The 68,502-nt window shown below is 48.6% G+C and overlaps 5 protein-coding genes across 8 annotated transcripts; 3 read left to right on the top strand and 2 right to left on the bottom strand.

The window, feature by feature from the left end:
* Nucleotides 1-5,438: 5,438 nt before the first annotated feature.
* Nucleotides 5,439-8,406, top strand: MIA (MIA SH3 domain containing). The gene is made up of 4 exons (XM_003420785.3): nucleotides 5,439-7,157; nucleotides 7,247-7,380; nucleotides 7,838-7,948; nucleotides 8,266-8,406. The coding sequence occupies exons 1-4, from the start codon at nucleotides 7,031-7,033 to the stop codon at nucleotides 8,284-8,286; spliced, it is 393 nt and encodes a 130-aa protein (XP_003420833.1). The 5' UTR covers nucleotides 5,439-7,030; the 3' UTR covers nucleotides 8,287-8,406.
* Nucleotides 8,407-9,110: 704 nt separating this feature from the next.
* Nucleotides 9,111-26,470, top strand: RAB4B (RAB4B, member RAS oncogene family). Of its 2 annotated transcripts, XR_010323313.1 has the most exons (9): nucleotides 9,111-9,271; nucleotides 10,774-10,854; nucleotides 11,118-11,232; nucleotides 12,792-12,854; nucleotides 12,933-13,087; nucleotides 14,483-14,578; nucleotides 14,667-14,797; nucleotides 22,058-22,202; nucleotides 26,117-26,470. XR_010323313.1 is itself a non-coding variant. In XM_010600350.3 (8 exons), the coding sequence occupies exons 1-7, from the start codon at nucleotides 9,256-9,258 to the stop codon at nucleotides 14,780-14,782; spliced, it is 642 nt and encodes a 213-aa protein (XP_010598652.1). In that variant the 5' UTR covers nucleotides 9,111-9,255; the 3' UTR covers nucleotides 14,783-14,797; nucleotides 26,117-26,470. The 2 variants fall into 2 exon arrangements, 1 of the variants encoding a protein (XP_010598652.1); XM_010600350.3 differs by lacking the exon at nucleotides 22,058-22,202.
* Nucleotides 26,471-28,350: 1,880 nt separating this feature from the next.
* Nucleotides 28,351-37,397, top strand: EGLN2 (egl-9 family hypoxia inducible factor 2). Of its 3 annotated transcripts, XM_064293682.1 has the most exons (6): nucleotides 28,351-28,440; nucleotides 29,483-30,545; nucleotides 35,506-35,625; nucleotides 36,024-36,160; nucleotides 36,368-36,435; nucleotides 36,750-37,397. In XM_064293682.1, the coding sequence occupies exons 2-6, from the start codon at nucleotides 29,715-29,717 to the stop codon at nucleotides 36,803-36,805; spliced, it is 1,212 nt and encodes a 403-aa protein (XP_064149752.1). In that variant the 5' UTR covers nucleotides 28,351-28,440; nucleotides 29,483-29,714; the 3' UTR covers nucleotides 36,806-37,397. The 3 variants fall into 3 exon arrangements, with proteins under 3 accessions (XP_064149752.1, XP_064149753.1, XP_064149754.1); XM_064293683.1 differs by lacking the exon at nucleotides 36,368-36,435; XM_064293684.1 differs by lacking the exons at nucleotides 36,368-36,435; nucleotides 36,750-37,397 and having other exon boundaries at nucleotides 35,506-35,774; nucleotides 36,024-36,133.
* Nucleotides 37,398-37,517: 120 nt separating this feature from the next.
* On the bottom strand, nucleotides 37,518-40,982 carry LOC135232741 (cytochrome P450 2F2-like). Its single transcript, XM_064293485.1, has 8 exons — nucleotides 40,773-40,982; nucleotides 40,004-40,166; nucleotides 39,360-39,543; nucleotides 39,067-39,208; nucleotides 38,674-38,916; nucleotides 38,164-38,585; nucleotides 37,780-37,937; nucleotides 37,518-37,624 (listed from the first exon to the last, which is right to left on the bottom strand). Exons 1-8 carry the CDS (start codon nucleotides 40,980-40,982, stop codon nucleotides 37,518-37,520), a joined length of 1,629 nt encoding a protein of 542 aa, XP_064149555.1.
* Nucleotides 40,983-45,270: 4,288 nt separating this feature from the next.
* LOC100676089 (cytochrome P450 2F5) lies at nucleotides 45,271-55,886 on the bottom strand. The gene is given in 11 exon segments (XM_064293685.1): nucleotides 45,271-45,476; nucleotides 47,119-47,221; nucleotides 47,223-47,261; nucleotides 48,079-48,266; nucleotides 49,093-49,214; nucleotides 49,629-49,839; nucleotides 50,146-50,329; nucleotides 52,377-52,540; nucleotides 52,963-53,125; nucleotides 53,215-53,279; nucleotides 53,282-55,886. Coding segments are annotated over 11 exon segments (1,596 nt in total). The 5' UTR covers nucleotides 53,457-55,886; the 3' UTR covers nucleotides 45,271-45,294.
* Nucleotides 55,887-68,502: the final 12,616 nt, after the last annotated feature.

Raw genomic sequence — 68,502 nt, forward strand, 5'->3', positions numbered from 1 at the left:
AAAAATCAAGCTAGCTCACTCAAGCAACCCATATGGGTATACCAAAACAAAACAAAGCAAGCAGCTATGACACAGTAAGCAAGCATAAACTAATACAATAACTTATAGATGGCTCAGAGACAACAGTCGATATCAAGTCACATAAAGAAAGAGGCCATGATCACCTCAACAGGCTCTCAAAACAAAGAAGCCAGGGATCTTCTAGATGAAAGTGTATTCCCGGAATTACCAGAGGCAGAATACAAAAGTTTAATGTACAGAACCCTTCAAGACATCAGGAAAGAAAGGAGGCAATACGCAGAACAAGCCAAGGAACACACAGATAAAGCAAATGAAGAAATTAGAAAGATTATTCAGGAACATAATGAAAAGTTTAATAAGCTGGGAAAATCCATAGAGAGACAGCAATCAGAAATTCAGAAGATTAACAATAAAATTACAGAATTACATAACTCAATAGAAAGAGGAGCAGAATTGAGCAAGTAGAAGCTAGAATTTCTGAACTCGAAGATAAATCACTTGGCACTAATATATTTGAAGAAAAATCAGATAAAAGAATTAAAAAAAAAGAAAAAACCTTAAGAATCATGTGGGACTCTATCAAGAGAAATAACCTACGAGTGATGGGAGTACCAGAACAGGGAGGGATAACAGAAACTACAGAGAAAATTGTTGAAGATTTGTTGGCAGAAAACTTCCCTGATATTGTGAAAGATGAGAAGATATCTATCCAAGATGCTCATTGAACTCCACATAAAGTAGATCTTAAAAGAAAGTTACCAAGACATATTATAATCAAGCTTGCCAAAACCAAAGATAAAGAGACAATTATGAGAGCAGTGAGGGATAAAAGAAAAGTCACCTACAAGGGAGAGCCAATAAGAATACGCTCGGACTACTTGGCAGAAACCATGCAGGCAAGAAGGCAATGGGATGACGTATTTAAAAAATTGAAGGAAAAAAATTGCCTGCCAAGAAACATATATCCATCAAAACTGTCTCTTAAATATGAAGGTGAAATTAAGACATTTCCAGATAAACGCAAGTTGAGGGAATTCGTAAAAACCAAACCAAAACTACAAGAAATACTAAAGGGAGTTCTTTGGTTAGAAAATCAATAATATCAGGTATCAACCTAAGACTAGAACACTGGGTAGAGCAACCAGAAGTCAACCCAGACAGGGAAATCCAAAAAAAAAAAAAGTAAGATTAAAAAAAAAAAAAAAGCCCAACACAGGGTAACGGCGATGTTATTATATAAAAGAAAACAACGTTAAAATAATAAAGAGAGACTAAGAAATGTAATCATCCACCTTCCATACGGACAGGAAGATACAGAGATACAAAGAAATAAAAGTTATAAATTTAGAAAAATAGGAGTAAATAATAAGGTAACCACAAAGGAGACAAACTATCCTACTCATCAAAATAAAATACAAGGAAAAATACAGACTCAGCAGAAACAAAATCAACAACAACAAATATGAGGAAAGGACAATATATAAAGAAAATCTGAGCACATAAAATCAAGTGGGAAAAAGAAGCGGTCAACACACACAAAAAAGACATCAAAATGATAGCACTAAATTCATACCTATTCATAATTACCCTGAATGTAAATGGACTAAATGCACCAATAAAGAGAGAGAGTGTGGCAGAATGGATTAAAAAAACAAGATCCGTCTATATGCTGCCTACAAGAGACACACCTTAGACTTAGAGACACAAACAAACTAAAACTCAAAGGATGGAAAAAATATATATCAAGCAAACAGCAATCAAAAAAGAGCAGGAGTGGCAATATTAATTTCTGACAAAATAGACTTTAAAGTTAAATCCATCAGAAAGGATAAGGAAGGACACTATATAATGATAAAAGGAACAATAAACCAAGAAGATATAACCATATTAAATATTTATGCACCCAATGACAGGGCTGCAAGATACATAAACTCTTTCAGCATTGAAAAGTGAGATAGACAGCTCCAGAATAATAGTAGGAGACTTCAACACACCACTTTCAGTGGAGGACAGGACATCCAGAAAGAAGCTGAATAAAGACATGGAAGATCTAAATGCCGCAGTCAGCCAACTTGACCTCGTAGACATATACAGAACACTCCACCCAACAGCAACCAAACATACTTTCTTTTCTAGTGCACATGGACCATTCTCTAGAATAGACCACATATTAGGTCATAAAGCAAGCCTTAGCAGAGTCCAAAACATTGAGATATTACAAAGCATCTTCTCTGACCTTAAGCCGATAAAAGTGGAAGTCAATAACAGGAAAAGCAGGGAAAAGAAATCAAACATTTGGAAAGTGAACAAATAACCTGCTCAAAAAAGACTGGATTATAGAAGACGTTAAGGATGGAATAAAGAAATGCACAGAATCCACTGAGAACAAAAACACCTCCTATCAGAACCTTTGGGACACAGCAAAAGCAGTGCTCAGAGGCCAATTTATACCAATAAATACGCACATCCAAAAAGAAGAAAGGGCCCAAAATCAAAGAACTATCCCTAAAACTTGAATAAATAGAGAGCAACCAAAGAAACCCACAGGCACCAGAAGAAAATAATAAAAATTAGAGCTGAACTAAATGAAATAGAAAACAGAAAAACAATTGAAAGAATTAACAAGACCAAAAGCTGGTTTTTTGAAAAACTCAACAAAATTGATAAACCACTGGCCAAACTGACAAAAGAAAAACAGGAGAGGAAGCAAATAACCCCAATAAGAAATGAGATGGGCGATATTACAACAGACCCAACTGAAATTAAAAGAATCATATCAGATTACTATGAAAAACTATACTCAAACAAATTAGAAAACCTAGAAGTAATGGATGAATTCCTAGAAACACACTACCTACCTAAGCTGACACAAACAGAGGTAGAACAACTAAATAGACCCATAACAAAAGAAGAGATTGAAAAGGTAATCAAAAAACTCCCAACAACAAAAAAGCCCTGGTCCGGGCGGCTTCACTGCAGAGTTCTACCAAACTTTCAGAGACGAGTTAACACCACTACTACTAAAGCTATTTCAGAGGATTGAAAAGGACGGAATACTACCAAACTCATTCTATGAAGCCAGCATATCCCTGATAGCAAAACCAGGTAAAGACACCACAAGAAAAGAAAATTATAGACCTATATCCCTCACGAACGTAGATGCAAAAATCCTCAACAAAATTCTAGCCAATGAAATTCAACAACATATCAAAAAAATAATTCACCATGACCAAGTGGGATTCATAGCAGGTATGCAGGGATGGTTCAACATTAGAAAAACAATTAATGTAATCCACTACATAAATAAAACAAAAGACAAGAATCACAGGATTTTATCAATTGATGCAGAATAGGCATCTGACAAAGTTCACCCTGATTCATGATAAAAACTCTCAGCAAAATAGGAATAGAAGGAAAATTCCTCAACATAATAAAGGGCATTTATACAAAGCCAATAGCCAACATCACCCTAAATGGAGAGAGCCTGAAAACATTCCCACTGAGATCGGGAACCAGACGAGGATGCCCTTTATCACCACTCTTAATTCAACACTGTGCTGGAAGTCCTAGCCAGAGCAATTAGGCTAGATAAAGAAATAAAGAACATCCACACTGGCAAGGAAGACGTAAAAGTATCTTTATTTGCAGATGACATGATCTTATACACAGAAACCCTAAGGAATCCTCCAGAAAATGACTGAAACTAGTAGAAGAGTTCAGCAGAGTATCGGGATACAAGATAAACATACAAAAATCAGTTGGATTCCTCTACATCAACAAAAAAAACATCGAAGAGGAAATCACCAAATCGATGCCATTTGCAGTAGCCTCCAAGAAGATAAAATACTTAGGAATACATCTTACCAAAGATGTAAAAGACTTATACAAAGAAAACTACAGTACACTTCTGCAAGAAACCAAAAGAGACTTACATAAGTGGAAAAACATACCTTGCTCATGGATAGGAAGACTTAACATTATAAAAATGTCTATTCTACCAAAAGCGATCCATACATTTAATGCAATTCCGACCCAAGTCCCAAGGACATTCTTTAATGAGATGGAGAAACCAATCACTAATTTCATATGCAAGGGAAAGAGGCCCTGGATAAATAAGGCATTACTGAAAAAGAAGAACAAAGTGGGAGGCCTTACTTTACCTGATTTTAGAACCTGTTATACCACCACAGTAGTCAAAACAGCCTGGTATTGGTACAACAACAGATATATGGACCAATGGAACAGGATTGAGAATCCAGACATAAATCCATCCACATATGAGTAGTTGACATTTGACAAAGGCCCCAAAACAGTTAAATGGGGAAAAGACAGTCTTTTTAACAGATGGTACTGGCATAACTGGATATCCATCTGCAAAAAAATGAAACAAGACCCATACCTCACTCCATGCACAAAAACTAACTCAAAATGGACCAAAGACCTAAATATAAAATCTAAAATGATAAAGATCATGGAAGAAAAAACAGGGACAACGTTAGGAGCGCTAATACATGGCATGAACAGTATAGAAAACATTATAAAGAGCGTAGAAGAAAATCTAGATAACTGGGAGCTCCTAAAAATCAAGCACTTATGCTCATCTGAAGACTTTACCAAAAGAGTAAAAAGACTACCTACGGACTGGGAAAAAGTTTTTAGCTATGACATTTCTGATCAGCGCCTGATCTCTAAAATCTACATGATGTTGTAAAAACTCAACTGCAAAAAGACAAATAACCCAATTAAAAAATTGGCAAAAGATATGAATAGATAGTTCACTAAAGAAGACATTCAGGTAGCTAACAGATGTATGAGGAAATGTTCACAATCATTAGCCATTAGAGAAATGCAGATCAAAACTACAATGAGATTTCATCTCACTCCAACAAGGCTGCCATTAATCCAAAAAACACAAAAGAATAAATGTAGGAGAGGCTGTGGAGAGATTGGAACACTTCTACACTGCTGGTGGGAATGTCAAATGGTACAACCACTTTGGAAATCGATTTGGTGCTTCCTTAAAAAGCTAGAAATAGAACTACCATACGATTCAGCAATCCCACTCCTTGGAATATATCCTAGAGAAATAACAGCCTTTACATGAACAGATATATACACAACCATGTTTATTGCAGCACTGTTTACAACAGCAAAAACATGGATATAACTGAGGTGCCCATCAACGGATGGATGGATAAATTATGGTACGTTCACACAGTGGAATTCTACGCATCGATAAAGACCAGTGAGGAATCTGAAACATTTCATAACATGGAGGAACCTGGAAGGCATTATGCTGAATGAAATTAGTCAGTTGCAAAAGGACAAATATTGTATAAGACCACTATTATAAGAACTTGAGAAATAGTTTAAAGTGAGAAGAAAACATTCTTTTGTGGTTACGAGAGGGGGGAGGGAGGGAGGGTGAGAGAGGGATATTCACTAATTAGATAGTAGATAAGAACTACTTTAAGTGAAGGGAAAGAGAGCACACAACACAGGGGAGGTCAGCACAATTGGATTAAACCAAAAGCAAAGAAGTTTCCTGAATAAACTGAATGCTTTGAAGGCCAGCGTAGCAGGGGCAGAGGTCTGGGGACCAGGGTTTCAGGGGACATCTAAGTCAGTTGGCATAATAAAATCTATTAAGAAAACATTCTGCATCCCACTTTGAAGAGTGGCATCTGGGGTCTTAAACACTAGCCAGCAGACACCTAAGATGCATCAATTGGTCTCAACCCACCTGGATCAAAGGAGAATGAAGAACACCAAGGACACAAGGTGATTAGGAGCCCAAGAGACAGAAGGGGCCACATGAACTAGCAACTACATCATCCTGAGACCAGAAGAACTAGATGGTGCCCGGTTACAACGGATGACTCCCCTGACAGGGAACACAACAGAGAACCCCTGAGGGAGCAGGAGAGCAGTGGGATGCAGACCCCAAGTTCTCATAAGTCCAGACTTAATGGTCTGACTGAGACTGGAAGGACCACAGTGATCATGGCCTCCAGACCTTCTGTTGGCCCAGGACAGGAACCATTTCTGAAGCCAACTCTTCAGACATAGATTGGAGTGGACAATGGGTTGGAGAAGGATGCTGGTGAGGAATGAGCTTCTTGGATCTGGTGGACACTTGAGACTATGTTGGCATCTCCTGCCTGGAGGGGAGATGAAAGGGTGGAGGGGGTTAGAAGTTGGCGAATAGGACACAAAAGAGAGAGTGGAGGGAGAGAGCAGGCTGTTTCTTTAGGGGGAAGAGTAATTCGGAGCGTGTAGCAAGGTGTATATGGGTTTTTGTGTGAGAGACTGACTTGATTTGTAAACTTTCACTTAAAGCACAATAAAAATTATTTTAAAAAAACATGGTGAATATAACTATTAGCATTTATTATCTCCATTTTACAGATGAGAAAAGTGAGGCTCAGAGAGGAGAAATACCCCATGTCACCCAGTCAGGAGGTGGCTTTATGAGGGTTAATCATGATCAGAGTAGGACATTGCCTAGCCTAAGGTCCAACATACAATATTCTCTCAGTAGTTGAGAACTAGGGTAGGCTGTTAACCTGAATTCAAAGGGCTGCCTTGTTTTTCCCCTCAGCCCAAGACATTCCATGGTGGCTTTCCATATTGGCTGCTCTGCTTCTGTCCCTGGAGGGGACGGTAGAAGGTCTCAGGTACCTAAGCAGACCCAAAAGAAGAAGGATTAAATATGTTAACAGACTTGTTGAGGCCTCTCTGATTGTTGAGGGGGTGGCTGTCACTTGGAGTGGCCTGGGCTGCTTTGGGCCTATCTGGGCATTTCCTCGGGCTACCAGCCCTCACCCTATCCTTGAAATGGTTCTGGCTGGGTAGCAGTCCCTAGGTGTTGTGGGCGAAATTTGGGACTGGTTTAGGGCGGAGACAAGACAGAGAACACAGGTTTCTTTGTGATGCAGGAGAGAGGGAGGGCAGAAGGAAATTGGAGACCCCATTCCACCCTGAGTTTCTCTGTTGCTCACAGTGCAGGATGACTTGTTCCCCAGTGATCCTTGGTGTCATCGTCTTGCTTTCTGCCTTACCAGGCCCGGTTGTTGGGGGTCGTCCCATGCCCAAGCTGGCTGACCGGAAGCTGTGTGCTGATGAGGAATGCAGCTGTAAGCGTGGGCAGGGGGATTGGGGACCTGGGTTGCCAGCTGGTCTGTGTGTGGTAGGTGGCTATCATTCCCTTCTGTTCCTTCCTCAGACCCCATTTCCATGGCTGTGGCCCTTCAGGACTATGTGGCCCCTGACTGCCGCTTCCTGACCATACATAGGGGCCAAGTGGTGTATGTCTTCTCCAAGCTGAAGGGCCGCGGGCGGCTCTTCTGGGGAGGCAGCGTGAGTATTGGGAGAGCAAAAGAGGGAAGGGCAGGGGCCTGGGGTGGGAGTGAACCCCAATTTTTCACCTGAAGGGAAAATTTGAAGATGTAAACTGAAACGGATGGAGACATTTGGGGTGATATCGTGACCTATTTCACTTTTACTTTGTTTTGCAATCATAGGGCACCTTCTCCAGTGTCAGGTTCTGTTCTAGACACTGAAGATAAAAGCAGCGAACAATCCCTTTTATTTTAGTGGAGGGGTATGGGCATTAGCAAATTGAGAATATAAAGTGACCGGGTCGCTACCTTGTATCAGAAAGTCAGGGAGGGTCTCTGAGTAGGTGACATTTAAGCTAAGATTGGAATGACAAGCCAGCCATGTGGAGATCAGAGGGAAGGGACAGTGCAAAGGCCTTCAGCAGGAACCAGCTTGCCATCTTTCCAGATTCCAGCTTTGAACTCGTCTTCCTCAGGTTCAGGAAGGTTACTATGGAGACCTGGCGGCCCGCCTGGGCTATTTCCCCAGCAGCATTGTCCGCGAGGACCATACTCTGAAACCCGGCAAAATTGATGTAAAGACGGATGTGAGTGTCTTAGGGGAGTGGGGGCAGGATCTGGAGGGAGAACTCTTGGGTTGTCATGATGGGTGGTTGCCTAGCTATGTGTACTGGGACAATTTTTTTTCCCTGCCTCAATTTTTCTCCCCTGTAAAATGGGGAGGGATTTCTAAGCCCCGTTCCAGCTGGGAGGTGCAAAGATTAGAGGGCTCTTGTAGGCTAATTTTCACAGCACTTGAGGGGCCAACCTGCCCCCAGCGAATACGGACTTTCATAAAACCGCTAGATCCGTTGTGGTGTAACGTCTGGTTTTCTCTGCACTGTTTCCCCTTTCTCTTTTTCAGAAATGGGATTTCTACTGTTAGTGAGCCCAGCCTACCGCCGCCCTTGCTGTCTTCCCTCCCTGGCTTTATGCAAATACATCAGCGAGCGCAAACTGCGGATCTCTGTGGTCTATGGGGTGGGGCAGGGATGTACGAAGGAAATGTTTCTCCGGGTTCCTGAATCTAGCCAATCCGTCCACTTAATGTGGCAACGTCAGTGGTTGCTAGGCAGATTTCCAAAGGCTATTTGGTCCAAGCGGGGTACCCGAGGCGGGCTCGTAAGCTTAGACGTCGGACACAAGCAAATGAGAAGACGGAACAATCTAAACAGCCCAATTAGGGGACTGTATTGTCCTTTCTAGACCAATGGGAGGGAGTTGAACTATTTGGAATGAGTCAGACCATGAGGACGTAAATCGCAGAGCAGAGGTTTCCTTGGAAGATTGCAAAGGGAGATGGGAGGTAACCTGCGCGTATCCCCCTAATTTTTGTTTTTCCTGACTTTGAACTCAGCAGTTGCACCCGCCAGCTCAAGATTCGCTCCTCTCCCAGGCCCTATCGGTCAATCTTGCCTCTAACCCCTTCTTTGCATTTGTATCCCCGCCCCCAAGTCCCTCCTATCCAATCCGGAGTCTCGACTCAGCCTTCGAACTCCTGACTAAATCCGTTCCTCTGCACAGCAAAGCATCTCTGCACCGCCTACTCCAACTGGCTCCTCCAATCCCTAGCCTTGGTCCCGCCCTTTTCGACTCAGCCCCTCTCACGCCACCAATCCGCATCTTTTGTCCCTCCCACTGCTCGCGGAATCAGCCAATCTTCCCCTTTGAGAAGCGTGGCCTGGTATCCCGCAGCCCTAGCGGGTCCTGCCGGAGGGGGTGGAGGCGGAAGTGCCGGCGCCGGGCCCCGGGAGTAGGAAGGAGCCGGGGTGCAGCCGGAGTGGAGTGGCTGCCAGCCGAGGAGCAGGCGCGGCCACGGCGCCATATTGAGGCCCTAAGCGGCCACGACCGAGTCATGGCCGAGACCTACGGTGAGGGTGGTGGGTCGAAGCTGTGGGGTGGGGGCTGGGCCCAGAAGAGGATGAGGCCTGTGGGGAGTGGGGCGGGGCTTAAACGTCAGGGGGCGGGGTCTGATGTTATGGGGCAGTGCTTTGTGGATGTTGGGAGGGGCTTGGTGTGTATAGGGCTGAGCTTAACCAATTCGGGCGGAGCCTGAGGGTCTAGTACGGGGTTAAATAGAACTGGGGGCGGAATTTGAATTTTTGTCAGGATGGATCCAGCCTAGACCTTGAGGGAAAGGGTGCCCTTTCTTATTGGGGCGGAGCCTGAGTGGATGGGGCGGAGCCGACTATGTGAATGGCAGGAGTTGGGCTTAATTGGATAGAGAGAACCTTGAAGGGATGCTCTGGACCCTGGGGCTGATCTCCGTTGAGAGGTCTGGAATGGGGTTGAGCCCTGGTGGGCTAAGCAAAATATCGCAGTTTGAATCCACCAGCCGCTCTTCGGAAGCCCTATGGGGCAGTTCTCTGTCCTGTAGGGTCGCTGTGAGTGGGAATCCACTCAACGGACCACGGGTTTGGTAGGAATGGAGTTGGAGATGGGCTGTATGTGAGTTAGGGGTGAGGCTCAGTGGCAAGGGATGGGGCTTGCTTACACTTGAGGGAAATAGGGGCAGGGCTTTGGGCTGAGGGAGAGAAGGAGAGATTGGGAATTGGAAAATCAGGATGAATGTACACTACGAGTTGGGGATAGGGTACAGTAGGAAGAGCACTGGTTTAGGAGTCAGAGGGAGCTGCATTCATTCAGCAAATATAGAAAGGCAGAGGGAACCAGTTTTTCACTTCCAGGGAATAAAATGAAGGAACTGTATTGGAATGAATGAGTCAGAAGTGATGGAGATGAAGTTGAGAAGGTTAAGAGCCAGATCAGATAGGACCCTTGTTCTTGATAAAATGGCTTTCAAAAGGTTTTAGCAATGCAATAATTAAGACCTTGACTCTGGAGTCTATTGACCTGGGTTCAAATCTCAGCTCTGCTATACTTCCTAGTTGTGTGACCTTGGATAAGTCAGTTAACCTGGCCTCAGTTTCCGCATCCAGAAAAGGGAGATGATTATAGTATACCTCCCCATAGGAAACCCTGGTGGCATAGTGGTTAAGTGCTACGGCTGCTAGCCAAAGGGTTGGCAGTTCGAATCCGCCAGATGCTCCTCGGAAACTCTATGGGGCAGTTCTACTCTGTCCTGTAGGGTTGCTATGAGTTGGAATCGACTCGACGGCACTGGGTTTGGTTTGGTTTTTGGGTACCTCCCCATAGTTTTCCTGAGGATTGCGTGAACAGTTGACGTAAGAACTTTAGAACAATGTCTGGCACATGGTAAGCACTGTGTAAGAGTATCTGCTACCGTTGTTGACAGTTGTTCTGTTTCTGCATGTGTCCATTTCTCTCCGAATCTGACAGTCTCTCTGTTTCCATCTTTTTCTCATACCCTTCTCTCCCTGTGGGTATCCTGTCACTGGCTCCATTTGCCCAGACTTCCTCTTCAAATTCCTGGTGATCGGCAGTGCAGGAACTGGCAAATCATGTCTCCTTCATCAGTTCATTGAGAATAAGTGTGAGTTTCTGGGAGTGGCTCTAGGAGCTGTGGGCATGGGGATGGCATGGGCAAGTGGGCAGCTGGTGGGGGCGGGCAGGGGCAGAGCTGGCCGTAGGTGCAACCCTAGAGCTGGCTGCTCGGTCCTTGCCTTGGTGTTTGCTCCTTGCTAGGTCCTCCTTGAGCCTCAGCCAGCCCAGCAATGAAAATGGGTTTGTAGAGGCCATGGAGGGCAGGAATCCTCTGAGCCCTGGCACTGCCTCCTCTCTCCATCCGACTCCCAGTTAAACAGGACTCCAACCACACCATTGGCGTGGAGTTTGGATCCCGGGTAGTCAACGTGGGTGGGAAGACTGTGAAGCTACAGATTTGGGACACGGCCGGCCAGGAACGGTTTCGGTAGGTGGGCACTGGGTAGGCTTGGACCCCCAAGGAGAGAGAGAGGGGGAGAGAGAAGTTCAGAGCCACTCGGAGACACAGCAACAGGAGCAAGGAGATGCTGAGATAGCAGACAAGGAGAAGGGGAGAGAGACAGAAGGCCAGGATTACCAGATACATAAAGCCAAGGACCGAGAGAGCCCAAGAGAGAAGGACAGTGAGAGGAAGGAGTAATAGAGAAAGAAGCACAGACGGAGAGCGACAGAGCCAGGGAAAGTTAGACAGACTCCAAAGGACACTGTAATAGACCATGTGGCCACAGGAGTGGAGACATGCCCAGGAAGAAAGGAGACCTGATGAGAAAGGAAGACTTGGAGGTTAAAGGGAGAGACTGCGAGAGAGAGTGACTGAAACAGAGAAAACTTGAAAGAGAGATACACATACTCACAAAGGGAGAGAGCTAGGCAGAAACTGAAAGAGAGAAGAGAAAGATAAGAGAAAGAAGGAGAGGCAAAGAGAAGCAGAGGCCAATCAGATGGAGAGACGGAAAAAGTCTTCAAGAGTCGAGCAGGGCTATCCAGAGATAGAGAAATGGATGTGTCAAGGGAGAGAGAGACATATAAGGATACGGCAGGGTTCTCAACAAAATGGATTGACACAGTGGCTGCAACAGTGGGCTCAAGCATAGCAATGATTGTGAGGATGGCGCAGGACCAGGCAGTGTTTCATTCTTTGGTACATAGGGTCGTTATGAGTCGGAACTGACTCGTTGGCACCTAACAACAATAGCACAGAGTAGGTCTTCAGGAAATGTCTGTGGAAAAGTAGGGAGACACACAGAAGCCAGAAGAGAGAGAGTCAGAAACAGAGAGAGGTTCCGGAGAGAGAAAGGGGCGAGTCCAGTCCCTGGAGAGGCGTGTTCAGTGGGGAGCACCAAATAGCTGTTGAGTTAATATCTGTGTGTCGATTAGCTGCATGAGGTGCACATAGCCCAGAGACGGAGAGGAGGGGCCAAGGAGAGATGGGTGTACAGCATGGGCTGCATCTGCAGGAAGTGCTCTGCAAATGCTTGTGGAGTGGGCGACACAGGGAGACACAGAGTCGGCCACAGCAGGAGAGGGGCAGGCAGATGGAGCTGCAGAGCACTCAGCCAGGGCTGGGCGAAGGGGAGGTGCTCAGAAAATGTTTGATGAATGAATGGGAAAGTGAGAGCAAGGACAAAGGAGAGAGAGAGCCAGAAAAGAAATAGAGACCCACACATGAGAGAGAGAGACAGACAGACAGAGACAGAGACAGACACAGCGACAGACACAGAGACCCAGAGAAAGAGACAGAAAACAATGAAGACACAAAGAGCGACTCAGAGTCAGGCAGACAGACAGCTAGTGAGAGCTAGAGACTGAGCAAGGCAAAGAGGCCGCGAGATAGAGAACTTAGAGTGAGACCAGACCAAGGCCAGGTTTTGGGGGTGGGCCAGCAGTTAAGGGGGGCCTCTGAAACACCAGTCTCTCTCCGCAGAGGGGGGCAATCTCGGGGTAGACCCCAGCCTCAGGGGTGACTGGGTCCCCCTGGCCCCACAGGTCGGTGACACGGAGTTATTATCGAGGGGCAGCTGGAGCCCTGCTGGTGTACGACATCACCAGGTGGGTGCACGGAGTGGGTGGGTGGCATGGACAGCCCCTCTCCTGTTCCTGCCTCCCTCCTTTCTCCTTCCTGTGCAGCCGGGAGACATACAACTCGCTGGCTGCCTGGCTGACGGACGCCCGCACACTGGCCAGCCCCAACATCGTGGTCATCCTCTGTGGCAACAAGAAGGACCTGGAGCCTGAGCGCGAGGTCACTTTCCTGGAGGCCTCCCGCTTTGCCCAGGAGAATGGTGAGGGCCCTGTGGGCGCATGGGGGGCCTATCCACCTGGCCTTCTCTGTGACTGTCTGTGGAGGGGGTGTGTGGAGGTTCCAAGCTCTGGGCCCCAACCTAAGTGTTACTGTGCATGAGCTTTGTTGCTACACTGGCCCTCAGTTTCTTCATCTGTTAAATGGGCTTCACAATGCGTCTGACTCGCAGCATGCTGTGGATGTTAAAGGAGGTCGCCAGTGGGAAGCCCTCAGAGCACTGCCTGGCTGGTAGTGGGTGCTCAGCAAATGTTGGCTGCAATGGTTTCTGTCCCCATGGGGAGGCAACAAAGGGTATTGCCAACTCAGGTGGCAAGCAGAGATTGCAAACTTAGGTGGCCCCAGGGGACAGGCACGTTTTGTAAATGAGGGAGGTAGGACTAGAATAGACCCCAAGGTAGAGGCAGTGGCACCAAAAGGAACAGACAGGGCTCACAGGCTGTGTCAAAGGTATGCAAATGTAAGTTCACTCGAAGCATCGTGTTGGCCAAACCAACCACATCTGTTGGCTTGGGAGCAGCTCACGGTCCCCCAGTTGCAACCTCCAGGTTTAGAGGATAGATTTTGCTGTTAGAGAGATGTGGGTTTGAATCCTGGCTTTTTCTTACTGTGAGGTCTTGGCAAGCGGCTTATGGGTAGACAATGGTGGGACTGAGCCTATGCTAGATGGTTCTGGGGACACAGCCATGAAGACAGCCGTGTGCCCAGCCGTCATGGGGCTCACACTCCAGTGGAGGTGGGGGAATAGGCCCATTTTCTCATAGAGACAGCCCAGCGGGGTTGGGGTTGGGATGGGAGGTACAGGTAGAGGGTTGGGGCTGTGAAAGGGAGACATGGGCAGAGGGGTCAGGGTGAGGACAGGGGGAGGTGCAGGAGGAGGGGTCAGGGCTGAGGGGTCAGGGCTGAGACGGGGCGGTGGGGGAGGCACTGGTAGAGGGTCGAGGCTGAGACGGGAGGAACGAGGCTGGGACAGGGAAGGAAGGGGCAGAGGTGTTGGGGCTGGGTTGGGGTAGGCACAGGTAAAGGTTGGGCAGGGATGGGGGAGGTGCGGGTGGAGGAGTCAGGTCTGGGATGGGAAGATGTAAGCAGACGGGTCAGAATTGGGATGGGGGAGGCCCAAGGGTTTATGGGAGCCCAAAGGAAGTACCTGACCCAACTTGAGAGGTTAGGGAGGACTTCCTAGAGGAGGAGACATCTAAACTGAGCTCTGAAGGAAGAGCCAGGTGTGTATATGGGAGGCGGAAGGGTAGAGGAACAGCATGTGCCAGGGCCTGGAGTGAGGGCATTTGAGCAACAGAATGGGAGGCTGCAGGTCAGTGTTGGGGTGGAGGGTGGGGACTGGCTGAGGCTCTGACCTTCTGAGTGTCTGCCCCACCAGAGCTGATGTTCCTGGAGACCAGTGCGCTCACAGGCGAGAACGTGGAGGAGGCCTTCCTGAAGTGCGCTCGGACCATCCTGAATAAGATTGACTCAGGTGAGGCCCCTGACTGGCTCGGTGGGGGATGAATGGCTGGGCCCGGGGGTCTCTCAGGGGCCAGGCCTGATCTCTCCTCCCTCCACAGGTGAGCTAGACCCCGAGAGGATGGGCTCGGGCATTCAGTATGGTGATGCCTCCCTTCGCCAGCTGCGGCAGCCTCGGAGTGCTCAGGCCGTGACTCCTCAGCCCTGTGGCTGCTGAGACCTACGGAACCAGGTGGGATGCTGGGGGCTCAGGGATGGCAGGGGCATTTCTGGGAAGGGGGATCATGGAGCAGAGACAGAGGTGCAAAAAAGGAGAGACGACAAGAGAAACAGAGTGAGAGAGGCAGATATAAAAACACCTGAGCTAATGGAGCTGTCTTCTAAGCTGTGGGAAGCCCTGGTGGCACAGTGGTTAAGAGCTTGGCTGCTAACCAAAAGGCTGGCAGTCGGAATCCACCAGCTGCTCCTTGAAAACCCTGGGGGCTGTTCTCTTCTGTCCTGTAGGGTTGCTATGAGTCGGAACTGACTTGGCAGGAACAGGTTTGGTTTGGGTTTTTTTTTTTTTGGCTATCCCTAGACAGCTCTGTCCCCTGGGTCCCTGATGCTCCATTCTTCACATATTTATTGAGCGCCTGCTGTATTCCAGGCCCTGTTCAAGGCACCAAGGATGCAGCAGTGCACAAAACAAACAACCCCTGTCCTTATGGAGCTGACAGTAAACAAGTTATATAAGTAAACTGTAGAGTTTGGGAGATAAGAACTATGGACAAGGAAGGGTGGGGAGGGTGGAGGAGTGGACTTTTAAATAGAATGATGAGGAAGGGCCTTGCTGAGGAGGTGACATCTGAGCCAAGGCTGGAAGGAGGCGAGGGAGGGCGCCACGTGGGGCTCTGGGGGAAGTGTTCTAGGCACAGGCAACAGCGGAGTGCAGAAGTCCTGAGGGAGAATCATAACCAACATGAGGGAGAGTGAGGACCAGAGCAGACTGTGGATGGTGGTGGGGGTAGCAGAGAAGAGGTCAGGGTAGGAGGACAGCACATCACTGAGGGCCTGTGGGCCATGGGAAGGGTTGCAGCTTTTACCCCAGGTGGGATGGAGCCATGGGAGGAGTGTTCTGAGCAGGGAAGGGACATGGCTTGACTCTGCCTGATGGGTGGAAAACAGACTGCCAGGGGCACGGGTGAGGGTGGGAGACCAGTGAGGAGGGCCTTGCAAAATCCAGGTGTGAGACTATGGTTCATAGGACCAGGGCAGAGCCAGAGTGGGGAGGTCGAAAAGTAGACAGGTTCTATATCCTTCCTGGCCTCTTTGTCTCTAGCCTTGCCCCCTCTTGATGTAGCTACTGGGATCTTTCTAAAACACAGATTCGATCCTGTCCCTCTCCTGTTTAAAACTGTCCATGGCTCCCAGGAGCTTCTCAGCCTGGTGACTCCCCACGGGGACTGGCCCCTGCCAGCCTCATCAACTTCAGCTCACGCTACACCTTGCCTCCCAGCCTGTTCCAGCCACACTGACGTTCTTTCACTTTCTCTGGGCCTTTGCCCATGCTGTTCCCTCTGCCAGGAACACCGCTTCTTCTCTCTCTCACCTGGTACATTGGTTTCCTACAGCTGCCGTACCGAAATGCCACAGTTTCTGTGCCTTATAAGGACAGAAATGTATTGGCTCACAGTTCTGGAGATAGGAAGTCTGAGACCAGGGTGTCAGCCTTGTTGATTCCTTCTAAGGCTTGAGGGAGAATCTGTTCTATGCTTGCCCTCTAGCCTCTGGTAGCTCCAGGTGTTTCTTCCTCTGTCTCCCTGTCTCTGTGTGTCGTTTTCTCTTTTATAAGAACACTAGTACAACCAATAAGGTGGTGCAAACAGTTAAGCACTCGACTACTAGTCAAAAAGTTGGTGATTTGAACACACACACAGGCGCCTCGGAAGACAGGTCCGGCGACCTGCTTCCAGAAAATCACAGCCTCGAAAACTGTACTGAGTTCTACTTTGAATGTGATCAGGAGGGATCAGTGGCTAGAGAAGGACATCATGCTTGGTAAAGTAGAAGGTCAGCAAAAAAGAGGCAGCCCCTGCAGGAGATAGATTGACACAGTGGCTGCAGCAGTGGGCACAAGCATGGCAACAATTATGAGAATGGTGCAGGACCGGGCAGTGTTTCATTCTGTTGTGCATAGGTTCGCTATGAGTCAGAATCAACTGGATGGCATCTAACAACAAGCATAATGATGATTGTGAGGATGGCTCAGAACCAGGCAGTGTTTCCTTCTCTTGTGCATAGGGTTGCTATGAGTTGGAACCAACTCGACAGCACCTAACAGCAACAACAAGTCATTCACACCCCTGGGTAAATTTATTCCTAGATGTTTTATTCTCTTAGATGTAAATGGAGTTGTTTTCTTAATTTCTTACTCAGATTTCTCATTTCTGGTGTATAGAAACCCAACTTAGTCTTCTGTGTTGACCTTGTATCCTGCAATTTTGCTAAACTCCTCTACTAGTTCTAGAAGCTTTTTGTAGATTCTTTAAAATTTTCTATATATAGGATCATATCATCTATAAGTAGTCTTACCGTTTCCTTTCCAATTTGGATACATTTTATTTCTTTTTCTTGCTTTATTGCTCTGGCTAGTGCTTCCTGTAAAATAGTGAATAGGTGTGGTAAGAGTGGGCATCCTTGTCTTGCTCATGTTTTCAAGGAGAAAGTTGTCATTCTTTCTCCATTGAGTATAACGTCAGCTGTTGATTTTTCATAAATGCCCTTAATCATGTTGGGAACCTTCCCTTTTATTCCTTTCTTGTTAAGGGTTTTTATTTTTTGTTCTTTTAATGTGGTGTATTACATTTTATTATTTTTTTATTACATTGACTGATTTTCTAATGTTGAACCAAACTTGCCTTCCTGTGATAAATCCCACTTGATCATGATGTATAATTCTTTTAATATGCTGTTGGTTTATGGTGGTATAGTAGTTAAGTGCTATGGCTGCTAACCAAAAGGTCGGCAGTTCAAATCCACCAGGTGCTCCTTGGAAACTCTATGGGGCAGTTCTACTCTGTCCTACAGGGTTGCTGTGAGCCGGAATTGACTTGATGGCAATGGGTATAGTATTTTGTTGAGAATTTTGGCATCTATATTTATAAGGGCTATTGGCCTCTAATTTTATTTTCTTGTGGTGTCTTTGTCTGGCTTTGATACCAGGGTAATGCTGGCTTCATAGAAAGAGTTAGGGAGTATTGCTTCTACTTTTTGGAAGAGTTTGAACAGGATTGGTGTCAGTTATTCTGCAAATGTTCAATGGAATTCCGCTGTGAAGTTGGCTGGTCTCAGACTTTTCTTTTTTGGGAACCTTTTTATTACTGACTCAATGTCTTTACTTGTTATAGGTCTGTTGAGGTTTTCTACTTCCTTTTGAGTCAATTTAGGTAGGTTATATCCTTCTAGGAATTTGCCCTTTCTGTCAAAGTTACCCGTTTTGTTGGAGTACTGTTACTTATAGTATTCTGTTACGATCCTTTATACTTTAGTTGGGTCAGTTGTAATGTCTTTGCTTTTATTCATTCTGGTTATTTGCATATTCTCTTTTGGTTTCTTTGTCAGCCTAGCAAGCAGTTTGTTAATTTTATTGATCTTTTCAAAGAACCAACTTCTGGATTTGTTGATTTTCTCCACTGTTTTCTGTTCTCTATTTCATTTATCTCTGTGCTGATCTTTATTATTTCTTTTCTTCTACGTTCCTTCTAGTGGCTTTAGGTTTAGTTTGCTCTTCTTTTTCTAGTTACTCAAGCTGTAGAGTTAGACTATTTATTCGAGACCTTTTTTTTTTTTTTTTTTTGGTGCTTTAGATTAAGACTTACAGAGCAAATTAGTTTCTCATTGAACAACTAATACACATATTGTTTTGTGACATTGGTTGCCAACCCCACGATGTGTAAACACCCCCCTCCTCTACCTTGGGTTCCCCATTATCAGCTTTCCTGTCCCCTCTTGCCTTCTTGTCCTTGCTCCTGGGTTGGCGTACACATTTAGTCTCACTTTGTTTTATGGGTCTCTCTTATCTTTGGCTGAAGGGTGAATCTCAGGAGTGACTTCAGTACTGAGTTAAAAGGGTATCCGAGGGTGAAACTCTTGTGGTTTCTCCAGTTTCTGTCAGACTAGTAAGTCTGGCCTTTTTTTGTGAGTTAGATTTTTGTTCTACATTTTTCTCCATCTCTGTCTGAGACCCTTTATTGTGATCTCTGTCAGAATAATTGATGATGATAGCCGGGTACCATCTAGTTGTGCTGGACTCAGTCTGGTAAAGGCTGTGGTAGTTGTGGTCCATTAGTCCTTTGGAATAATTTTTCCCTTATGTCTTTGATTTTCTTCATTCTTCCTTGCTCCAGATGGGGTGGGACCAGTGGAGTATCTTAGATGGTCGCTCACTAGCTTTTAAGACACCAGACACTACTCACCAAAGTAGAATGTGGGACATTTTTTTTATAAACTATGTTACGCCAATTGAGCTAGATGCCCTCCAAGATCATGGTCCCCAACCCTCAGCCCAGTAATTCAGACCCCCGCCTTTTTTTTTTCAATGTAGACATTTATCTCTATAGATTTTCCTCTGAGGACGGCCTTCACTGCTTTTCCTAAGTTTGTTTATATTTTCATTTATCTCTGGGTGTCTTTTACTTCACTCTTGATTTCTTCGTCAATCCAATAGTTATTTAATAGTGCATTGTTTAATTTCCATGGATTTGTGTGTTTTCTAGTTTGCTTTTGCTGTTAATTTCAAATGTTATCCTTTTGTGGTCAGAGAAGATACTTTGTATAATGTCAGCCTTTTTAAATTTGTTAAGACTTGTTTTATGGCCTCACATATGACCTGTTTTGGAAAATGATCCGTGTGTACAGGAGAAAAGTGTGTATTATTCTGATGATGGGTGGAGTGTTCTGTATATGTCCCTAAGGCCTAATTGACTTACAGTATTATTTAAGTCCTTGAAGTCCATACTGATCTTCTTTTTAGATGGTTTGCCTGGAATTGTGAAGTTGTCTGTTACTCCTTTCATATCAGTCAGTATTTGTTCTGTGTATTTTGGAGCATTGATGTATATATTTATAATTGTTATGTCATCTTGATGAATTTACCCTTTTATTATTATGCAAGAGGAACCCTGATGGTGCAGTGGTCATATACTTGGTTGCTAACCCAAATGTTGGAGGCTTAAACCCACCAGCCACTCCACGGGAGAAAGATGTGGCAATCTGCTTCTGTAAAGATTATAGCCTTGGAAACTCAATGGAGGAGTCCTACTCTGTCTTACAGAGTCGCCATGAGTCAGAAGTGAGGTGACACCAACGTGTTTTTGGTTTTATTATTACATAATATCTTTTTTTTTTTTGTCTCTTAATAGATGCTGATTTAAAGTCTGTTTTATCTGGTATCAGTATGGCCACCCCTTCTCTTTTTTGGTTGCTAGTTATGTGGTATATTCTTTTCCATCCTTTCACTTTCAGTCTGTTTGTATCCTTGTGTCTAAGGTGTGTCTCTTGTGGGCACCATAAGAATGGATCATGTTTTTTTTGTATCCATTGTGTTACTCTCTCTCTTTTGAATGGGGAATTTAGGCCATTTACATTTCAGATAATTACTGAAAATTAAGTACCTACTTCATTCATTTTGTTGTTTTTTTTTGTGGGTATTATACCTTCTTTGTCCCATTATGCCCATATTACTGTTATTTTTCATGATTAGCTTCTTTTTTTGCATTGTCTTTTTGATTTCTTGCTCCTGGTTTGTGTATTTTTCTAAGTATTGTCTTAGTATTTACTGTAAATATTACATCGAACAACTTACAATTACAGCAACTTATTTCAGCTTGCTGCCAACATTTAACACGCAAATAACAAATACATTAACATACTAAATCTCCATTCCTGTTTTGCCTCTCTCGCCCCCATTTCTGTTGTTGAGTATCTAGTTGTGTCATTATACATCCTATATCCGTTAGGCTTAATGTGTACTTACTTCTTACGCAGTTGATGTTTCATTGCTTGTGGAACTTAACTATTGAGTTTACTCCCTGAAAATACCATATACTTGGTCTTTATATTTGCCTGTGTCGTTACCTTTATTGGAGATCTCTCCCTCCCTCTCTCTCTTTTTTTTTTTGTCCTTTCCCATGTGCAGATTTGAGTATTTGTCGACTGTCCTTTCCTTTCCGTCTGAAGAACGCCCTTAAGTAACTTGCAGAGCAGGTCTGGTAGTTAACAAATTTCCCAGAGCTTCTGTTTATTTGGGGATATCTTGATTACCCCCTCATTTTGGAATTACTTTGCTGGGTAAAGAATTCTTGGTTGACAATTGCTTTTCTTCAGTACTTTACATGTGTTGCTTCATTGTATTCTCACCCTCCAGGGTTTCTGAGGAGAAATCCACACTGATTGTTATGAAGGACCCTTGATACATTATATTGTGCTTTTCTTTTGCTGCTTTCAGAATTCTTTCCTTGTCTTTGGTTTTCAGTAACTTACAATGTGTCATGGTGGAGACCTTTTATATTCCTTCTGCTTGGAGTTCATCTAGTTTCCTGGATTTGCAGGCTCATTTTTTTATTTAAGTCTGGGAAATTCTCTGTAATTACCTCTTGGAAAATTCCTTTGATGCCTTTTTTACTGTCCTATTGTTCTGGAATTCCAAAAATCCTGATGTTCTATTTCTTAATGAATTTCATGTTTCCGTTTGACTTTGTTCACTTTTCTCTATTCTTTTCTCTTGAAACTTGATAAGTTTAGTTACCCTGTTTTCTAGTTCACTTATTCTATCTTCTGTCTGCTCAAATCTGTTGTTGAATGTTTCTTCAGCATATCTTTTTGAGGGACACAATCAATCCATAACACCCAGTAACCTTCCCCTACCACCCCTTCTCCTCCAGGTCTCCTCTCCTCCAGGAAGCCTTGTTTGTTCTCCCATTCTCGGTCCAAACTGCTTGACACGGCTTGCAAGATCCTGGTCCCGTCCCCACCTTTCTGACTGTGTGTGTTTTGCTGATTCTCCCCTTTGTGCTTCATCTTTTCCCCTCCCTTGGAGTCATTGGCAGTTCTAGAGTGGTCATGGGGAGAAGTGGTTAGACTTTGGATGCACTCTATGGCCAGAGCCAACATTATCTTCTGATGGAATGGATGTGGAGTTACAAGCAGAGAGGGAAGAATCGAGGATGAGTCCTTTGGGCAGTGTTCTCTCTGCCTTCTATGCCTTTGCACCTGCCAGGAACTTGGCTAGCTGTTCCCCTCCTGCCTCCTTTCTTTTTCTTTTTAATTTTTATTGTGCTTTAAGTGAAAGTTTACAAATCAAGTCAGTCTCTCACACAAAAATGTATGTATGCCGTGCTACATACTCCCAATTGCTCTCCCCCTAATGAGACAGCCTGCTCCCTCCCTCCACTCTCTCTTTTCTTGTCCATTTCGCCAGCTTCTAATCCCCTCTACCCTCTCATCTCCCCTCCAGGCAGGAGATGCCAACATAGTCTCAAGTGTCCACCTGATCCAAGAAGCTCACTTCTCACCAGCATCCCTCCGTAACCCAGTGCCCAGTCCAATCCCTGTCTGAAGAGTTGGCTTTGGGAATGGTTCCTGTCCTGGGCCAACAGAAGGTTTGGGGGTTATGTTATGACCACCAGTGTCCTTCTAGTCTCAGTCAGACCATTAAGTCTGGTCTTTTGATGAGAATTTGGGGTCTGCATCCCACTGCTCTCCGGCTCCCTCAGGGTTTCTCTGTTGCGTTCCCTGTCAGGGCAGTCATCGGTGTAGCTGGGCACCATCTAGCTCTTCTGGCCTCAGGCTGATGTAGTCTCTGCTTTATGTGGCCCTTTCTGTCTCTTGGGCTCGTAATTACCTTGTATCCTTCGTGTTCTTCATTCTCCTTTGATCCAGGCTGCCTCTTTTCTTGAGCCAACTCTTACTCTTCTTCTGGTCTCTTTCAAAATGACTCCTCCTTCAGAAAACCTTTATTGGCCTCCCAGATGAGGTTACTTCTCCCAGTTGAGTGGTCTCACAACCCCCCACTAAATGTTTAGCTCCAGATAAATATATAGATAGATGATGTTGTTATTGTTAGTTGCCATTGAGTTGATTTGACTTATGGCGACCCTTTATGTGCAGAGTAGATCTGCTGCACAGAGTTTCCAAGGCTGTGACCTTCTGGAAGCAGATGGCCAGGTCTGCTATACAAGGTGCCTGTGGGTGGATTTGAACTGTCAACTTTCAGCTAGTAGTCGAGCACTTAACCATTTATGCCACCCGGGGAGTAGATAGGTACATAGAGAGCTGCTGTTGTGTTGACTCCAACTCATGGCGACCTTATGTACAACAGAGTGATATGTTGCTTGGTCTTGTATCATCCTTATGATTGCCAGCATGTTTGAGGTCATCTTTGCAGCTATTTTGCCAGTCTGTCTCACCGAGGGTCTCCCTTCCCTTGCTGGCCCTCTACTTCACCAACACAATGTTCTTCTCCAGTAATTTATCTCTCCTGATGATTTGTCCAAAGAAAGCAAGTTTGATATTGTTCTGTTGTATGATCTGTAAGGTTTTCATTGCCTAATTTTTGGATGTAGATTGCCAGGCATTTCTTTCTAGTCTGCTTTAGTCTGGAAACTCTGCTGAATCCTGTACACCATGGGTGGCCATGCTGGTGTTTGAAATATTTGGTGGCATAGCTTCCAGCCAGGGTTTTGAACCAATTTGAATAGGTTCAGTCACAGCTGACGAAGTGAAACCAGAACAGACCCAGATTGTTACAATTTGGGTGTTCCAGCATGATAACTTGCGGCCATGGTGGCGCAGTGATTAAGTGTCTGGCTGCTAACCAAAATGTCAGCAGTCCAAACCACCAGCCACTCCTTGGAAACCCTATGGGCAGTTCTACTCTGTCTTGTAGGGTTGCTATGAGTTGAAATTGACTCGATAACAAAGGTTTTGGTTTTTGGTTTGGCATGGTAACTAGAATAGGAAAAATTACAGGTTGAAGCCCTGGAATGGGAGACTTGGAAGAGGTGTATTGAGCCCTTTTAGGAGCCTGACGCATAAGATTGGATTATTGGCAGGACCGTGGAGAGTGACACACATTCAAAGTGGCACAGTTGGTCGCCATCTTTGAGCAGGGCACCACTGTTTCCAACTCTGCTCAAAATCTGAGGGGCAAGAGATTGGTTGCTTGGCAATACTTAACGCTGCGCTTGTTTTCTAAGAGGGAGATTAAGTTTCCAGCTGGGCTTCCACTCGGAATTTTTCCTGTTCTGGGTACTGTTCCAGTTCATCCAAATTAAAAAAATTAGGGTCTGTTCTGGTTTTGGCTCCTCAGCCATGACTGAACCAGGAAGAACCAGTTTGAAGCCCTGCGTCCAGCATTACAGCAATATGCAAGCCACCCCAGTACGACAGACTGGCAGATGGGTAGTAGTCAGTTCTGTACACTTGGTCATTGTTACTTTTACAGCGTTTGTCTTCTATTTGGTGTTTGGCTAATACATACATCCGAAGTGAGAACTTCTACACCAGAGGGGAGCCAGGCTGCCTGCGTTTTACCCCCGACTCTGTCATTTCTAGCTGTGTGACTCTGGGTAAATAATTTCGCCTCTCTGGCCCTCAACTCAGTTTCCTTATCTGTCAAATGGGATTAATAATAGTGCCTACCTCATATGGTTGTTAAGAAGATTAAATAAGTTAATTCATGTAAAGTACTTAGGACAGGGTCCAACACTTAGTAAAAACTCAGTAAACACGAGTTCTTTGTTATTTTTCTTCTTATTGCCTAACATTGCTGGAGATCCTGGCTACACAGAAATGGATGGGGGTCTAGTATTAACCTCACTGCATAGCATAGTCTGTTTAGCGTTTGTCCTCAGTGAATCAAATGTTATAAGAGAGTGCTTTTTCAAACTGTGTTGACTGCAGTCCGAAGGAGGAGATATATTTTGCATGTTGATCTTTTACAGTCACACACACATATAAAACTAAACCACATGTTTCCCTGATGCCAGTAATCTTTTTTTTTTAATTGAGATGAAATTCATGTAACTTTGAATTAGCTCTTTTAAAGTGAGCAGTTCAGTGGCATTTAGTACATTCAGTGTTGTGCGATCACCACCAGTCTAGTTCCAAAATATTTTCATCACTCCAAGTGAAAACCCAGACCCATTGTCATGAATTCAATTGTGTCCCCCAAAAATATCTGTCAACTTGCCTAGGCCATAATTCCCAGTATTGTGTGATTGTCCACCATTTTGTCATCTGATGTGGTTTTCCTGTGTGTTGTAAATCCTACCTCTATGATGTTACTGAGATGGGATTAGTGGCAGCTATGTTAATAGGCAGGACTCAATCTACAAGATTAGGTTGTGTCTTAAGTCAGTCTCTTTTGCGACATGAAGGAGAGAAATGAGCAGACAGACAGGGGGACCTCATACCTCTTAGAAACAAGAGCCAGAATAGCACATCTTTTGGACCTGGTGTCTCTGCACTGAGACGCTCCTAGACCAGGGGTAGATTGATGACAAGCATCTTCCCCCAGAGCTGACTGAGAGAGAAAGCCTCCCCCTGGAGCTGGCACCTTGAATTTGGACTTCTAGCCTCCTAGACTATGAGAGAATAAATTTCTCTTTCTTAAAGCCTTCCACTTGTGGTATTTCTGTTACAGCAGCACTAGATGACTAAGACGCCCATTAAGTAGTCACTCCCCACTCCTCCTCCTCCCAGCCCCTGACAGCCACCAATCCACTGTCTCTGTGGACTGATATTAAATATGATGCATATGATGCACTCTGATATTTCCTGTTCTGTTTCAATTAAAAAAAAACTGCTCAAGGCACACCATGCTGATCTGGTTCTCTAATGCACTGCCGGACATTGGAATCACCTGGGTGCTTTAACACATGCTGATTTCCGGGCCTCAACCCCCGACAGTCCGAAGTGATTTCTGGATTTCTAGAAGTTCCCAGGTAGTGCTATATGCAGCCAAAGTGAGAGCTGCTACCCTACTGTGTCTCCTCAGTTTGGAAAATACTGGAATTAGACCTACAATCAGGGAGATCCAGAAACAAAATAAAGATAGAAAGAAGGGGGTGAGGTATTCAGACATTGTGATTCCTTTCTACAGAAGGACAGCCCTCAGGAACCAGGCATACAACTACTTGCCATGGAGTCAATGCTGACTCACGGTGACCCCATGTGTGCCAGAGTAGAGCTGTGCTCCATTGGGTTTGCAGTGGGAGATTTTTTTGGATGTAGATCACTAGGTCTTTCTTCCATGGTGCCTCTAGGTGGATTTGAACTGTCAGCCTTTTGGTTATCAGCCAAGTGTGTTAACTGCACCACCCAGGGACTCCAGAGAGACCCTGAAATTAGCTGCAGAAGAGAAATAGAAGAAAGTCAACAGATAGATATTGTAGAAACTGTAGGAGAAAGAGAAAAGACTACACAGATGGACACACGGAGGAGGATAGGAAGAGACCCATAAATGAGACAGGGACCCAGCCTCCCTCCTGTTTACCGTATCCTTCTCTTTCAGCTCACCTGTTCTCCAGGACCAGACCTGCCCTTCTGGCTGGGGCCCAGACCCAGGCCCTGGGAGGCCGTGCCCCCCACCTGCCCTGGCCCCAAAGAAGCTGCCCTGGCACCTGTCCCCCTTCCCTGGCCTGGATGTGGGGCGAGACTGAGCCACGGGGGAGAGGGAACCCATACCTGCTGCTGCTTCCCATCTTGCTAACCCTTAACCATGTCCCAAGAGCTCCCAAAGCCTGAGACCAGGGCCATGTGGCCCCAACTCCCCGCCTGGCCCTGCCATTGCGAGTACGTGTTATTTATTACCTGGAGGCCTGTCCAGTCCCCACCCTGTGCCCATAAAGCATTGTTTACACCCGTGTCTTGGCCTCTGTCATTTCGGGATGAAGGGGAACCCGAAGAGGTCCCTGATGGAAGAATTGGGTCTGTCATGGGGTTTGGGTTGGACTTGGTGTGAGGTATACCAAACGTACACCATGACTCCAAGACTCAGGTGTCTGTTACGGGAGGGAGAGGGGTTGTCACTCTGTGAAAACTGTGTGTGCCAGAGGTCACGTGGGTGACACTGGTGTCCCTGGGTTTGTGACAGATATGTGTGTATGAGTGTTTTCAGTTCCTGTGCCTGTGTGATAGTGTCTGTGTAGGAATGTGTGCTGCTCATGTGTGTGATGTTGTTGCTAGGACTACACTGTGCCCTCAGTGATTGTATCCATGAGGTTGTGACACTGAGGGCAGGGAATGAGGATTTGGCCTTGCCGTCTGTGCCCAGGAAACCCTGGTGGTGTAGCAGTTAAGAGCTACAGCTGTTAACCAAAAGGTTGGCAGTTGGAATCCACCAGGCGCTCCTTGGAAACCCTATGGGGCGGTTCTACTCTGTCCTATAGGGTTGCTATGAGTCAGAATTGACTTGACGGCAATGGGTTTTTTTTTTGGTCTGTGGCTAGTGATACCTATTCATGTCTAAGGCCTGAAAGTGTGAGGCAGCATCAGACTCTTGTGTGGGTGACTTACATGTGTTTACCTGAAGTCAGTGTGAATTTGGCTCCTTTCATACACCTGTGTGATCATGGAGCCTGTGTGTGTCCCTGAGCATGGTGTAGGCCTTTGTGCAACCCTGGCTCATGTGCATACTCCATCAACCCCTGTGTATCTGTGCCACTCGGATGCCCAGGTGTACCTGCTTGTGTCTAGGTGGATCAGTGACACCCACGTGCCCTGCCAGGCACCTGTAGCCTCTTGAGACTACTCCCACCTGCTCCAAGTTGGCCTTAACTGACCTACTGTAGGCCTGAGCCCCTCCAACGCCGTCCGCCTGGGTGATGGTGAGAGGCGGGGCATGCAAATAAGTTCATCTGCATAGTCCTCCAGCCCCGGTGGCCCACGCTACTTCTAGGGGCTGGTCATGGAAGTGTCTTAGCTGCATAAACATCCCAGGTTGCTTATTCTGATTCCCACAGCTGCCCCCTAGGTCCGGTCATTCAAGGGAAGTGGTTGCATATCTCTTCAGCTGTCCCTTAAAGAGCTCTGCTGTCACCTCACCATTATAAAAAGTACTCATGCAAATTACTGATTGACATGCTAATTTACATACATTTCTCACCTAAATACACAGTCATTTTCTCAATTTCTCATCCTTATTCTTGTACCAAGGAACCCTGGTGGCAGAGTGGTTAACCAAAAGGTCGGTGGTTTGAATCTACCAGCCACTCCGCGGGAGGAAAGACCTGGGGATCTGCTCCCATAAAAATTTACAGCTTTGGAAACCCTAGAGGGCAGTTCTACCTTGTCCTCTACTGTCGCTATGGGTGGGAATTAGACTCCACAGCAATGGGTTTGGTTTTTTGGTTTTGTTTTAATGCTTAAACTAGGAGAAGGCGGAGCTTCTCATGCAAATAAATTATTTGCTTAGCACCTCCCTACTGGCCTTTCCGCAGGAATCTCTGCTCTGAGGGAGTGGGCCAGCCCTCGTAAGCAATTTATTTGCATACCCCTGCCATTTTGCTTTGCATAACGCGCGCAAAAACGCCCACTCCCTGATCCTGCTTCTAGGTACGCTCCTCCTCCCGCGCCAAAGGGGCGGAGCGCAGGATGCAAATGAGCCTGGCGTAGGCGCCGGACCTCTTTCTCGAGCTGGGGGTCGTTCTGAGCGTCCTCGCCCCGCCCCGCACGGCTCGCGCCTGCGCACGCCGTCTCCTCGGCCGGGAGCGGTCACGTGCCCACCGGGCGAGGCGGGGGCGGAGCGTCGCGGGTGGTGGGGGCGGGGTATGGCGCGCTGTGCGGCGCAGGGCGGCTGGCATAAACGGCGGCGCCGGGGCCGGAGGAAAAAGCTAGGTGAGGAGAACGCGGGGAGGAAAGGGAGCGGGGAAGGGAAGGAGCCTGATCTGGAGCGCCAGCGCGAGCCGGGCGGGGTGTGGGGCGCGCGCCGCGGCTGGCCTGGCGGACCCCCGCGACCCTGGAAGGCGAGGGTGGGGGTGGGGCATGGAGGAGGGCGCGCGCCGGGGCACGTTGGGTGCTGGCCGTTCGGGGTTGGGGTGGGAGCGGGGGCGCGCCCCGGCCGAGGGGAGGGCGGTGGCAAGGGGTCCGAGCGGTCCCTCAGTCCTGCCTCCGCCGCCTGCTGGTCCCCTTGGCCTCCAGGCCCGCACCCAGCGGAGTTGGGAGGGGGGCGTCCTTCTCCCTCGTCCTGTCCTCGGGTGCGTGAATGCCCCCCTCCGCCCTTCCCTCTGTCGCTATGCACCGTCCTCCCGAGGCCTCCTTCCGTTGGTCCGTCTGTCTCAGGACCTCCCTTCCGTCTGGGTGTATGTCTGCCCCAATAGGCTTCCTCTCATTGGACTCAGGTCGATCCCTCCACCCCGTTCTGTCTGGCAGTCCAAGGCCCAGCCCCCAAGCTTCCCTCCGGTCTGTTTTTCTGTCTCTAGGCCCCCAATTCCCTTTGTCTCTAGAACCCCTATTTCCTCTGTTCTTCTGTAGACCCCATTTCTTCTGTTCGTTTGTGGACCCTCCATTCCCTCTGTGTGTCGATGGAACCTCCAGGTGGGCCCTTCCAGTCTATTTGTTTCCACCCCTCCCATTTCCTACTCCTTCACCATTCCTAACACCCGCTCCCTCTTCGCTGAGGATACTCTCTAATGGTCCCCATCCCAGTCGTCTTTCTGCCTTTGGGCCATCTAACCAGCCTAGCTCCTCCAGCTACCCCGCCAGACCTTCGCTTGTCTGTTAACTATCTCTCCCCCACCCAAATTTTCAGAGTCCTTCCCTCACTTGGCTTCCTTTATCTGTCCCTGTTTTCGTTCTCCTTACTGCTCCTATTATGCCACCGTTCCTCAGTCTGCCTGCATGTAGCCCCTCTCACATCCCTTTTTCTCTCTTCCTCCAGCCACCCTGACGGGTCCCCTCCCAAGCCTCTAGGGACGGCAGAGGACTCGGGGACCAACTAGCTTCTCTAGGGCACCAGAAGAGCCCCTGCCACCTGCCTTGCCTCATCCTGACCCACATCAGGCCCAGCTGTCCCGGCCCCCAGCTGCATCAGTGGAGGAAGAGGTGGAGGAGGGTGGCATCATGGGCCCGGGCCGTGCCCTCCATGCCCGGGGGATGAAGACGCTGCTGCCATGGACAGCCCGTGCCAGCCCCTGAGTCAGGCTCTCCCTCAGTTGCCGGGGTCTTCCTCAGAGCCCCTAGAGCCTGGCCGGGCCAGGATGGGAGTGGAGAGCTACCTGCCCTGTCCCCTGCTGCCCTCCTATCACTGTCCAGGAGTGCCTGGTGAGGCTTCTGCAGGCAGTGGGACCCCCAGAGCCACCGCCACCTCCACCACTACCAGCCCTCTGAGGGAAGGCTTTGGCGGGCAAGATGGTGGTGAGCTGCGGCCACTGCGGAGTGAGGGTGCTGCGGCACTGGTCACCAAAGGGTGCCAGCGACTGGCAGCTCAGGGTGCCCGGCCTGAGGCCCCAAAGCGGAAATGGGCAGAGGATGGTGGGGATGCCCCCGCACCCAGCAAGCGGCCCTGGGCCAGGCAGGATCACCAGGAGGCGGAGGAGGAGGGTGGCAGGGCCTGCGGCAGTGGCGGTGGCGGTGGTGAGGCGAGTGCAGGGCTGAGGGAGGAGGCGCTGCCCAGTGCACCTGAGCGCCTGGCCCTGGACTACATCGTGCCCTGCATGCGGTACTATGGCATCTGCGTCAAGGACAGCTTCCTGGGGGCGTCCCTGTGTAGCCGTGTGCTGGCTGAGGTGGAGGCCCTGAAGCGGGGCGGGCGCCTGTGTGACGGGCAGCTAGTGAGCCAGCGGGCTATCCCTCCGCGAAGCATCCGTGGAGACCAGATTGCCTGGGTGGAAGGCCACGAGCCAGGCTGCCGGAGCATCGGTGCCCTCATGGCCCACGTGGATGCTGTCATCCGGCACTGCGCTGGGCGGCTGGGTGGCTACGTCATCAATGGGCGCACCAAGGTGAGGCTGCGGAAGGGGGCCAGTGGAGAGGCGTCTGAGCCACGATTGTTGGTGGCTCAGTGCACTAAGCAAGAGTGGGTTTGGGCAGAGACTTCTGGGTTTGGACAAAGAAGGGTTTAGGAAGCGCTGGTGGAGGGGGTGTTGGAGGAACTTGTAGGCTCTCACCTGTGGGGACTCTGAGGGGCTGTATACCTTCGTCCGTGAGCCTCAGTTTCCACATCTATAAACCAGGGCGTTGACCCAGAGCCATAGTCGTTCTGGATGTTGTCGGGATCCTCTTTCAAAAACCTGATGAGAGCCGCGGATGTTCACAGCCCACCCGTGCATGGGCCGTGGTGGGGTTCGTGGCCCATCGTGACTTGTACATGGGCCCCAGATCAAGAACAGGCAGTACAAACACTTGTTTCTGACTCTGTTCGTCTGTGTCCCTACCTTCATCCTTTCCGTCTTCCCACTCTCCATTCATCCCGTATCCCTCTGTCTGTGGTCTGTGCATTCCTCTCTTCCCTGGGTAGGAGCACCAGGAACAGGGGGAGGCAGGGCCTGCACAGTGGTGAGGTGAGTGCCGGGCTAAGGGAGGAGGCGCTGGCTGCCTGAGCACTTTGCCCTGGACTATGTCGTACCTTGTATGTGGTACTATGGCATTTGCTCAAGGACAGCTTCCTGGGGGTGGCCCTGGGCAACTGTGTGCTGGCTGATGTGAAAGTCCAGTCCCCAGCTTTTCTGCTCCTTCTGTCCGAGTTTCTGTCCATCCTTTCTGTCACTTTGTTCTTGTTTCTCTCTGGCCTGCTCAGGCCCCACCTGCCCCCATCCTTGCCTATCGTGTCTGTTCTGTTGACCTTCTGTCCCTGTGTGTCTTTTCTTGATCGCTTTTTCTTCCTTTTGGTTTAGACTAGTAGTTTTTAATCTGTTGTTGGAACCTGGGCCCTTTGAGAATCTGCCAAAAGCCACAGACCCTCGCTTAAGAAAAATTCTCATTTGATTGAAGTGTACAGGCAGTTGCTAGGGCCTCCTGGGCTCCAGCTGGGATCAGGAGCCCCGTACAGGACAGGGTCTGTAGGGCTTTCCTTCCGTCTTGCTGGTGTGACCATTCTCATGGAGGGGTGTGAGGCGCCTGGCCAGTGTCCAAGGTTTGGTGTCGTAGGGAAGAGGCCCTGTAGGCAGGCCCGCTGCTTCTTCCAGTGATGCCTGGCTGATGTCCCCTCCCTTCTCCTCAGATCTCATCTTGGGTTCTGCCTCTGTTCAGCTTTCCTCTCAGGCTGGAGCTGGCTCTGGGACCAGGGCTCCCCCAGGGCCGAGACCTGTTTCCTCTCCACCCCAGCTGGAACTTGTCCTACTTCCCGCTCCCTCCTGTTACTTGATAGCTGGAGAGCCTGCCCTTCCCTGGGCTGGCGTGAACCTCCCAGGCCACTCAATGCTCAGCACCTTCTCCCAGGAGTCTCTGGTCCTTGGGCGAGAGGTCAGGGGAGATGGGAAGAGCTGTGTGGCCCAGAGCCATGGGCCTCAGTTTGCTCACCCACAGAGCTAGCCTAGCAGTTTTAAGAAGGAGGCTCCAGAGGGTAGAGAGAGCAGGTCTCTTCCCCTGGGTGCCTCTGGCTCTCACCTGGGATGTGGTGGGGGACAGGGCCCTGGCTAGGATGGAGGGTGCTTGGATGTTTTAGCCCTGGGTGACCCTTACTGCCTTGGATGGGGGGTGGGTATAACTATAGGCCAGGCTGGACCGAGGAAGGGAGGGGAGTAGTGAACCCAGTCCAGTCACCGGAGTTCTCTCAGACTGTCCCCTACCCCGTGAGATGGCAGCTTCAGGCTTCCACCTTCAAAGGGCAACATCTGGACTCCTGCCCCAGGCTTTCGAGGAAGACAGTGGGAGTGCTGAGGTGGAGGACATGGGTCACTGGTGTGGTGGTTAAGGCCAACAACCTGCTCCCAGTCGTTCTGAGCTGAGCTCCTGGGCCGTCCTGCCTTTTTTTTCCTGGTCTCTCTGCTTGTTCCTCCTGCAGGTAGGAGAGAACTGATGCCCTCTGGCATCAAGCAGTACTGAAGGGGACTCTGGGAAGGACCCGGCTGGCTTATTTTGCCTCTTTAAGAGCAGCTTGGGGGTGGGGCCTGCCTTCAGTGGCTCAGTTCTGCCTTTGACTGACTTGGCCGGGGGGGGGGGGTGGGCGGGGGGGCGGCTCCTGGCACTTTGTCACTCTGGCCTTTAACTGTAGTCTCCCGGCTCTGATGCCAGCTGCCCCCTTATCTGAGACAGCCAAGTCAGGAGTGGATCATGCCAACAGTGCCGCCACCCAGCCCCCATATTTTATGTCACTCTGCGTGTTGCCCTTGAGGGCTGAGACTTTCCCTTGCAGGAGCAGGAAATGGGTGTTTCCCTGGGGCCTGAGGTTGTTTCCACCCCCCAGGTGTGTGTATGTGGGGGCGGGGGGGCGTAAAGGACAGGTTCCTGTGTGTGGGACATTCCACATCACTCAGAGGGTGTCCCCGCTTGCATGGTGGCAGACCCTGTGTGAGGTCGCACAGGACAGGACAGACAGTGGGGTGGGACTCAGGCCTTGAAGCCCAGAAGAGAGCTGTCACGCAGCAGATGCTGCTTGGCCTTCAGGAGACAGGTGGCTCAGGGACTCCCCTGGGGCTGCCTGTCTGACCATGACTCAGGGATCAAGTCACCGGGGCAATTTCACAGAGGGATGATTGGATTGGGAGATCAGCTGGGGAGCCTTCAGCTACAGCACTGAAGAAGGCCTCTTGTGGGAGGTGACCCCTGACCTGAAACCTGAAAAGCAAGGAGGATCACGGGAAAGACTGTTCCAGGCGGAGGGACTAGCAGGTGCAAGGGCCTTGAGGTGGGACGAGCTTGGCCTGTTCAAAGGACAATCAGGAGGCAGGAGCAGAGGGAGGTGAGACGTAGCAGATGAGATTGGTGGTGGCCGCTTGGAATTGGTATTTTCCTGTGATTGCAACGGCGAGCTGGAGATGAGGGTCTGGTGGCTGTGGGGGGTGGAGTGTGGCGGGGAAGGCACGACATTGCTCCCCCCATTCTGTCCATGTGCAGAACCAGCATAACCTCAGCTTGGAATCCTGCCTGGAGGGCCTGTCTATGCCCAGTCAGTGACTCAGTGATTCCAGGCCCACCCCCGCCCCCCGCCACATTCTTTCCTCTAGGGAGGCAGTACCGACCCATCTGCAGGGACTGAGCAGTACAAAGAAGCCTCTCCCTCCTGAAGGAGGGGCATGGGATGTGGGGCGGGGGTCTGCCAGGGAGAAGCTGGGCTCCCGCCTGCTCGTTGGCCTTAGATCTGGTAGCTGTCCTGGCCTTTTCTGCTGTCTGAAGGATTGGGCCCTCACAGTGCAGGTGGTGTGATGGATCAGGTGCAGATGTTAAATGCAGGGCAGTTGGGCATCCATACTGCTTTATTTTCACGCCAGAGCCCTGCCAATAAGGGGTTGGGAGGAGGCCTGGGAAGAGCTGAGGGGTTGAGTCAACCTGGTCTGCCATGGAGTGCCTGGCAAACGTTCTGTTTTGGCAGCAGACACCTGTTTGATTCTGAATTTTTGTCTCAGGCCTGTCTTCCTGGGCCATGGCTGACGGCCCACAGGTGTAGCTGGCATTAGTGGGGAGGAGCAGCCAGCAGAGTCATCCCTGGGTCAAGACAGATGGTCCCCAGATGAGGAGAAGCTGGAGGTTCATTCTCATCGCCCCCTCCCCCGCATTTGCCTGTTTCCTCATCTAGCCCTCTCAGTGGTTTTGTACGGTGTGTAGGATGAGGCCCTTTTTAAAAACAATGAAATACACCATTTCAGTCTGTGTTTTGGTTCTCCCAGACATTTGGCCTTCCCAGACATGGTCTTGTTCAGTCCCCACAACAACTTGAGAAGTAGCTGTCAACTCTGTGGATGAGGAACTTGAGACAGGGAAGTTAAGTCACCTTCCTGACGTCACACAGCTCCTGTGGCCACACTGAGATTTGCACCCAAGAGTTAGGTCTGCAGGAATGGGTGGGGCCGTTTCCCTCCCATCACAGCCACCTTTCTGTCAGCTCCCCCTTGAGGAAACAGACCTGGGCTGGTCGTGGCCAGGGGCAGGTGTGTGGCAGCTGTCAGGAGGAAATGAGCCTGGTGGCCACACTGTACACAGAAGCGAAGGGCCGGAGTCAGTCACACTGTAAGACCTGTCTTAGACTAGGATAGACCAGGGTGGTTAACCTGTGGCCCCTCAGAGGGGTTAATGCTACTGCTGTAAAGAGGAGGTGTTTATTAGCCCCATTTTACAGATGGGGCAGCCGAGGCCCATTCAGGTGTTGGGACTGTTCAGGGCCAGTAGCAGTTATCCTTGGAGTTGAGATTAGATCCCAGGCCTTACTTAGACTCTGGTACTCTGGTGGTACTTGACTCACTTGTGTATAAGGCAGATTATTTAGCAGGGATTCTTTGTGGTCAAGGGCAGGGGTTCTCAGACATAGCTGCACATTAGAATTACCTGGGAAATCTTCAAAAATTTCAGGCCTCACAGACCACTTGCATCAGCACCTCTGAGGTGGGTTCTGGCATCAGTGTTGCAAAGCTGTCCAGGTGATTCCACTCTAGTCGAGGATGAGATCCCTGGCTAGGGGTTTGAGTCCAAGTCTCTGCACGTGTGAAAACGTTTAAACTGCTTTTACTCTGCTGAATGTCTGAGGCGGGGTTGGGGCGTCTTTGAAAACCAATCCTCAGCCACTCAGTGAGCCCCGTTGGGTGCCAAGCCTGGCGTGTGCGGCGAGGGGAGTGGGTTCTTGAGGATCAGGAGCTGAGATACCTGATGGACTTGAGGCTGGGAGCTTGGCTGAGAAAGGAGAAAGTCTCGGCTGGAGCTCTTAGAGTCTGGGATACTCAAGAAGTCAGGGGAGAGGCGAGGAGGTATGGCTGCTTTCCCCGTGTGTTCCTACCTAGCCCATGTAACCCCACCTCCTTCCATCTCTGCCAGGCCATGGTGGCGTGTTACCCAGGCAACGGGCTGGGGTACGTGAGGCACGTTGACAATCCCCACGGCGACGGGCGTTGCATCACATGTATCTATTACCTGAATCAGAACTGGGACGTCAAGGTAGGGTGCGGAGTTGGGGGGTGTCAGGGATTCACGCCATTTTCCACTCCCAACTCCGATTCTAGGATTCTCCTCTTCACAACACGCAGGGGGCGGTGCCATCTGGTGGCTCTTCCTGGGAAATGGCACCTCCTCTTTAGCTGACTGTGGTGAGAACTCCCCCACATTCAGGAAATGGTGCCGTCTGCCCAACCCCACCTCTCTTGTCGGGAGCACTTCCCCCATTTCCTGTCGTCTTTAGTAGCTTCCTGCCCATCTCTATGGTGATGCAGACTCTGGGCTGTTATTCATTTTGAGAGAGAGCGCGCGTGGGTGGTGGAGGGAATGGTGCTGCGCCCCCTGGTGGACTGCTCCGGGCAGTGCAAGGCCGCCTGCCCCATTCTCTGGCCTGCCCCCAGGTGCATGGTGGCCTGCTGCAGATCTTCCCTGAGGGCCGGCCAGTGGTAGCCAACATCGAGCCCCTCTTTGATCGGCTGCTCATTTTCTGGTCTGATCGGCGGAATCCTCACGAGGTGAAGCCAGCCTATGCCACCAGGTATGGTCCATACTTCTGGAGTTATGGCCAGGTACTACTCCCCCCGTGCCAACAAAATCTTGTCAGACTAGGGGGTGGAGAGGGCTGAGGGGGGCCTAGGTGGGAACAGACCAGGCTCAGAAGGGTGAGCTGCAGTGTCAGTATGGGTATGGTGGCAGTAATTATAAGTGATCTGCAACTGACCCCCGGGGCTTCTCTGGCCCCCAGGTACGCCATCACCGTCTGGTATTTTGATGCCAAGGAGCGGGCAGCAGCCAAAGACAAATACCAGCTAGGTACCTGCCTCTGAAATAGCATCTCCCTCAAGTCCTTCCTCTCCCACATGCCCTACCAGGCTTCTAAACAGCACCCTCCCTCACGTCCTTCCTCTCCCATGTACCCTACCAGGCCAGTCCACTTCACCCACCTCGTGTCTCCTGTTAAATACTGCCACTCATCACCACCCTTCTCCCCCAGACAGCCCACTCTCCCGCTAGCCTGAATTACCCCCATTTCCTCCTGGTCCGCTCCTCATCCTCCCAGGTTTTCCTTGGCCTCTTTTTCCCCACCCTGATGACTCTCTTATCCCCTGCCCCTCTTTCATCTCCAGCATTAGGACAGAAAGGTGTCCAAGTGCCCGTGTCACAGCCAACTACGCCCACTTAATGGCTAGCTCCAGAGCTGCATGGATGGACAGACTACCCTGACTTCAGGAGAGCCTGGGGCCCATGCTGGGCTGGCAGCCCACCAGTCTTGGGTGCCCGCTCCTTCCCCGCCACCACTGCAGCTTCCGCATTTGCCTCTGTCCTGCCTGGACTGGAGGGTTCTGTCCGTCGCTGAGGACCAAGGAGAAGGAGAGACCTTTGCAACCCCATGATGGGTAGCAGGGACTGGGGTTGTGACTTGGGCAGGGGCCAGCCTTGGGGCTACCATTACTGGAGCTGGGGGTAGGCCTTTGTCTTGCGCTGTCTGGTTGATCCCCCACCAGGTGTGGAGAGCTGGAAGGGGGCCATTGCCACTTCCTGCCGAGATGCCGGATTTAGGGTGGGGTGAGTCATGGCCTCTTGCTGGCAAAGGTTTGTGGAGGGTGTATGCCCAAGCCCCTCACCCCTCCAGCGTGGAATGTGAAGTGACTCCCCAACCCCTCTGGCCATGGCACTTTTCCACTGGGCTGCTGGTGCTTGGCAGGGTAAGAGGTGCCTGCAGGAGCGGGAGTGGAAATCAGCTGAGAAATAAATAAGTTTACCTCAGAGCTGCACAGATCTGACTTTCCACCACCCTCTAAGGCACACCCTCCATCTGCAATTCAGGGCCTTTATTGACCAGGGGGAGTACTGAAGCCTGAGGACTAGTGAGCCCAGGGTTGTGGGGCCTTACCTCAGCGGGCCACCAGGTAGAGCAGGAAGCCTGGGGGGACGTTGCCCAGGCCTGTGTACTGTGGTGTGAGGTCGATGTTGGCAGGCTTCCCACAGGGAGCAGGCAGAACTGATGCAGAATGGCAGTAAGGAAGAGGAAGATCTCCGAGTGGGCCAGGCCTGTGCCCAGGCACACTAGCTTTCCTGAGAACACAGGTGTGCAGTGAGGGACTCACATCACTCCGGGGCCAATGTAGGCAGGACCTCTCCCTCCCTGGTCCAGACCTGGGGCAAAAGGCAGGAAGGCCTCGTTGCTCCTGAACTCGCTCTTGTCATCCAGGAAGTTGGTGGGGTTGAAGCGGTCTGGGTCCTTGAACTGGGTGGGGTCGCGGTGCGCAGACACAAGCAGGGGAATCACGAAGGTGCCCTTGGGGACTGTGCAACTAGAGTTAACGAGGAATTGGCAAGCGTGTGCACCTCATGTAGCCAAGGATCCTTTTTAAAAGGCCACGGGAAGGTGGGCCTTCCTGCAGCCCCTAGGGCTATGTGAGCCAATCAACGCCGCGCACGCTCCTGTCAGTGGATTTGTGCTAGTAAGGGCTCGTGTCCCCGGCCCTCCCGCGCAGAATCCCGGGGCTCTGTGGGCATCTTGGTAGGACGTGGCCGCGCAAGTGGGCGTCGCGGGTGAGGGCGCGCGGCAGCCCCAGGGGCAGCACGCTGATGAAGCGCTGGATTTCACGCAGCACGGCGTTGGTGTAGGGCAGGCAAGCGCGGTTCTCCAGGCTCGGGGTCAGGGCGGGGTGGGGGGGGAGCTCATCCGACCTACCACGGCATCCAGCTCCGCCTGTGCCTTCGCTGGGGCTGGCAGAGGCTGTGAGCCGCGTGTGCTCGGATCCCCAGCCATCCCTAAGTCCCAGCCCGTCATCCAGGGCCTCCGTATCTCGCAGACCTGCCACCTGTGGGAACTTGAGCAGAATGAGGAGCCCATAGCGCAGGGTGGTGCTCGTGGTCTTGGTGCCACCGAAGAAAAGGTCGTGCGTCGTCATCACCAAAGTCTCCTCCCGGAAATGGCTCTCTGCGTCCTGCCGTTCCTACGGGAAGAGGAGGCAGGCGCTGCCGTGGGCCAGGTGCTTGCTGACTGGCGGCAAGGAGAGGGTTTGGGGCAGCAGGAGCCTGCACCTTATCCATCTGGTCGAGAAAGCAGTCGATGAAATCGCGAGGCTCCCTGAGCTGCCGGGTCTGCCTGTGCGACTGGATTTTTTCGGAGATGAAAACACGCAGCTCCGCAAAGTTTCGTAAGATTCGGTGGTGTGGGCCCGGGAACCAGTCCAGCAGAGAGGGAAAAATGTTGTACATTTGGGGAGATAGGATCTCAGTAGGACCTTGACAAGGCCGGTCGGCCTCAATTTCCCTGTGGAGAGACTGGCCCGAAATTTTGATGCTTTAGGTTCCAGAAGTCTTCCAAGATTCTAAGACTCTCCTATTCTAATGCTCCAATGTAGATTGATCTATATACTCAGAGTTGGCACAAGATTGGGCACACAAAGGAGAACTCAGGCTAGCTCTTCTCACCTCGCCCCATCTGGAACTCATGATGCGGAAGTTGTCATGGAAAAGATCCAGGAGCCTCAGGAACTCCGGGTCCCCGTAGCCATAGCGGTTTCCGAAGACCACGGAACAGATGACATTGGACACAGCATTATCCAGTAGCCGCCTAGGGCCAAATGGAACTCCTGGGCGTGAGGACAGGATGGGGGTCACAACGCTGTGGGTCCGCCCCCCAGCTAGCTCTTGGGTTTTTTGGCCTTGTTCGACCCAAACCCCTTCCCTTGGCCCCTTCTAGGCCAACCATTGGCCACACCCACACCAGGCCCCTCAGCTTTCCCGGCTGGGCTGCACCAATGGTGGCTTGAAATTCGCTAAGCAGACAAGCCGCCTCTTCCAGGACGTGCTTCTCGATGGTCAGCGTACCCAAGCCGAACTCCTTTAGGGCTCCAAGCGCTAAATTGCGCAGCGTCTGCCAGCGCGGCCTATTAAAAAAGACAATACCTGAAAGGCAGAGAAAGGGGGTGGACCAACGAGCTGGCCACGCCCCCATCCTGGAAGCGCCCGGTCACTAGCCACACCCCTTGCCGGGCCTCCAACTCATGGACGTGACTTCTTTGCGACTTCTTCCTCTGCTCCTTCATTGACCTCTTGGTTGCCACTCTGGCTTTCTACTTCTTGACTCCTCTTTTGCCTATTGACTGGCTTCGGCCCTATCCACGCATTGGCTCCACCTCTGCTGGTCCCGACCCCTGACAATTGTTGCTCTCTTTGCTTTTGACTCTTGGTCTTTTCTCTTCTATTGGCTGCAAGATGATTCGGCCTTCACTCTTTACCTCCACCTCACCGCTGGTCCCGCCTTCTCCTCGTCGTTTGCCCTCTTTAGTCCAGATTCTCCATCAGGCCCTGCACTGCCCGCCCTGGCCCTTCAACTGCCCGCAAGCCTGCATCTCCCAGGTCTCACCGTTCCCGCGTGTGAAGAGTTCGAAGACGTCCATGGCCCCGCGGCCGGAGAAGGTGTCGGCTTGCAGCACCAATGCGTCCCGCAGCGCTGCGTAGACGCACAGCACCACCGCAGGGCGCGGGCCAAGGCGCACAGTGAACACAGGGCCCCAGCAGGCTGGGAGCTACAGGGAGCCCGCGCTCAAAGAGTCCCGGTCTGGGCTCTTGACCCCCCTCCATGAGAACCCAGAGTCCCCACCCCCAGTCCGCACCTCTTCGGACCCAAGAGGCCAGGCCCCTGATCCTCATTCCTCAAGCCCAGACGTTTGGGCCCCTAGTCTACCTCCCTCAGACCCAAGGGTGCCACCCTCAGCTCCCTCCTTCTCAGAACCTAGAAGTTCTGGCCCTCAGCCCCCTCCACCCTCAGAACTGGGTATCTGGGCCCTCAGTCTCCCTTTCCCTTCAACTAGGAATTCAGACCCCCTGTGCCCTCTTTCTCTGGAGCCTGCCTTCCTGCGTGAGGTTCCTCCTTCGGGCCCCAGAAGTCCAAGCCTCCTGCCCGCCATGATCCAGGAGCCAGGCTCTCTCCCCTTCTTCCCCCAGAGCTTTGTCTTCCCGCCCCACTCACCTCATTCCTCAGGACCCAGGCGTCCAGACCCTCAGCATCCCTGCCAATCCTCTTCTTTTCCACTCAGAAATCGGGCCTCTCATCTTTTCTCCGGACCCACAGGATCCGAGCTTCCAGTTCTGTCTTCATTCAGGCAACCAGGAGTTCCAGCCCCCTGCCCAACCTCCACGAAGCCAGAATTCGGTTCTACCTCCATCAGTGCCTGGTCCAGGCGTCTAGGCTGCAGCTGCAGTAAATTCCCCAGCACTGGGAGCGGCGCGGGCCCGGGAGGCAGGGCACTCCGCCTCAGAGTGACCCGCGCACCCCTGCAGCGTCTAGCTAGTGCCAGCACCAGGAGCAGCAACAGCAGCACTACCAGGTCTGTGCCCATCATGCCCGCGATCCTTGATGCCTGCTCCCTTTCACCTCTATTTGATTCCCATGGAGTCTTGGGTGGAGTAGGGGCGGGGACCAGTGTGGGAGGGGTGAGCGTCTGTAAGCCTTCATTCCATCGATTCCCTCACCCCAGGTCTCTATCCCAACCCCAGCCCTAGCACTCCTGTGCCTGGCTCCCCCTGGCTTTTTTGTACCTGCCTCGGCCTGTACTATTGGGTAACTTCCCAAGCACTAGCATTTTCATGTTAATACACCTGGCCAACAGGTGCATCTTCCTGAGCCGCTAGCACCATTGGGGCCATTTTGTGTACTCCTGAATCCACTGGCCGTCTCTGGGCCTGTGACCTCTGAATGCTGTGCCGTGTGCTTTTGACTCCTAAATACACTCCTAAAAGCACTCCCTGGCATGGCGCCCATCAACCTGGCATTTCTGTGCTCTGTGCCTGTGATTCCTAGGGATTCACACCTGACCCCTTGTCACTTTTATGCCCATGACCCTTGGAACCCTGTATGCTGTACCTATGTGCAGATGCTTACTTGAGCCCCCCTAGCCTCCTGATGCCCATCAGCCTGGCACTTCCTTGCCTGTCCTGTGACCTCAGGTGCCTTCCCAGATGTTAATCCCCTCTGGATCCCCTTACTTATTTGCCTGCCCTGAACTGCTGACAGCTCTATTCCAAAGTCTTCACCACCCAGATGCCCTCAAATGTCCTGTGCCCATGCTGCTGCACCCCCTGGTCTTCAGGCCTCCCAAATTCCTCAGAGGGCACCCTTATCCAAGGTGAGGCCATGATGGCGGACAAACTTAGCCATCACTTCTCCCAGCCTGTGGGCACGGGCAGAGGGGCAGACCCAGGTCAGAATGGGCCAGGGGCAGGTAGTGGGGCTGAGTCAGTACTGAGGACAGACTGTTCAGGAATGCGGCCCTCCCTTCCTCCACCTGCCCTTACCTTTCTAATCCAGCCTTTCTTCAGGTGCCTGGCACAGGGCCAGGGCTTGGGGAGCGGGTGGGGGCTGGGTTTGTCCCTGGGGGTATCTCTCAGTGTCTCTGTATTTATTTCATCTCTGTGTCTCCTTCCCTCTCAGTCTGTGTCTGTGTTTTTGTCTCTGTTCATTTCTCTTCCATTCTGTCTCTCTGTTTTGCTCTCTTAGTTTCTGCCTGTGTTCATGTCAGTTTCTGCCTCTCCCTCATCTCAATCTGTCTTTTTCTCTCTGTGCGTCTCTCCCAACTTGTCTTTACCTGACTCTCTCTATCTCTGTCTTGCTTGCCAAGTCTTTGTCTCCCCCTTGGCCCTTTGATCTCATGGTCTCTCTCTCTCTCTCTCTGTCATGGCTCTCCTTACCTGCCAGCCTCCTTCTGTCCAGGAGCATAGTGACTTGAAGGGGTTTGGGGATAGGGCTCCTGTTCTGAGGTGCTGACCCCACAGACAGTGGGGGTGTGGCAGGACACCACAAGCCCTATCCTCCTGCACCCCACCCCAGCACACTGCGTCAGGCTCTATGATTGGGCCTCTTTATTAGGGTCTCTGGCTTTCTCTCTGGCTCCTGATTCTTCTCCCTTCATTTTGCCCTGGAGGGTTCTCCCTCTGTCTCTCTGGAATGTCAGCTCTTCAGGGCAGGGGTTTGTCTGTCTTGTTCACTTCTGTATCCCCAGCACCTAAACCAGTGCTCAACACACAGTAACCAAAACAGTTGCCGTGGAGTCGATTCTGACTCATGGCGACCCCATGTGTGTCAGAGTAGAGCTGTGCTCCGTAGGGTTTTCGATGGCCCATTTTTTGGAATTAGATCACCGGGCCTTCCTTCTGGGATGCCTCTGGGCTGGAACCACCAGCCTTTCAGTTGGCAGTCAAATACGTTAACCATTTGCACTACTCCTCAGCACACAGTAGGTGCTCAATAAATATTTTTTGAATGAATGAATGAGTACATGAGTGTCTTTGTCCCTATTTCTGTCTCTGTTTCTGTGTCTCTCTAACTCCCTTTTTTCTCTCAGTCTCTGTCTCTGAACTCCTGTGACTGCTTCTCTTCTCGTCTGTCCCAGTTTCACCTCTTGATTCGTCTCTCTAATTACTGCTTTATTTTTCTCTGGGGTCTTTCCGTCTCTCTTCATCTCGGCTCCTCTTTCAATTCTTTAGAATCTCTTTTTTCCTCAGTGTCTGTCTATTTCTCCTCCTTTGTCTCTCTCTGTCTCACTCTCTGTCCTTGGTTTCTTCAGGATCTCTCTCTGCTGTCTCTAGGTATCTTGCTGCCTCCTTCTGTTTCTCTCCATCTTTGTCTCTTTTTCAATATCTTTGTGTGTTCCTCCTGGCTGTCTCTCCACTTTTTTTTCCCAGGACCTCTGTATCTCTTCGTCTCTCACTTTTGGTCTCCATCCCTGTGTCTCTGTGGCTGGGCCTTGGGGCAGACTCCATGGTCAGCCTTGGTGGGAATAGCCTGGGGATTAAGGAGCCGATGCCCCAGGTAGGAACTGCCTGTAAGCCTCATCCCAGCCTGTCTCATGCTCAGCAGAGCATGTCCCAGTTTCTGGCTGGCCTTCTGGAAGACCCTGTTTCAGGGTAGGGCTTCCCAGGCCACCTCTGCCTATGGCTTGAGAGCAGGGGCAGCCCCATGCTGCCTAAATCTGGCTCGCTGCAGCTTAGGATGCCTGCCCGCCCATGGAGAAAAGCTACCATCAGCAGGACATCGGGGTGTCACATCTGGCCCCAGGTTGGCAGGACCCCACCCCAGAGGGTGGAATTGTAGGGCAAAGGGATTGCTGAGTGAGAGGGGTGAGGAGGAGAGGAGAGTCTCAGTCTTCTGCATCTCACTTTCCTATTCATTCCTTTTCCTCTCTTTCTCTGGTCATTTCTCTCTGTTTCTTTCCTGTGTGTCTCTCCTATTCTTTGCCTACCCATTTCTCCGTATCCCTCTGCCTTTCTCTGTCTCTGACAGTGTCTATCTCTGCCGCTTTCTCTAGGTCTCTGACTTGGGAGACTGAGAGGTGGTGGTGGGGAGCCCAGCGTCTGCAGCCAGATGACCTGCGTTCATATCCCAGCTCTGCCCTTTCCTGATTGTCTGATCTCGGGCAAGTCACTTTCCTTCTCTGAGCCTCAGTTTTGCTTCTCTGTAAAAATGTGAAAATAATATTGCCTTACCTCATAGTATCAGTTGCCCTGGAGTGGATTCTGACCCATGGCGATTCCAGTGTGTCTCAGCATAGAACTGTGCTCCATAGGGTTTTTCAGTGGCTGATTTTTTTGTAGGTAGATTGCCAGGCCTTTCTTCTGAGGCACCTCTGGGTGGATTGGAACCTCCAACCTTTCAGTTAGCTGTGTGCATGAGTTAACCATTTGTTCCATAACCATTTGCTCCACCCAGAGACTCCGTTTTACCTCACAGAGAGAATTAAATGAAGCAGCGTGTGAAGCACTTAGAACAGCCTGCGGCGCTTGATAAGCGCTAACCCAAACCTACTGCCATCCAGTCCATTCCAACTCATAGTGACTCTATAGGGTTTCCAAGGCTATAAATCTCTACAGAAGATGACTGCCACAGCTTTCTCCTGCAGAGCTGCTGGTGGTTTCGAACCACCAACCTTTCGGTTCGCAGTCAAGTGCTTTAACCACTGCGCAACCAGAGCTCTTTATGGTAAGCACTGTGTGTTAGTAATTGTTATTCCTCTGCCTGTTCCTGAAATTGCTCTGTCTCCGAGTCTCTTGCTTTCTCTCTGCATACAGCTGTTTGTACAGTGCCCGGCATCTTTCCCAGCCTCCCTCTGTTTGGTGTCTCTCTGGGCTGCTGTCTTTGTTTCTCTGTCTTCAGGCCCTCACATCCTTTGCCTTCCAGTCTGTCTCCAGGAAACAATGTTCTCCCACCGCAGCCGCCCCTAGGCTGGGGTGCGGGGGTGGGTAGACTCCCCGCAGCTCTCTACTCTCTCTGCAGCCAGGCTGCCTCTCCCCCAGGCCTAAGGGGCCGTCCTCCTCTACGTAATTCGGCCAAGTTAGGTTTAAATCTATTATAAAGAAAATTTATTAGGAAACGATACAAAAAGTCCAGGAAAGGGCACGTCATTGGGTAAGTTCTGTGAGTGAAATAGGGGCATACACCTTGTCCCCCATGTCTTTCTCTGCCTGCGGGGGCGCCGACTGCGCCCCCGTAAACATGGGAGGGGTGGGGATGGGAAAGTGGAAGGCAGAGGGTGCGGGGAAGAGAGTGTGACTGCGAGAGGGATGGGGGCAGACCTCGGCACAAGAAGAGGGACAGCGCAGCCCCAGAGGCGAGCATCGCAGCTTGGCGCAGGCGAATCTAGAAGGGCCGGAGCTAGGGCCTTAGCGCGGGCGCAAGCGCACCTGGACGCGCCGCAGACAATTGCGGAGACCTGAGCTGAGCGGGGTCAGGTCGATGTCCTCGGGCGCCCCCAGCGGCTGCAGCGAGAAGCTCTGCAGGACGGCGGTGGGGTAGAGGAAGAGCTCCATGCGCGCCAGCGGCTCCCCGAGACACAGTCGGCGCCTTGCGGAGGTAGGGAGAAGAGATGAGAGGAGACGCGCTGAGGGGGCTTTCCCACGGGCAAATTTCAAGAGAAAGCCTTTGAGAATAACGGTTGGGACGTCACAGAGTCGCCCCTTTAAAAGTCTAGGAAAGATGCTTTTAAGAAAATCGTGGAGCCGAATGACCTGACCCATACAAGTGCGACTGCTTGAGTTCGAATCCTGACTCTTCCACTATTAGTTTTGTGCTCTTGGGCAAGCCATTTAACCCCTCTAGGCTTCAGTTTCTGGCTTTTTTTAAAACGGGGATGATAACAGTGCCTCATGAGGCCTTTGTGAAGGGTTGTTGTTGTTGTTAGGTACCATCGAGTAGACTCCGACTCGGAGCCACCCTACAAACGGATTTCTAGTTTGTAATCTTCATGGAAGCAGATTGCCAGGTCTTTCCCCCTGGAGCCGCTGATGGGTTCCAACAAGCAACCTTTCAGCAGCAGGGAGCCTAACCATTTTGCAATCAGGGCTCCTTGTGAAGGGTAAATACAGGTAAAACAATTGGTATATAATGCCTATGTAGCTTTCACTGTATGCCGCGCAGTGGGTAAGAGCTATGGCTGCCAATCAAAAGGTCGGCAGTTTGAATCCAGCAGCTGTTCTTTGGAAACCCAGTCCTGTAGAAATCACTTGACGGCAATGAGTACACACTGTTAATTTAATCCTCATAACAACTCCAAGAGGTGGGCTTCATTATCTCCCTTTTGTAGATGTGGCACAGAGAGGTGAAGTAATATATCCAGGGTCACACAGCTAGGAGGTGGCAGAGCTGGGATGTAAATCCCAGGAGTCTGGCTACACAGCCCAGCTCTTATCTAAAAAAAAAAAAAAAAAAAAAAAAGCTCTTATCTACTACCGTTATATTAGATAGCTCTTCTCAGAGGCGGCACCTGACATACAGGAGGCAATATGGTGGTGGTGGTGGTTTGAGCCGTGGAGTCAACTCCGACTCACAGTGACCCTATAGGACAGAGTAGAACTGCTGTAGGGTTTCCAAGGGTGTAATCTTTACGCGAGCAGATTGTCACGTCTTTTGTCACGCAGATTCCAACCTTTCCATTACCAGCTGACCGCTTAAACATTGCGCCACCAGGGCTCCTGGCAATATGGCTAACCTGTTGCCGTTGAGTCGATTCTGAGTCACAGCGACCCTATAGGGCAGAGTAGAACTGCTCCACAGTTTTCAAGGAGTGGCTGGCTGGTGGATTCCAACTGTCAACCTTTGGGTTAGCAGCCGGAGCTTGTAGTAGCTCGTAACCACTGCGCCACCAGGGCTCCCGCCTTATGGTTAGTTACCTATTCCCCAGTACTGGGAAAACGGAAGTTTTTTTTTTTTTTTTTTTTAGAGATCAAAGCCAGGAAGTAAAACCGTCTCAACTGTGCCACCCAGTGGAGAGACTGACAGTGACCACTTGCAAGTTAATTACTATCCTGCCCCTCCACCTCCCTCCGCAGGATTTTAGTTAATCATTAGATGCCGAGAGGAACAGAGTTGGGAGGGGAGAAGAAGTGGGATGACCAAGTGCGAGGGTTTGGGGAGTGGAATTAAGACTGCGGAATGTAGATAGAAATATGGGCCCCAGACACTCTGCCTTCCACCCCTACTGCCCTCACCGGCTGAGAAGGGCACGAAGGCAGGACTCTTCTTGAAGGAGCGATTTTCACCCAGAAAATGCTCTGAGTTGAACTCCTGTGGCGTCAGGAACTGGCTGGGATCCGTAGTGGACGGTGTTAAGGAATGTGATCACATCCCTGCCCTGCGTGTGTGGGAGGTGGGAATTAGCGGTGTAGAAGAGTTGGGGAGCAGGCCTAGAACTAGGGTTCCATTCCACAGGGCTGGGGTCCTTGGGACTTGATATGGGGAATAGGACGTCGGACATGATCAGGGATCCAGGAAGTGTGTGTAAGTCTGAGATTAGGAGTGATGGATGCTGGAAGCTGTGTTGCTGGGTCTGTGACAGGGTGCAGGACCCTCCCTCTCTTTTTTTTTTTTTTTTAATTTTTATTGTGCTTTAAGTGAGTTTACAAATCAAGTCAGTCTCTCATACAAAAATTTATATATGCCTTGCTATATGCTTCTAACTGCTCTCCCCCTAATGAGACAGTCAACTCCTTCCCCCAGCTTCTGACCCCCCCTGCCCTTTCATCTCCCCTCCAGATAGGAGATGCCAATAAGTACCCCCCCTCTTGTGGGGGAGGATTTGGGGTTTCTGGGAATGGAGAGAGGTCTCTGAGAACAGTGTCTGGGCACAGGATCCTCCGAATAAAGTCCCAGGCTCTGGGAATTTCGGAGACAGGTCCTAGGAAGGGGACCTACCGTGGGGAAGGGGTCCGGGGTTTAGAACGGGGTCCAGCCCACTATGATAGGGTTGGGGTCATGGGAAGGGGCTAAGATTCTGGATTCAAGGGTCTCGGATGCTTCTGGTTAGGCCTCGAGATGGCAGTTTGTAAAGCCCGGGGTTTCGATTGCCAGGGCCCGGGATCCCCATGGCTAGAAATGTGAATGCAAGTTGCTAGGGCCTGGGATGACTCTTCCTAAGATGCTAGATGTCCTTTGCCAGGTGTCTGGCGCACCTTGGGTAGAAGGAAGCCGCGGAAGGCCGTGTCCCGAGTGACGCAGTGCGGCAAGTTCATGGGGATGAGGTCTGCGAAGCGCTGCACCTTGTGGTTGACGGCGTCCGTATAGGGCATGGCGCTGCGGTCCTCCAGAGACAGCAGCCGCGCGCGCCCCACTACGCAGTCTGTCTCCTCCTGTACTCGCGCTGGGGGAGTGAGAAGCTTAGTCTAGGGCATCAACACGACTCGCCTGGGCCGGGCGTGTGCGCGTGTGCGTGTGTGTGTGTGTGTGTGTTGCGCGCCTGCGCATGTGTGTGTGGTCAACTCCCCGCCAGCGGGAGATGCCATTGCAGGGGCGCAGGAGGGTTCTCTAGAGACTGGGAAGGAGGGGGCGGGCCTGAATGCGTGGGAGTGGGTTCAGAGACCTGAAGAGGACGAATGGCTAGTTTGGGCAAGGGTTCTAAGGGACGGGGCTCCGGGGCTGCCTGGAGGTCAGACCCCTGATTAAATTATGGGTGGGGTTCAGAAAAGCCAGCCGGCTGGTTGCCGGAGAGAGGGGATGGGCTGTGCTGGAGGACGAGGTCAGAGGCGGGGCAGGCGGCATGGGCCCAGTCGGACACGGGACAGTGTCCTAGAGGTTAGGGTTTCGGGGATAGGCCCAGAGCTGGGGCTTGGAGAGGTGGGGACGCGGACAATGCTGTATGGACTGGTCAGATTGTATAGGAGGGATCAGACCTGGGCTCCTGGGCAGGCCCTGGGGGCTCCGAGGCCAGACGCTTGTTGTGGGCAGAGTCAGATATCGGGGGTAAAGCAAGACCGCTGTGTGGACCGCGAGGGCCAAGTGGGTGGGGTCGGCCTCGGTGTGCGGTAGTAGACTTTCAGGTTGGCTGTGAGACCCAGGCGTGCAGCCGTGGCTCATTGACTGGGGGCGGAGCTTACAGCCGGGAGGGGCGAGGCTCAAGCATGTGGGCAGGGCCAGCCCGGGACGGAGCTGTGTGGGCGGGTCTCCGAACCAGGCTTGGGGTCGCGCACCTTGCACTTCTGGGTACTTCATGAGCACGAGAAATGCGTGGCGCAACGTGGTGCCCACGGTCTCGGTGCCACCGAAGAGCAAGTTATGTGTGGTCATTAGCAGAGTATTCATGTAGAAGGGCCTGTTTCTCCTGTGGGGGTGGAGGGACTGGGATGTGAGCCAGGGCCAGGAGATCCCCCTGGACACTGTGACCCTGGGCTTGGAGCCTGTGTGACCTGTTCCCTCGGACCGGCCACTTCAGTCTCGCTTCTGTGTAACTTTCTTCCCTTGGGGGAGCTGGGAAGCTCGGAAGGGCCGGTTCGGGGAAAATCTCAGCTGTGGGGCCCACAATTAGCATCTTGGACAGAGTCTTAAGGATTTCTAATTAGATGTTAATTGGTGATGGCCCCGAGATTTCCGGGCTCCAGCCCAGCAAGACCAGGTGTTCAGCTTCACCTGCTGGAGGTGGGAAGTCTATCAGGAAGACCATTTCGGAGCCTAGCCAACCCGGGATCCATGTTGATTTGAGGCAGGGGCAGCGGAAAGGTTTCAGAGCAGACCGAGGTGAGACTTCCCGGCATGGCGTACTTGTGCCATCTTGGTGAGGAAGCAATCGATGAAGTCCGGGGGAGAGCTGGGGCCGAGAGAGGCCTGATGGTCGCGGATGCTGCGGGCAATGAGGTCCTTCAAGCGCCCGAAATTCTGGAAGAGGCGTCGGTGTGGCCCGGGCACCCAGTCCAGGAGGCTCGGGAAGAGGTTGTACATCTGGGGACGGGACAGGGTTGGGAGGGTTAGGAGGAACGGGGCGGGGGGGTGGTGAGTGGGGTTGGGGTGGATCAGGTAGGCAGGGGTGGATCAGGTAGGCAGGGGCGGGTTCGGTCTTGAGGGACAGCCAGGTGCTGGCAAGGCCTTGCGAGGTAGAGACAGCGTTGACTGGGAAAGGGCGTGGCTAGGCGGAGGTCATACGGAGGGGCGGGGTCAGGCAGGGCCAATTCCAGCCCCTTCTCCACTGGCTGTTTCCTCTCTGTCTGTCCCTCCCCATCCCCGATCTTGTGGACCTCCGCCCGGCTGGCCTCCCTAGGGCCCGCTCATGATTTCGAAGTTGTCATTAATGAGGCTAATAATGGTGAGCAGACCCTCTTCATCGGAGTCGAAGCGGCTACCAAAGGGCACCGAGCAGATAATGTTGGACATGGAGCGGCTGATCACAAATGTCAAAAGGCTCACCTGAGGGTGAGGAACGAACGGGTCAAGGGGCTTGCTCGGGATGTACAACGTGCCATACATAGGACAGAGCCCCGGCAGCGACAACCCTGGTTTGCACAACATCCAGGCCAGCCCTCTCACGTGATTGCAACACGGAATGCAGGCATGTGGCCATGCAACATACAGCATCACAACACCCCCAAAATATTCGACAATGCAACAGGCAGCGTAGGAGCCACAACACCTAGCAGCTCGGGGACAACAATACCCAATAATGGAACACTCTGTTCTTGGCCACAATTGAACACAGCACACAGCACAACACACATAGCCATCATCAGGCATCCCAGAACACTTAACGATATATGGCAAGAAAACACAGCAAAATACTACCACAGTACATGGAACACATACAATAATCAGAAATCCAACAGCCAGCCCAGAAACACCCCAAGACATGGTAACACAATACATAACACACGGGCATATGCTACCAGTATAGAGCTATATCATCCTGCAACACAACACACAATAGCGCAATGGCAACCCAGAAAACAACATAGGACAAGCTGTATGGGACATGGCAACACATATAACCACACAAAGCAGCAGAATGGATGACATGTTAATGATATACAGCAATGTAACAACGTTGGCAACACACATGCAGTACTACATGCAGTGCCTGACAGCACAACAACCTCACCCAAGAAGGGTGGAGGGCAAGAGTGAGAAAAGGTGACATGATGACGGAAGTACAGAGAGAGAGAGAGATTGGAGGATGCGGTGTTGCTGGCTTTGAAGATAGAAGATGGAGCCACAAGCCAAGGAATGCCGGTGGTGTCTAGAAGCTAGAAAAGGCAAGGAAACACATTCTCCACCAGAGCCTCCAGGAGGAACACAGTCTTTCTGACTCATTTTAAACTAAGTTTGTGCTAATTTGTTACAGCAGCCCCAGGAAACTAATACAGTTATTATTTCATGTCATTTAGTCACATCATTTAACTCTGCGGCATTCCCTGCCACATTTTTTCTTGCCCCACATCAGCAAGATTTGAAGATTAGGGTAGGGGGTTGTGAACTGCTCTGTGTCTCAGTTTCCCCTCCCTTAAAGTGGAGCTTTTAATATGATCTACTTCTTCGGTTTGGGTGATGTTTCAAGAATATACAATATGCAAAGCTCTTGGAACTGTGGTAGGTACCATGTGAGTGTTGGTAGTTTTTATTAACTTTTTTTTCACAGAGCAGCAGCGTCACCTGGGTTTGTGTACCAGCTGTGCCACTTCCTGACAGTTTGATCTTGGGCACATGACTGAACCTTCAGGGTCTCAGCTTCCTCACCTGTAATAGGTCCCTCTTCCTGTGGTTGCTGGGAGGGTGAAGCAAGTTAACAAAAGTGAAGAGTGCCTGGTATACAGCAAGTGCTCAAACCAGGTCAAACACATTGTTATTGAGTTGATTCTGACTCATAGCGACCCTATAGGACAGAGTAGGACTGCCCCACTGGGTTTTCAAGGAGCGCCTGGTGGATTCGAACTGCTGACCTTGTGGTTAATAGCTGTAGCACTTAACCACTATGCCAACAGGACTCCAGCAAGTGCTTAATAAACGGGCATTAGTGTGTTGAGTGCAGGCTTTGCTGTCAGTAGATATGGGTTTACATTCTCGCTCCTCCTCCATTTACTAGCTGTGTTACTTCAGGCCAGTTATTTAACTTCTTGGTGCCTACGTTTCTTCATCTGCAAAATAGATGGTTCGGAGGCTTAAGGGGCTTATGCGTGCAAATGTGCTTAGCACAGGTCCAGCCTGTGGCAAGTTCTCAAGAACATCGTTGTCATCATCATTCCCCACGTTACACGAGCTGTTCTCAAACTACCACACAGTGATAAGTGATAGGGTGCCCACAGAGCCCCACCGGATCCTGCAGCCAAACCTCGAGGAAACACAGCACCACAAACCGACCCACCTCCAGGGGGCGCTGTTCCCATCGCAGGCTGAGTGAAGGGCCTCTAGGGGTTGTGAGTGCCCGCCCATGCTATGGTGCCCAGCAGCCCTGACTGTTAAGCAGGATGGGCATGAACTAGGGATAAGGATGCACTCGGGGACCCTGACCTTCAGTTTTCCGAAGCTCTGCCAGCAGGAAGTTGCCTTCCTCCAGGATCCGCTCCTCGATGCTCCTCTTCCCCATCCCGAAGTTCCTCAGAAGCTGGGTAGAGAACCTCTTCGGGACCTTCCACCGATCCCCATTGGAGAAGGCGATGCCTGGGGAGAAAAAGAGGGGGGCCGCTCAACGGACAGCCTGTCCCCAACCACTGTCCTCTGAGTGCCCTTTCCTGAGTCTTGCTGGGAGAGAGACTGAAAGATGGGGATTGGATTGAAATGGACAGTGGGGGCTGGGGCCAAATAATTTGGCCACTTGAATGAGATGGAAAGTTGGTGATGGGGTTGGGATGGAAATAGGGATTGGAAAGAGAATGGGGTGGCAGTTGAATGAAGATGGGGATTGGTATGGAACTGCAATTCAAGATGGTGATGTCCTAGTCCTAGACTAGGACTGCCTGGCTCCATTCCATTTGGTGTTCTCAGATTAGTGGCCCTAAGTGGCCCCACAATTGGGGGGATAGTCTCCCACCCTTATCCCCTCCTGCACTGTGGAAAAGGTTGCGTGTGGGGAGTGGGCTTACCATTGCCCTTAGTGAAGTTGAAAAACATGGGGTAGTCTCCGCAGCCACTAAACTCCTCCACCTGGTCCACGAGTGCCTCCTTCACGGCTTGGTACCCACTGAGGACTACCATTCGCCTGGGTCCCAGGTGCACTGTATATACCGAGCCATACTCCTTGCTCAGCTGGGGATAAGAAGACAGGTCACAGGGGGCCTGGGGCCATGGGATCCCCCTTGCCCCTCACCCCATTACTTAAGCCTAGGACCCTTCACCTTGGCGAGGAAGGTCAGCATGTCTTGGGAGCGAATCTGCAGCGGGTTTCCCAGGAGTGGGAGAGTTTGGGTCCTGGGGGCAGCCGGCCCTTGCCCCTTGAGGGGAGGGTGAGGAGCAGGCAGGTGAGAGCCAGAAGCAGGAGCAAGATGGTCATGCTTACAGTGTCCACGGTGAAGGCAGCATCCAGCGTCTGGAGGGCAAAGTGGGAGAAGGCAGGGCTGGGAGGGGCAGGGATCTCCATGGGCACCTGCCGCCTGCGTTCTCCAGGCCCCAGAAATCAGGTGGACGGAGAGAAGAAAGGAAGTAGAGGTAGAGACAAGGAAAGGTCAGGGGGTAGGGGAGGAGGGAGGGAAGGAGAAAGTAGAGAGAATGAGAGGAAGTTAGAAAACAGAAACAGAGATAGCCAAAATACAGAGACACAGAAAAAGAGAGAGAGATGGAGAGAGACGTAAAAAGATAGACTGACAGACCAGAAAGAAAGATAGAGCTAGAGAGAGACTAAAAGAGACATAAGTAGATAATGGAAGATACAGAAAAAGAGTGAGGTATTTATGTATCTATAGATGTCTGTATCTATACCATATTTATCTGTCATCTGTCCGTGTGTCTGTATGTCTATCTATCATGTACCTATCAAAAGACTGACTCTCACACAAGACAGTAATAGACATAGAGACACGGGACAGAGGCAGACCAATCAAGACACAGAAACAGAACCAGAGGAAGAGGAAGTCACAGAAAGAGACTGACAGAGACTAGAGAAAGGGACGGAACTAGAGACACAGAGCTAGAAAGACAGAAGAGAGAGTGATGGAGAGAGGTACATACTTAGAGAAATGGAGGTGGACAGAAAGAGACAGAAGGAGACAAAGAGTTAAACACAGACCACGGGAGAAGAGAGAGAGGTAGAGAAACCAAGAGTCAGAAAAAGAGAGCTACACAGAGACAGAGATGGAGAGAGAGAAAGAGACAGAAACCAAGAAGGACTGAGACAGAGGGGAGGCAGAAGTGGAAACAGTGACAGAAGAGAATCAAATATTCAGAATCAAGGGGCCACAATCCAGAGAGAGGTGCCATCCTTTGTGAGAAGTGCTGCTACAGACCCTCGGTGCCCTGAAAATACTTGTCAAATGAATGAACAGAGCCCCAGAAAGACCCCCAGAAAGAGGGACCCAGAGACCAGACAACCCTCAGTGGAGATGGCAAAGGAGATTGCAAACCAGTCTTAGACACAGAGAGAGATGGAGCCAGAGACCCCCTCTTATGAGACTGCCCATTCTCCTTGTGACCTTCAGCTAGGCCCTTTACCTGCTGAGCTGTGGGGTGCCAGAGGTGTGCTCTGGCAGACAGCCAAGGTCTGCTCCAGATGTGCCCTGCAGCTCTCGGGATGTCTTGGGGGCAGGGACTGCTCTTAAATTGCCTCTCTCCACCCTTACCTCTTATTTGTTCTCCAAGTGAACCTTAATCCCTTCCCACCCCCCTGCAGTTTTTTGGGTGCAGCCCTAGGGCTCACAGCCAGGTGGAGTGGAGCCTTGGGTGGGGGCTGTGTCTGGGGATCCCTCCTTCACCCTTCTTGAGCCTGCGGACCTCTGCTCTCCTCACTGTGGTCAGGGGCGGTTGTTTGCCTTGGGTTGGGGGCAAAGGCCTCTCACCCATTTTTTTTTTAATTAAACTGTAGATGAAGGTTTACAGAACAAACTAGTTTCTCATCAAACAGTACACGCATTGCTCTATGACATTGGTTAACAACCCCACAACATGTCAACACTCTCCCTTCTCAACCCTGGATACCCTGTTACCAGCTTTCCTGTTCCCTCCTACTTTCCAGTCTCCGCCCCAGGGCTGGTGCACCTCTTTAGCCTTGTTTTGTTCCATGGGTCTGTTCAATCTTTGGCTGAAGGGTCTCACCCATTTTTTGCCATGCAGGGCCCTGGGCCTGGTTTTGGGGGTTGGAGTTATGAGGCTTGGAGCAAAGTGAAGGCCAGGGGTGGAGGCCGGGTACCTTTGGTCACATGGGCACTATAATTCTCTGGGTTCGAGCCCAGTTCTGCCACTGGCTTGGGTGTGTGGCCTTGAGCAAGTCTCTTTCCCTGTCTGAGTTGGCGTTTTCTCATGCTCTGTAAGCCCATTTTTCACACCTCCCCTGTGTTTGTGTATCTTGCATCTGTCTCTGAAATTCTGTATTATGTCGCACTTTGCTTCTGCCTCTCCATTCTCCGCCTCTGAATCATTTTGTGTCTCTGTGCCTTGGTCTCTTACTCTCTCTCCCTGTCTCTGTGTCTCTTGATCTTTGTCTCTCTCTCTGTTCTGTCTCCATTTCTTGCTCTGCCCTTTCTCTTTCTCTCTCACCCTATCTCCCCAAGTCTGTCTCTGCCACTTTCTTCTCCTGACTCTCTGGATCTCTCTCTCTCTTTTTCTGCCTGTCATGCCTCTGCCAGTCAGTATGCAGTGGGCAGGACTGAAGCCAGGCTGAGGTTCAAGGAGGGTTTAGGGGAAGGGCGGGGCAGCTGAAAGCCACAGGGAAAGAGGACCTCAGACTTGGATGAACTCTCTTCTTTCCCTCCTCTCATAGAGTCCTCCCTCTACCTCCTCAGCCTGCAGCTGTGTCTACTCTTGCCTTCTGCCCCAGAAATTGGCCTTCAGTACCTGAGTCAGAAGGCAGGTTGCCAAAACTCAGTTGGGCTACGGCTCCACACTTTGGGTTGGGGTGGGGGATGCCTCTGAGGCGAAGGACCTGGGAGGCCAGGCGGAGGTATGGGTATCCCCACAGGTCAGTGGGTGCGCACCATGTTTGCGGTTCCCATGCAGGTGGGGGAGAAAGTGCTTGGAGGTCCCAGGGAATTTGACACCCCAGATCCCGGGCATAAGGCTGGGTGGGGGTGGGGCTGAAGCTGTTGATCAAGTCCTAGAAAGGCCTATTAGGGCTGGCCCTGGAAGGGGGGTGAAGGCTTGGTTATGGGATTACGTAACCCTAGCATGTGCCCCCACTTTGGGGGAAAGGAAGTACTGGATTCCACCCAACACTGTAAGTAACTTCACCCTGACCTTAGAACAGATGGAGCTGCCTCATCCAGATTCCTGAGATGTTCCAGGAGCTTGGGAAGTCCTTGGAGCTTCTACTGCAGAGGGAACTTGGGCCAAGAGAGGGCTGTATGGCAAGGTTTCTTAACAAATTTCCGACAAATTTTCTATTCACTGAATGCTAGTAGAAAATGATAAGAGTGGAAAGTCTTGTGTTCTGGCTTATGTAAGAATTTCCCTAAAAGATATTTTCCAAGATTATTCTGTTGTCAATATCTTAGGGCCCAGTTGATGTGTCCTTGTGAGTCCTTGTAAACTCTTGTGAGCCCAGCTGGGTCACATTCTTTCTGCTCAAGGACAGGGAATAATGATTCCAACATTAGTTCCTAAACCTTTCACTCCTTTTGATGGGAGCTTGGAGATAACACATCGACATCAATACCTGGACTTAGTCGAGCTCCTAGATGGTGGCCATTGCAGGCTTTTTAAACTCACAGCGCTGGTTTTCCACCAGATAACGTCTGGTTCTTCACCAGGATCTTAACAGCAGTGTTCTCATCAATCACATTGCCAAAGTGAGCAGACTCAGTGTACATCAACATTTTAGCCCGAGGCCTTCTTTTGCCTTTTAGGTGTGTAAAACTATCCCTTGTAGTAGTGATCTAGCTCAAAAACTTATTCCTGATGGTTACAAACCAAATAAAGCTGGTGTTTCTAAGGGTGTTACAGTGTGTAACCAAGTAGCTTGCTATCCAGTTCTATGTATATCCTGTTCCTCTCCTGTGTTATTTATCTAAATGCAACATGAGGTATTTGCTACAGCACAGACTACACTTTTCTTGGACTAGAAAAAAATCTAAGGCTATTTTGTTATCTCATGTCACCTTGGTTTAATGAGATCAGAGATCACTGTTGTGCTTCCATCCCACTAGCAATTCGTCTGTTATTTGTCCTATAGTGATTGATAAATTTCTTAAAGTTTTCTCCAATTCAAATATACCATAAGTAGGAATTAAAGTTACCAACCACACCCTGAGTGTTGGACCAATGGGCTTTCTTCTGACTCTTATTTTACAATGGGTAACAAATTAACATTACCTTTCTAATATTTACTATGAATATCAATAGATAATCCTAAAATTTCCAAAGTGCATTGCCAGTGCATTTGTTAGGAATCTAAACAAGAGATTGCCCATGTAAATTCACTATCAGTTGGAAAGGGATCGTCTAAACTAGTATAGTTGGATCTACCACACAAAAACATATGTCCATAAAGCACATGAAGTTTGTCTAGAGAAAACAGAAGGTATAGAAAAATTTACATGTGACAAGTTTCCATTAAAGAATACATGATTAGCAAGAATACAGAAGGTACTTCTCCTGTTGGAGGGCTCCAGTTAATCTGTCTAAAACATACTTAGTGTTCTTCCCAAGGGCAAACTGCCCCTCCTTGGTTTACCTATTAACAGTCATGGGTGACCTTCTCAAAAAAAAAAAAAATTATTTTTTATTTTTTTTTGTGAACTCTAAGACAAAATGGAGTCTGAGCCATGAGGTCAATCTTCTCTAAGAACCTGGTTTCTTTAAGATACATAATTTTCTGTATAGCAAGAGGGTGAGAGTTTGATTACCGATCTTTGGATTCAGCTTCTCAAAACAGACTGAATTTCTTAAAAAAAAAAAAAAAAAGCACAATGCTCAGAACAAAAGGGTCTTGCTAGTTTATCTGGACTCAGAGTAGCTCCAGGAATCATTTTTTTTTTTCTCAAAGTTCGAGGTTCAAAAAAACACACAAAGTTGATGGCCTATGTAGTTTGCTCCAACCTACATGAAAACCAGAAACCTGGATTCTGGGAGAATTATAACTCTTTCATGGTTCCCTCTTTTGGATCATGATCTATTTATAGAATCTTTGATCAAAAAAGCCCAATAAATGGTAATTGGGCACTATCTGGTTTTTAAGATCCCAGGCACCATACAGCAAATCGGGAGGTAGAATAGAAACACTAACAGTAATACTGGGCCAATTGTCTGATACAACCAATGAAACCATGACCCTAAGGTCTTTGAACCAAGGAAACAAATCTCATGAGGTGCTTGTTTCCATATAAACAGCATCAGTAACTGCTTTTTCATATGCCTCAGCAACAACTACACCCTGCAAAACCTAAGGTTGCATATTAATATAAACACAGCAACATTTATCTATTAAGGCACAAACTATCCCTTAAGAGAACTAACAGGAAATCTAATGCTATTCTAATTTGTAAAGTCATAACTCAAATTTCACACACTTCTCTGGTTATGATATTTACAACTTTCCTAAGTTTACCAACAGGAACTTGTAATTCAAGAGTTACGATAACTAAACCCATTAGATAATTTAGGAGAAAAGAGGAAAATGGTTTCTTATATCTAGAAAGTAGGACCTTAAAGCATTTCTTATTTCCAGAAAGAAAAACCTCAAAACATCAGCAATAATCTCATGTAAAACCCACAGTATCATTTCATTTACTCAGCCTTACATAGTTAATTTCTGTTGCATGCGATTCTGGATCGATCACAGTCTGCAAGGCCATCAGCTTCTGTGTAAGAGTTCTGGAATTTTTTTTTTTTTTCAGTCTCTTTTTTTTCTAATAGTTTTTATTGAGCTTTAAGTGAACGTTTACAAATCAAGTCAGTCTGTCACATATAAGCTTATATACACCTTACTTCATACTCCCACTTACTCTCCCCCTAAATGAGTCAGCCCTTCCAGTCTCTCCTTTCCTGACAATTTTGCCAGTTTCTAACCCTCTCTACCCTCCTATCTCCCCTCCAGACAGGAGATGCCAACACAGTCTCAAGTGTCCACCTGATACAAGTAGCTCACTCTTCATCATCATCTCTCTCCTACCCACTGTCCAGTCCCTTCCTTGTCTGATGAGTTGTCTTCAGGAATGGTTCCTGTCCTGGGCCAACAGAAGGTTTGGAGACCATGACCGCCGGGATTCCTCTAGTCTCAGTCAGACCATTAAGTCTGGTCTTTTTATGAGAATTTGGGGTCTGCATCCCACTGATCTCCTGTTCCCTCAGGGGTTCTCTGTTGTGCCCCCTGTCAGGAGAGTTCTGGAAATCTTGATTGAATCTAGTCACAGTCTTTTTTGCAAGTTCAATATAGTCCATTTTTTTTCAGTTGAGATATTCTGGTCAAATGTTTTCAGAAAATTAGCAAAGTAAAAGCTTATCTGCAGATGACAAAAATTAATATGGACACGATTAATTTATAAACATAACCCTTAATAGTGAAAGACCTGGTAGAACTTAATTACAAGCATAACGTAAAGGCCAAATAAAATCAGTTGAAAAAAAACTTCAGATAAAAAAATTTCTGAATATAAACATTAACCATATTTTTAAAGAGCTTCAGATATAATACGTAATAATCTTGAGACAAAATACCACAGTGACGATATACCACGAGTATATATACCAAGATTATCAAGTCTCTGAATACCCAAATAGTAACAAAAATAGCTTAGTAGGTACATGATGTGAATTCTCCAATCCAACTATTGGCTTCGATGATGCTAGATTCAGAAAAATAAGGTTGTGACCAAGTTAACAATTAAGAAATAATAATAAAATTATGTCATAATATTATGCATCTGCTGTCTGATAGTAGTCGAAAACATAAGAGGAAATACTAACATATAAATCTTAACCCAGTGACAATCAGGCACTTCTCTTGATTTTAAGAACACATTCCAAGTAACTTAAAAAATTATACCATGTTAAATAACCTTTTTAGCACTTTTCCTTTATAAAAATTTTGTGGTTTTCCATGAAGTTTCAAACTTGCCAGGAGTTTATCATAAGTTACCACGAAACAATACTTAAATTATTTAACTGAAGATCTTAAAACAAAAACCTTAGCTTTTTTTTTTTTTCCTTAAAGCCGTGTGGCTTGGTTTCCAACTCAGGAATCTTATCCTAATGAGAGACCGAACCTTTGTCCTCGAGGCAGATTACACAAAGAATAGATTAACTCTTCAACTCAGTAATCAAAGAAAATTTTGTTATTTTAACAATGAGATACCTAACTCTTTGTTTTATAAGTTATTTAACATTAAAGTTCCTAAAAATCTCATAAATTAAACCATTAAACTTCAGTCAGACAGAAAAAACTTTTGGCCATATTAAATAAATTTCTTTTTTCAATAAACCTCTAAACATTCTTTGTTGCATACCTTATAGTACACCCTTTAAAACGGCAAAAATGAGCTCACTCATTAGCTGACCCAAATATACACACATATATATCCTTTCTCTTGTGGTATAAAAAGCAAAAGTATATAAGCTTAAATTATGACAAATATTTATTAACTCAATTTAGGGTCAGTAAGTTACCTAAATGGTCTTAGAAATTATTTAAGCCTGTATACCATAAATCACAACTAATTGAAATAAAGTTTCTTGAAATATTCCAAGTTTTCATTTGACTTTTACTATTTCTCATATTTTTCCAATTTAATTTTATCAACTGGCTTTGGAAATCACAAAGTCTCTGCTCAGCTGACTAATTCATTGATATGGATATAACCTTAAGTGTCTGGCTACTGTTGGAAACATTTTTCCAGGCCGTTTTAGGTTTGTCTCATTGTGATTTCTCTTTGACCTTGGAGACTGAGGGCTGGGAACCTAATGTTGTCCCAACATCTGTATTTTTTGACTCAAGGTAGAAGACAAGATTAGCCCATTCTGATTCATTTACATATGTTTAAATTGACAAGGCATTTTGAAAGGCTATCCACCCAGTAAATACCAAAGCCCTTTAGCAATTTTGTAAATGAATCCATCAAATCTTCCCTAGGGAGACTGGGGGTTGAGGAAGGGTCATCCCAATTCATTTCATGTTTAAGTCCGCCTGGACATTTTCAACAAACAGATACCAAGAAATTTGGAATACAGCTACCTGGTCAACCTACTGGAACAGATCCATATTTATGGCTATTCCCAAGAAAGGTGATCCAACTGAATGCAGAAATTATCAAACAATATCATTAATATCACATGCAAGCAAAATTTTGCTGCAGATCATTCAAAAGTGGCTGCAGCAGCATATTGACAGGGAACTGCCAGACATTCAGGCTGGATTCAGAAGAGGACATGAAACCAGGAATATCATTGCTGATGTCAGATGGATCCTGGCTGAAAGCAGAGAATATCAGAAGGATGTTTACCTGTGTTTTACTGACTATGCAAAGGCATTCGACTGTGTGGATCATAACAAATTATGGGTAACATTTTGAAGACTGGGAATTCTAGAACACTTAATTGTGTTCATGATGAACCTGTACATAGATCAAGAGGCAGTTGTTCAGACAGAACAAGGGGATACTGAGTGGTTTAAAGTCAGGAAAGGTGTGTGTCAGGGTTGTATCCTTTCACCATACCTACTCAATCTGTATGCTGAGCAAATAATCTGAGAAGCTGGTCTATAAGAAGAAGAACAGGACATCAGAATTGGAGGAAAACTCATTAACAACCTATGTTATGCAGATGACACAATCCTGCTTGCTGAAAGTGAAGAGGACTTGAAGCAGTTACCAATGAAGATCAAAGACCACAGCCTTCAGTATGGAATACACCTCAACATAAAGAAAACAAAATTCCTCACAACTGGACCAATAAGCAACATCATGATAAATGGGGAAAAGATTGATGTTGTCAAGGATTTCATTTTACTGGGATGCACAATCGACACCCACAGAAGTAACAGGAAATGAAAAGATGCGTTGCATTGGGCAAATCTGCTGCAAAAGACCTCTTTAAAGTGTTGAAAAGGAAGATACCACCTTGAAGACTAAGATGCGCTTGACCCAAGCCACGGTATTTTCAATTGCATCGTATGCACGCAAAAGCTGAGCAATGAATACGGAAGACCGAAGAAGAATTGACACCTTGGAGTTGTGGTGTAGGTGGAGTATTGAATATACCATGGACCGCCAAAATGACGAACATATCTGTCTTGGAAAAAGTACAACCAGAAGGCTCCTTGGAAGCAAGGATTGCAACACTGTGTCTTACATACTTTGGACATGTTGTCAGGAGGCATCAGTCCCTGGAGAAGAACATCATGCTTGGTAAAGTAGAGGGTCAGTGAGAAAGTGGAAGGCCTTTAACAAGATGGACTGACGCAGTGGCTGCAACAATGGGCTCAAGCATAACAACAACGATTGTAAGCATTGTGACCGGACAGTGTTTTGTTCTGTGGGAGTCGGAATGGACTCGATGGCGCCTAACAACAACACGGCTTTTAGTAGTATCACACAAATTTTGATATGTATAATATTTTTACTCAGTGCAAAATACTTCCTAATTTCTCTTTTGATTTATTCTTTGACTCATTGGTTATTTAACCAGTTGTTGCCGAGATGATGGCAACCCACAGTGACCCTATGTGTATCAGAGTAGAACTGTGCTCCAGAGGGTTTTCAATAGCTGATTTTTCAGAAGTGGATCACCAGGCTTTGCTTCCAAGGTACCTCTGGGTGGACTTGAATCTTCAACTTTTCAGTTAGCGGCCAAATGCTTTAACCACCTACAATACCCAGGGACTCCTGGGTTATTTGTTTTGTTGTTAGCTGCAATTGAGTTGGTACTTGACTCATGGCAACCCCATGCACAACGAGATTGGCCCAGGATCAGACCTTTGTGATCCACAGGATTTTCATGGGCTGATTTTCAGAACTAGATCTCCAGGTCTTTCTTCCTAGTCTGTCTTAGTCCGGAAGCTCTGCCGAAACTTGTTCAGCATCGTAGCAACATGCAAGATGCAAGCCTCCACTGACAGATGAGTAATGGCTGTGTATGAGTTGCATTGGCCAAGAATTGAATGTGGGTCTCCTGTATAAAAAAAAAAAAAAAGGCCAGAATTCTACCACTGGACTACCACTGCCCCCTGTGAATTATTTAGAAGTGGGTTATCTAATTTCTAAACTCTTGAGAATTTTCCAGAGTCTCTCAAATTGATTTCTGATTTGGTTTTATTTTGGTCAGAAAATATACTTTGTCTGATTTGAATCCTGTTAAATTTATCGAGACTTGTCTTATGGTCCAGAAAATGATATATTTTGGTAAATGTTCCATCTGTGCTTGAAAAAAATGTGTATTTGGCTGTGGATGGGTGGAGTGTCCTGCATGTTAATTAGGTCAACTCGATAGATAGTGGTGTTCAAACCTTCTATCTCCTTAATGACTTACCGTCTACTTGTTTTATGGCTATTTTTGTCTTTAGACATACAGTATCTGGTCAAGTTACTGTTTTCCATAGTTACTTAGGTTAGTTCTTTTCTTTCCCACCTTCTTCAGAGTGGTTATGTGATTAATTGGTAATACAATTAGATTCAGTTGTGTAGTTTGTATTCCATTATGGTCCCCCCACATCCTGGTCGATTTAAAAAATATACATAACAGTAAGATTCACTCTGTGGTGTACAGTTCTGTGGATTTTGACAAATGCATAGAGGTGTTTATCTACCAGTATGGTTATGACACTGAAGACTTTTAATCATAAATATGTATAGGCTGAAGGAGAAGATTTGGGGGAAACCTGAGCCCTGGTGGTGCAGTGGTTAAGAGCTACGGCTGGTAACCAAAAGATTGGCGGTTTGAATCCACCAGCCACTCCTTGGAAACTCTATGGAGCAATTCTACTTTGTCCTATAGGGTTGCTAGGAGTCGGGTTTGACTCTATTCGACTTGATGGCAGTGGGCTTAGTTTAGGTGTTTTGAGCCCCATTACCTCTTTTGTTATGGGCTGAATTGTGTCCCCCAAAAATACGCGTTGTAAATTCTAACCTTTATGCCTGTGGTTATAATCCCATTTGGGAATGAGTTGTCTTTGTTATGTTAATAAGACATGATTAATGCAAGGTGTGTCTTAAGTCAACCTCTTTAGAGATATAAAAAGGATTAAATAAGAAAGCGAAAGAAACAGAGATGGGGAAAGAGAGATGCCAAGCCACATGAAGACAGCCCAAGAACAGAAGCTCAAAGAGTCAAGGAACTTCCTTCAGAGCTGACTGAGAAAGAAAGACTTCCCCTAGAGCTGGTGCCCTGAATTCAGACTTCTAGCTTCCTAAACTCTGAGGAAATAAATTTCTGTTTGTTAAATCCACCCATGTGTGGTATTTCTGTTATAGCAACACTAGATGACTAAGACACCTTTCCAATTCTACATAACATTTTGGTCACTCTCAGAACTGTGGTCAGATATCGATTGGCTCGGAATCCTGAATTCCAACAAGGAGCAGAATTTTTAGGAGTTTTTGTCTTTCTTGTGGTCTGACTGCAAGATACTATGTCAGTCCATCTCACTGAAGGTCTTCCTCTTTTTCCCTGACCCTCTGTTTTACCAAGCATGATGTCTTTCTCCAGGGACTGGTCTTTCCTGATAACATGTCCAAAGTACTTGAGATGAAGTCTCACCATCCTTGTTTCTAAGTAGCATTCTGGCTATACTTCTTCCAAGACAGACTTGTTTGTTCTTTTGGCAGTCCATGGTATATTCAATATTCCTCACCAACACCATAATTCAAAGGTGTCAATTCTTCTTGGGTCTTCCTTATTCATTGCCCAGCTTTTGCATGCATAGGAGGCAATTGAAAATTGGATCAGGCACACTTTAGTCTTCCAAGTGACATATTTGCTTTTCAACACTTTAAAGAGGTCCCTTGCAGCAGACTTGCCTAAAGCAATGTGTTGTTTGACGTCCTGAATGCTGCTTCTGTGAGCGCTGATTGTGGATCCAAGGAAAATGAAATCCTTGACGACGTCAGTGTTTTCTCCGTTTATCACGATGTTGCTTATTGGTCCAGTTGTGAGGATTTTTGTTTCTTTTATGTTGAGGTGTAATCCATACTGAAGGCTGTAGTCTTTGATTTCATCAGCAGGTGCTTCAAGTCCTTTTCACTTTCAGCAAGCAAGGTTGTGTCATCTGCATAATGCAGGATGTTAATAAGTCTTCCTCCAATACTGATGCTCCATACTTCTTCATACAGGCCAGCTACGTCATGGAGGTAGAATTTAGAACACATAGGAACATCACACCAGATTATGAAATGGTGGACAACAACACAATACTGGGAATCATGGCCTAGGTAAGTTGACACACATTTTGGGGGGACACAATTCAATCCATAAACCTGTTGCCGTTGAGTTGATTCTGACTCATAGCGACTCTATAGGACAGAGTAGAATTGCCTCACAGGGTTTCAAGGAACAGGTGGAGGATTTGAACTGCCAACTCTTAACTACTTTGCCACCAGGGCATTACCAAAAGCTCAACAGTTTGAACCCACCAGCCACTCCTTGGAAACCCTATGGTGCGGTTTTACTCTGCCCTATGGGGTCGCTATGAGTCAGAATTAGCTCAAAGGCAATTTTTTTTTCTTTTTATTTGTTGTTGTTAGATGCCATCAAGTCAGTTCTGACTCATAGGGACCTTATGTACAACAGAACAAAACATTGCCCGGTCTTGTGCCATCCTCACAGCCATCCCTTTGTTTGAGCCCATCGTTGCAGTCACTGTGTCAGTCCATCTCATTGAGAGTCTTCCTCTTTTTTGCTGACCCTCTGCTTTACCAAGCATGATGTCCTTCTCCAGGGACTGGTCCCTCCTGATAACACGTCCAAAGAACGTGAGATGAAGTCTCTCCATCCTTGCTTCTGGCAAGTATTCTGGCTATGTTTCTTCTAAGACAGATATATTCAATATTCTTCACCAACACCATAACTCAAAGGTGTTTGAATTCTTCTTTGGTCTTCCTTATTCATTATCCAGTCCAGCTTTCACATGCATATGAGGTGATTGAAAACACTGTGGCTTGGTCAGGCACCTCTTAATCCTTAAAGTGACATCTTTGCTCTTTAACACTTTAAAGAGGTCTTAAAAAAAAAAAAAAAGAGGTCTTTTGCAGCAGAATTGCCCAATGCAATAAGTCTAAATATAGTAAGTGCTTAAAAAATATTTTGACTTTCTGAAGGAACAAATCGTAGGGCTTCAAACATCAGCGTGACAAATGGTTGGTACTGCCTTCACTCATGGTGAACATAGCTAATTTATCACTGCATTCTTTTCACAGTCTCATAAATCCTTTCAAAAAGCATTCCAGAAGGCCCATCCAATTGATTGACTTGGCAGTACAGATGGAATCTATTCTCCATCCCTTCTTGACTCCAGAGAGGAAAAAAAGATGAAACCTAGAGAAGGGAAAAGTCTTGTCCAAGGCTACACCAAGAATCTGTGGCAGAAGTAGGGCTAAAAGGCCCCATGGAGGACAGCACATTTTTCTACATCCAGGGATGATATTAAAAATGTTTAACAGCCGGTATGGCTTGGGTACCTACCGACCAATCCAATCAGTTCTCCCTGGGGAGAGAACATCAGGGTGCCCTTACCTGAGCTTTAGATGGGAAGCTGGAGGAAAGAATTAAGAACAACTCTCTGAAAATGCAGAACAGAATTCTAACTCAAAAAGAAAGACCAGACTTACTGGCCTCACAGGGACTGGAGAAACCCTGAGAGTATGGCCCCCGGACACCCCTTCAGCTCAGTAATGAGGCCACTCCTGAGGTTCACCCTTCAGCCAAAGATTGAACAGACCCATGGAATAAAACAAGACTAAAGGGGTGCACATTTTTTTTTTAAAGGGGTGCACCAGCCCTGGGCCAGGGACTGGAAAGCAGGAGGAAACAGGAAAGCTGGTAATAGGGAACCCGGGGTTGAGAAGGGAGAGTGTTGACACGTTGTGGGGTCGTTAACCAGTATCATAGAGCAATGCGTGTACTGTTTGATGAGAAACTAGTTTGTTCTGTAAACCTTCGTCTAAAAAAAAAAAATTTTTTTTTTTTTTTTTTAGGTGCTATTAAAAAAAAAAAAATTTTTTTTTTTTTTTTTTTAGGTGCTATTAAAAAAAAAAAAAGAACACCTCTCTGGCACCAGGTATTCGTGCTGTCAGGTGCTCTGCTAAGCATGTGATATGCTTGAGCTCACCGGGTTTTCTCAACAATCCTCAGATGCAGGGAACAATATCCCCATTTTTCAGACAAGGTAACTGAGGCTCAGAAGGGAGTGGTCACTTAATCCAGAACACACAGAAAGGATGAGGCAGAGCTGAGATTCTTACTCAGGTCTGCCTGCCTCCATAAATTGATAACCAGTTCAGTTGCTAACAAGTTGATCCCTACTCATGGTGACCCCACGTGTGTCAGAGTCGAACTGTGCTCCCTAGGGTTTTCAGCGGCTGATTTTTCAGAAGTAGGTCTGCAGGCCTTTTCTTCCAAGGCAGCTCTGAGTGGAATTGTACCTCTAACCTTTTGGTTAGTAACTAAGCCTGTTAACTCTTTGCACCATCCAGGGACTCGGTGCGTGTGTGCGTTTGTGTAGGTGGAACCTAGGTATTAAAGGGCTTTGGATGCCAGGTTGAGAGCTTAGACTTTGTTTTCTGGGCTCCAGAGCAATGTTTCTGAGTGATGGGTCTCATTGCATACAATGTTTATCTTTTGGCTATTTTTTAATCTTTTTAATTTTATTGTGGTAGAATATATACAAGGAGCCCTGGTGGTGCAAACAATTAAATGCTTAGCTGTTAACTGAAAAATTGGAGATTCAAACTCACCAGTGGCTCCTTGGGAGACAGGTGTGGTGATCTATTTCTGTAAAGATTACGGCTGAGAAAACCCTATGGCCAGTTCTACTCTCTCACATGGGGTCACTATGAGTCAGAATCAACTCCATGGTATCCAGCACCAACACCACCACCAACAGCAATAATAACAGGATATATATAATGAAAAGATTGCCCCTTTAATCATTTTTTAAAATTAATTAATTCATTCATTTTTATTGTGCTTCAAGTGAAAGTTTACACATCAGGTCAGTCTCTCATACAAAAACTTATATACGCCTTGTTTTGTAACCCTAGTTGCTCTCCCCCGTAATGTGACATCACACTTCTTCTCTCCACCCTGTATTCCCTGTGTCCATTCAACCAGCTTCCTGTCTCCTTCTGCCTTCTCATCTCGTCTCCAGACAGGAGCTGCCCACAGTATCGTGTGTCTACTTGAGCCAAGAAGCTCACTCCTCACTGGTATCATTTTCTGTCTTATAGCCCAGGCCAGTCCCTGTCTGAAGAGTTGGCTTTGGGAATGGTTCCTGTCTTGGGCTAACAGAGGGTCCAGGGATGTACAGCCAGAGTGCTCCTTAGAAGCAAAGACGAGGA

This window comes from Loxodonta africana, chromosome 11 (assembly GCF_030014295.1).
Source record: "Loxodonta africana isolate mLoxAfr1 chromosome 11, mLoxAfr1.hap2, whole genome shotgun sequence".
NCBI classification, from domain to species: Eukaryota; Metazoa; Chordata; class Mammalia; order Proboscidea; family Elephantidae; genus Loxodonta; species Loxodonta africana.

Excerpts from the sequence above, each read along its gene's own strand:
- LOC135232741 (XM_064293485.1), bottom strand. The coding sequence starts at position 40,982 with ATGATGGGCACAGACCTGGTAGTGCTGCTGTTGCTGCTCCTGGTGCTG. Across the intron at positions 40,167-40,772 it reads CGAATTCTGGCTTCGTGGAG|CTCCCAGCCTGCTGGGGCCC; the intron begins GTTGGGCAGGGG and ends GGCTCCCTGTAG. Across the intron at positions 39,544-40,003 it reads ACTCTTCACACGCGGGAACG|GTATTGTCTTTTTTAATAGG; the intron begins GTGAGACCTGGG and ends TCTGCCTTTCAG.
- EGLN2 (XM_064293682.1), top strand. The coding sequence starts at position 29,715 with ATGGACAGCCCGTGCCAGCCCCTGAGTCAGGCTCTCCCTCAGTTGCCG. Across the intron at positions 35,626-36,023 it reads ATCAGAACTGGGACGTCAAG|GTGCATGGTGGCCTGCTGCA; the intron begins GTAGGGTGCGGA and ends GCCTGCCCCCAG. Across the intron at positions 36,436-36,749 it reads CAAAGACAAATACCAGCTAG|CATTAGGACAGAAAGGTGTC; the intron begins GTACCTGCCTCT and ends TTTCATCTCCAG.
- MIA (XM_003420785.3), top strand. The coding sequence starts at position 7,031 with ATGACTTGTTCCCCAGTGATCCTTGGTGTCATCGTCTTGCTTTCTGCC. Across the intron at positions 7,381-7,837 it reads GGCTCTTCTGGGGAGGCAGC|GTTCAGGAAGGTTACTATGG; the intron begins GTGAGTATTGGG and ends CGTCTTCCTCAG. Across the intron at positions 7,949-8,265 it reads AAATTGATGTAAAGACGGAT|AAATGGGATTTCTACTGTTA; the intron begins GTGAGTGTCTTA and ends TCTCTTTTTCAG.
- RAB4B (XM_010600350.3), top strand. Across the intron at positions 10,855-11,117 it reads TCAGTTCATTGAGAATAAGT|TTAAACAGGACTCCAACCAC; the intron begins GTGAGTTTCTGG and ends TCCGACTCCCAG. Across the intron at positions 14,579-14,666 it reads CCTGAATAAGATTGACTCAG|GTGAGCTAGACCCCGAGAGG; the intron begins GTGAGGCCCCTG and ends CTCCCTCCACAG.